This window comes from Gorilla gorilla, chromosome 18, assembly GCF_029281585.2.
Source record: "Gorilla gorilla gorilla isolate KB3781 chromosome 18, NHGRI_mGorGor1-v2.1_pri, whole genome shotgun sequence".
Taxonomy (NCBI): domain Eukaryota; kingdom Metazoa; phylum Chordata; class Mammalia; order Primates; family Hominidae; genus Gorilla; species Gorilla gorilla.
In genome coordinates this window covers 96,025,118-96,092,620 of record NC_073242.2, presented here as the reverse complement: position 1 = coordinate 96,092,620, position 67,503 = coordinate 96,025,118, and the positions used below count along the sequence as shown (strand labels likewise).

Sequence of the window (67,503 nt, the reverse complement as noted above, 5' to 3'; positions counted from 1 at the left end):
TGGGATTACAAGCATGAACCACCGCACCTGGCCTGTAAAGGTGGCTTGTTTTAAATGTCAATGATAGATGACATTTAGTGGGACAAAAGGGGAGTATAGGAACTTTTACATTTTCAGTAGTTGGTGACCTTGGTGGCTGAAATCTGGGAGCTCTAAGTGCTATGGTTTAAATGTTTGTATTGCCTCAAAAATTTGTATGGTGAAACCTAATCCCCAGTGTGATGGTGTCAAGAGGTGGGGACTTCAGGAAGTGAAGGGGATTAGTGTCCTTACAAAAGAGGCCAGACGGAGCTTGTTTTCCCTTTCCTCCAGGGGAGCACACAATGAGAGGCTGCCATCTACTAACCAGAGAACAAGTCCTTGCCAGACAGCAAATCTGCTGACACCTTGATCCTGGACTTCTAAGCCTCCAGAACTGTAAGCAATACCTTTCTGTCACATGAAGGCACCCAGTTTATAACATCAATCTGTAAAATTTTTTTTTAAGTTTTATATCAGTATAGGAAACTTTTTTTTTTTGAGACAGGGTCTTGCTGTATTGCCCAGGCTGGAGTGTAGTGGCACAATCACGACTCACTGCAGCTCTGACCTCCCAGGCTCAAGTGATCTGCCCGCCTCAGCCTACTGAGTAACTGAGACTACAGGTACATGCTACCACATCCAGCCAATTTTTGAATTTTTTTTGTAGAGATGGCGTTTCTCCAAGCTGCCTAGGCTAGTGTCAAAGTCCTGGGCTCAAGTTCAGGAGGCCCACCTCGGCATCCAAAAGTGTTGGGATTACGGGCATGAGCCACCATGCCTGGCCGAAACCGGTAGTATTTATTTATTTATTTTTTGAGACAGATTCTCGCTCTGTCACCCAGACTGGAGTGCAGTAGTGCGATCTTGGCTCACTGCAACCTCCGCTTCCTGGGTTCAAGTGATTCTTGTGTCTCAGCCTCCCGAATATGTAGGATTATAGGTGTGCACCACCAAGCCTGGCTAATTTTTGTGTTTTTAGTAGAGACAGGGGTTCACCATGTTGGCTAGGCTGGTCTCAAACTCTGGGCCAGCTACTCAGCTACTCAGGAGGCTAAGGCAGAAGGAATTCGACGCTGCATGAGCTATGATCCTGCCTTTGCACTCTAGTCTAGGCGACAAAGCAAGACCCAGTCTCCAGAAAAAACATAGTGTGACTGCTGTGGGGATCAGGGAGGGAAGAAGTGATGGAAAATCGCCTAACAGAGAAAATCAGTCCTCTTAATCGATAAAGAATTTCTACAAACAAAGAATATGTCACCTATACAACAGAAAAAGTAGCATAAGAATATGTTCAGAATAAGCAATACAAATCAGTGTCTCTCAAATAAACAAAGAGATCTTTAAGTCATTCATAGTAAGAGAAATGCACATTGAATTCTCACTGTGATGTCAACCACTCATTTTGTGGTATCCCAACAAGCAAGATAATCAGACGTTACATATTTTCTATCAGAAGTATGCAGCACCACATGTGAAGTAGTCCTCCAAAAAACAAAACAAAATAAAACCTAAAACCCAAATCTGATTATGCCTCTAGAATATAAATACAAGTTTACATGGTAGACAGGGGATAGAAGAACTGTTAAAAGACACCACCCGGATGCAATCAGCAAAACCTAAATGGTGGGATCCTCTCCAGAACAAATAAACTGGTTTCTTCCACATGCAACAAAATTTAGAAAGAAAATTAAAGAGAGGCAGATGGTAAATCTGAAGACTGAAAGAGATTCAAGAAGCACATAAAAATGGCAGATAATAATAAGTGCTGGTAAGGATGTGGAAAACTTGGAAATTTCATACATTGCCAGGGGAAAGGTAAAATGGTGCAGCTGCTTTGGAAAACAGTCTGGCAGTTTTTCAGGGGATTAAACATGGAGTTGCCATATGACTCAGCAATTCCACTCCTAACTATAAAGCCAAGACAATTGGCGGGGCATGGAGGCTCATGCCTGTAATCCAAGCACTTTAAGAGGTCAAGGTGGGTGGATCACCTGAGGTCAGGAGTTCGAAACCAGCCTGGCCGACATGGTGAAACCCTATCTCTACTAAAAATACAAAACTTAGCCAGATGTGGTGGCGTGTGCCTGTAATTCTACTACTTGGGAGCTGAGGCATGAGGATCCCTTGAACCCAAGAGGCAGAGGTTGCAGTGAGCCTGGGCAACAGAGTGAGACTCCATCTCAAAAAAAAAAAAAAAAAAAAGAAAAAAGAAAGGTCTACTTATTTGCAGAGTATGAACCTTATTTGAATCCTGACTTAAAAAAAAAACTTGTATTAATACAAGTATCATTTATAAATACTGAAGAACACGACCATATATTTGATTAAATTGAGAACATATTATGTTGTGGAAATACACACATACATACATATGTTCCTTTTCTTTTAGTAGGACATGATGAAAAATTTACAGATGATATGATGTCTGGGATTTGTTTCAAATAATGATGCAAGAGAGAGGTGGCCATCCGGAAAACACCAGGTTATATTCAACCTGAGAAAGCTGATTTAAACAGAAACAAACACAAGATCTTTGTCATTGCTGAAAGTGGACAATGGGTAAATTGGATTTGTTACACTACTGTTTCTACCTCAGACTTGGCTCATCCTTTGGTGCTGTGCAGCACTTGAGCAGCCTTGACTCTCTCTGTGCCTCAGGGAGGTTCACCTGCTGTTCTTATTCCCACCAGCTCCCACCTGCCTGGTACTTTCCCTTTTGGAATCTCAGGTTCTGCTTCTGTAGGATTTGGGAAATCTGAGCCCAGTTTCATAATAAAAAGTCAGAAAACAGGTCAGGCACAGTGGGTGACTTTGGTAATCCCAGCACTTTGGGAGGCCAAGGTGGGTGGATCACTTGAGGTTAGGAGTTCGAGACCAGCCTGGCCAACATGGTGAAAGCCTGCCTCTACCAAAATATATATTTGTCAGATACACATATATTTGTAATATAATATAATATACATGTAAAATATTGGACTCCGTCTGTTGCCCAGGCTGGAGTGTAGTGGTGTGATTACAGCTCACTGCAGCCTCCACTTCCTGGGCTTGAGATCCCCCCACCTCAGCCTCCCAAGTAGTTGGGAATACAGGTGTGTGCCACCATGCCTGAGTCCCTTTTTTTTTTGGTAGAGACAAGTGTTGTTGCCCAAGTTGGTCTCTAACTCCTAGCCTCATGTGATCCTCCTATCTCTGCCTCACACAGTGCTGGGATAACAGGTGTGAGCCACCATGTCTGGCCCAAAATACTTCAAAAGGTAGCCATCTGTGAGGCCAGGTAGATCTTCCTGCTGGGCTCCTGGTGAATTCCAGAATGTGATCAAGGGCAGGCACGGGAGGAAGCCCTGCAGGAGTGCACCATGGGGCGGGGGGAATATGGACTCCACCTGGGCAGATTAAATTGGGAAAGAGTCGGGAGAGGCAGTCAGATCATACACTTAGGAGAGTTTTGGGTGAGAGGACCTAAGGCCAAAACACTCCCGGAGCTTCAAAAAGGGCCTGGAGAAGACTGGCAGGCACACAGAGCCTTCACCTTTGCCCTGGAAGCCAAGTTGTGCCCTTGCCCAGGATGAGGTAAATGGCATGAGGGACACTACGAGCTCTTTGGCTCTTGTTTCTGGAGACAGATTTTTGCTTTTTCACCCAGGCTGGAGTGCAATAGTGTGATGAAGGCTCACTGCAGCCTCAACCTCCCCTGCTAAAGTGATCCTCCCACCTCAGCCTCCCAAGTAGCTGGGACTACAGGTCACAGGCCACCACAGCCCACCAATTTCCTTTAATTTTTTTGTACACTCTGAGTCTCACTATGTTGCCCAGTCTGGCCTCCAACTCCTGGGCTCAAGCGATTCTCCCCCTTGGCCTTCCAAAATGCTGAGATTAAAGGAGTGAGCCAATCGCACCCAGCCACTGCGGCCTCTTAGATCTGCTTTAGGATTTGGAGCCTGGGGGCTTCTGTTCCCCAAGGACCACTAACCTTGTCTGAGGCCCCTTTGGAGGGCTCAGCGCGCCCCCCTGGCCAAGGACGCCACACACTGAGAGCCAGCTGCTGCCAGAAGCTGTTACTGTTATTACCCGCCGGCAGCACCGGCTACAGCCACAATCATAAGAGGGAAATGGACTGAATCCCCGCACCCCATCCCTCACCCACTCCGACCCGAGCCTGCCTACCCGGCCTGGCCTGTCCTGGCGCTCCTGGAGCCCCTGTACTCCGCTGGTTCCTCGCTGTGGTGTCCCGCAGCCCGACCATTTCTGTGCTTCTAGGAGCCCACCCTGGGCGGCGGGGAGGCGTCACGTGGGGCTCAGGAGTTCCACGCTGTCATTTCCACCAGCTCCTACCTCCCAGGCACCTGCCCTCCCGCACTGCCAGGTTCTGCCTCCGCAGCATTTGGCAGATCTGAGCCCGGTCCCTGTCACCCCTCCGCGGGAGCCTCATCGTGGCCCTGGAGGAGAAGCAGCAGGAGCCTACAGGCCACCGTGCTCAGCCACGCGTGAAGTCGGTGCAGCCGCAGGGTCGGCTCGCTGCTCTCTGTTCTCTGCCGGTGGACACGCTGCTGTTCACCCAGAGGCTGCCCCGGGTCGGTCCAGCCGTGGATCCAGTGCCTTGCCCAGCCTCGGAGTTTGGACTGGGCAGGGAGTCGGCGGGGTGCCATGGCTTGGGCCGGGGAAAAGTGGGTCTGGTAGGAGAGCGGGACTGAACAGTCATAGGTGGGTGGGGATCTAGTGGCAGGCAGGCCCGGGCACGGCCACTTCCCTTCTGCCCGGGCCCCTTTGGCATCCGCGGAAGGGGCTGCGCAGCTTCTGTAGTCCTCCGCCATCCAGAGAATCCTCTCCTCAAACCTGTCGTTGTCCACAGGCCCGATGAGCGCGCTGGGGGATCGATAGGAGGGGGCAATAAACTAGAATTGGAGACCCCAGGAGGGCTTCTCTGAGGAGGTGCACGTTCAGGATCCCCACAGATGGAGAAATGGGAAGGAACTTGATCGGGATGAAGGAACCGCTTGAGCAAAGGCAGGGAGGCGTGACGGCGCCCTTCATTCTGGAAGCTCCTCCTTGCTTTTAGGACTCAGTTTCCTGGATCCCCCTTCACGGCCCCTCATCCCCTTACAGTCCAGGGTCTGAGGGTCTCCGTGGTCCCCTCCCTACTCAGTCACGTCCTTCTTTTGAAACGTACACGTGACCGCGGCACTTTCTAAGGAGCGCGCCCCTTTGCCTCGGTGGCTTTCAGTTTCCTCACCTCCCGCGGAGAGCACGGCCATGGTCATTTATCCTCTTGACGAACATTTCCCGAGCGCCTGCCGCTCCGAGTGATGGGGACCCGGCACTCCCAGGCCTCTGTTGCAGCAGGGGAGGCAGGCGCGTCACCTGGAGGTCCCGAGACACTGGGAGCCCTGCCAGGCCAGAGGCGACCAACTGGTCTGGGAACGGGAGTGTACTATGGTCCTGTAACTATGGGCCTTTCAGTGTCTGAAGCCCGGAGGTGGAGGCTGCAGTGATCTGTGATTCCGCTACTGCATTCTAGCCTGGGTGACAGGACTAGACCTCATCTCAAAAAAAAAGGGGGGGGGAGCAGGGGGTAAATTAAACTGTAAGTTATTTCACCATAAAGCTGTTAAAAAAAAAAGAACTATTAAGTCTAAAGAATAATCCTGGGAACTGACTTTGGGAAGGTATATTGTACATCTGCAGAACTGAAAAACATACAGAGGCATGCATGCAGCTGGTGCACAATAAACGCTTTCAGAATGTAGTGGGAATATTATGCACCAATCAGCGTTCATTGAAAGGAAAGTCTCCTCCCTCTCTCAAGTTCAAGTCATTCCAGGCTTCATATTATCTTTGTCTGCCACCTGGTGGCCCAAATGGGCAAAGTGGGTGTCCTGGTCTTTCACCCCAAACTTCAAGAGGCTCTGTAATTGGACTTAAGGGCCCTGGCTGGAAAGAAGGGAGACTTTTCCCATGGAAAACGGGTGCCCTGAGAGGCAAGTTGGTCAGCAGTAGGGGCATAAGGGGATTATTAGGGTTTATGGGACAGAAATATAGCCTCTTAATGACAGAGAGAATATACTTGGGTGAAACCAAGAGGCCGATTGAACACAATTGGCCACCTTTGCACACTGAGATAAAATACGAGGTTTTTTGCAGAGCGGGGAAGGAGAAAAGTCTAGGGACAACAATGAGGTAAGTAGGAAAAGTAATCATGTGCACACACATGCTGAATTTGGGGATGCTCAGGGGGTTGAAAGGTTGGCAGGGAAATTCTGAAACGTGAGAGGACATTTCCCCGGATGGAGAGGCCCCTGGCAGCCAGCGGACAGGAATCTCTTAGCAGGTGTGCTAATATCCTGTGAGTATGGGCCTTACAGTGTCTGTAGAACCACCGAGAAGAAGAGCAACCTTCAGGAGACGGGCCACTGAGGAAGCAGCTTGGCTTTCCTGGCCACTGTGCAGGAGGCCCAGGCTCAGGGGCCTATGGACAAGCCCGGTCTTGCTTCTGACAAAAGTGGGGTGAGGCACCTCTGCAGGACATCGATAGTTGGGTGGGTGGCTTGTTTTATTTTTTATTTTTGAGATAATGTCTCATGCTGTCGCCCAGGCTGGAGTGTAGTGCTGTGATCTCAGCTCACTGCAACGTCCTCCTCCCGGGTTCAAGTGATTCTCCTACCTTAGCCTACTGAGTAGCTGGGATTACAGGCACCTGCCACCACACCCGTCTAATTTTTGTATTTTAGTAGAGATGGGTTTTCACTGTGTTGGTCAGGCAGGTCTTGAACTCCTGACCTCAGGTGATACCCTACCTTGGCCTCCCAAAAGTGCTGGGATTACAGGTGTGAGCCACTGCACCTGGCCTGAGGTTGCGGCCATCTATTAACCAGAGAACAAGTCCTTGCCAGACACCAAATCTGCTGGCACCTTGATCCTCCATGTCCAAGCCTCAAGAACTATAAGCAATACATTTCTGTCATTATAAGGCACCCAGTTTATAATACTAACCTGTAGTATTTTAAGTTTTATATCAGTACTGGAAACCCTATTCTTTTGAGGCAGGGTCTTGCTGTGTTGCCCAGGCTGGAGTGTAGTGGTGCAATCACGACTCACTGCGGCCTTGACCTCCCAGGCTCAGTGATTCGTGCACCTCAGCCTCCTGAGTAACTGAGACTATAGGTGTGTGCCACCACATCCAAATAATTTTTGTATTTTTTTGTAGAGATGACATTTCTCCATGCTGCCTAGGCTGGTCTGGAACTCCTGGGCTCAAGCTCAGGAGGCCCACCTCGGCCTCCAGTAGTGCTGGGATTACAGGCATGAGCCACTGCACCCGGCCTAACCGGTAATATTTATTTATTTGCTTATTTATTTATTTACTTGTTTTTGAGGCAGGGTCTCTCTCTGTCGCCCAGACTGGAGTGCAGTGGTGCAATCTCGGCTCACTGCAACTTCTGCCGCCTGGGTTCATGTGATACTGGTGTCTCAGCCTCCCAAGTAGCTGATACTCTAGGTGTGCACCACAGAGCCTGGCTAATTTTTGTATTTTTGGTAGAGACATCATTTCACCATGTTGGCCAGGCTGGTCTCAAACTCCTGGGGTCAAGTGATCCACCCACCTCAGCCTCCCAAAGTGTCGGGATGATGGGTGTGGGCCACTGCACCCGGTCTAATCGGTAGTATTTTTGCTATAGCAACTGAATGGACTAAGACACTAGGAATTCCGGTAACCAGGTTTCCTATCGGCCACTCACAGATTTTTCTTGTTTTTTTTTTTTTTGTTTTTTTTGTTGTTGTTTCTTTGTTTGTCTGTTTGTTTGTTTGAGACTGAGTCTCGTTCTGTGGCCCAGGCAGGAGTGCAGTGGCGCAATCTCATCTCACTGCAACCTCTGCCTCCCGGGTTCAATGGATTCTCCTGCCTCAGTCTCCCTAGTAGCTGGGACTACAGGCATGTGCCACTGAACCAGGCTAATTTTTTGTGCTTTTAGTAGGGATGGGTTTTCTCCATGTTAGCCAGGATGGTCTCGATCTCTTGACCTGGTGACCCGCCTACCTTGGCCTCCCAAAATGCTGGGATTACAGGTGTGAGCCACCACACCCGGCCTGGCCACTCACAGATGTAAGAGCACTTGGGGCTTGGGGAGAGGCAGACAGAGGCTTTTTTTAGAATTTATTTTTATTCTTTCAAACCTCTCAGGGATGAACGGACATAGGCTTCTGACACTTAGGTGTGGGCAACATTCTTTGAAGCACCTCCCTCAAAGTGGAAAAGGCCTGGGGGCTCAGAGGAGAGAAGAGAGAAGGCAGGGAGAAGGTGGAGGTGAGGAAGGGAGGAGGGGGCCCAGGGCTCAGTGGGGTGTTGGGGAGGGTGGGATTCCACTGGGGTCTGCCCATCCACAGCTCAGTGGGGGCATCTATCGAGTGTGTCTAGCAAGAGAGGACCCATGGCAGGCTTCGTAACTAACATCATGCAGTAGCTTCTTCTATTCTCTCTCTTATTTTTTTGGAAACGGAGTCTCGCTCTTGTTGCCCAGGCTGGAGTGCAGTGGCACAATCTCAGCTCACTGCAACCTCTGCCTCCAGGTTCAAGTGAGTCTTCTGCCTCAGCCTCCTGAGTAGCTGGGATCACAGGTGGGCACCACCACTGTGCCCGTCTATTTTTGTACTTTTCATAGAGATGGGGTTTCACCACGTTGGGCAGGCTGGTCTCAAACTCCTGTCCTCAGGTGTTCTGACCACCTTGACCTCCCAAAAGTGCTGGGATTATGGGCATGAGCCACGGTGCCTTGCCTATTATTCTCTTTTTATTTTTATTTTTCTCGTTTTTTTCCCTTATATTTTGTTTTCTTTGCTTTTTAAACATCTTTTTTACTCCTCACTGACTTGAAGCTCAAAACTTTCCTATTTAGCTTCTAATCACAATCACACACTCTCTTTCTCTCTCTTTTTTTTTTTTTTCTTTTTTTGAGAAGGGGTCTCACTGTGTTGCCCTGGCTGGTTGGTCTCAAACCTCTGGCCTCAAGCCATCCTCCCATCTCAGCCTTCCCAATAGCTGGGATTACAGGTATGAGCCATCATGCCTGAGTAAGTTCTTAATAAATGATTTCTGAATGCATGGACGGAAGTATGAATGAATGGCTAAGTGAATGAAGGAATCAACTTCCTTCTCCTCAGTGGGTGTGTGTGGGCACAGCAGGCTGACCCTCGCCTGTCAGCGAGCCCACCCCCTCTTCCCCGGCACAGGGAGCTACAGCTCTGTGTGTCTCTCTTCAGGCTCCTCGAGCTCCTGGATCTTTTGGGGCAGCGTCTTCTTCCAGAACTGGAGCCTGTGGGCCTTCAGAGCCCGGCCCACCGCAGGCTGTAGGTTCAGCTGCAGGTATTGCTCCTCCTGGTTGAACAGCGGCCAGTGTGGCAGACCTTCGCCATTGGGGTTCCTGTAGACATGCCGTCCCGCAGGGCGGTATGAGGGTCACTCTGAGCCCCCGAAGCCCAGACCTGAGCACCCTGAGTCTGGTCAGGCAAGGCAGCCAAGCAGGCCAGGTGGGCTTGGGGAATGAGCGGGGAGGCTTCCAAAAACAGAAAACAAACTCCCTCCAGCTAGTGTCAGCACCAGTGGAGGCGGGGCGCCGGCTCTGTTGTGTCCCTCTCTCTGAGAGGGAGGCCCTGACGGTGGCACAGCACTGGCGCCCACCCTCCAGATAGACTGGAGAGATGGAGCGTGTCCACTGCCCCACGCACCCCCACCCTGTCCAAGTGGGTCCCGGAGCTTGGGAAGGGGCTATCATGTGACGAAGGATGCGGGTGTGCTCATGAGGTCACCCCGACTAGGAGATTGCTGGATGGGCACAAGTCCCCCAACCCGGGGAGGTTGAGGCAGGGGTGTGCAGTCTCACCTGTTTCGAGCAAAGTTGGCCCAGTACTTCATCATCTTCCTGCTTAGCCGTTCCTCCTCCTCAGTGAATTTAACTGCAAAAAGAAAGGGGACGTGTGTCTTGGTCAGGATGTCCCACCTCAGCATCCCAGGTGGAGCTTGTCCTTGGCCCATTTGCCCTCTGTCCCCAGGCCCGCTTCTCTGCTTTTTCTCCCACTGCCCTCAGGAGCCAGCCCTCCCCTTTTCCAAACCTTCCCCTTAGTCCAAGCTCTGGCTGACTCCATCCTGGGCTCCTTCCTGGCCCTGAAGGCCCCTTTTTCCTTCTGTCTCTGGGAGTCACTGAAGAAACAAACATGTCCGTGAAACACCTGTTCTGCACCAGGCCAGACACCCAAGGGTGGGGAGAGGCGGAGGGAGCACAGGCCACAGTCTGAAGAGTAGTTAATTCTAATCCTGGCGCAGCCTTTGGAGCTGCAAAACCTTGGACACCTGATCTCATCCTCTCTCTGAGCCTCAGTTTCCTTATCTGGGCAGTGGGGACAATCAATCACCCTTCAGGGACACAGCCAGGGTCCCAGCCCACCTCCCGGGAAAGGAAGAAGACTTACCGTAGTTGCCCCAGAAGAAAGTTCCAAAAACAAAAGGAAGTTCATCACCATGGTCTGCCTTCACATGCGGCGGCCTAATGTTCTTGAGCCAGCTGGGCTGATGCTGGAACTCGTAGAAGTACACAGGGGCCCGGGAACCTGTGGGGTGGACAGCCCATGACATGGTGGCCCCTCCCCTGAAGATTTCTTGCCTCACCCATGGTGATAAGACACCTAGGTCCAAAGCTAGCTGGAATCTGGACAGTGGGGTGTGGAGCCCCAGGCTGGGGAAGGAGCAGAGGAAGAGACTTGGGATAAATCATGGCCTCGGACTTCTTAGCTGTGTCATCTTGGGCAAGTCACTGAAGGTCCCTAACTTCAATTTCCTCATCTGTGAAATGGGGAAATGTCTGTCTCTTGGGCTAGCCGTGAGGATTTACTGCAATGACGGACGTCAAGTGTCTCAGGGGCCCAATAAAAATAAGTGGGGACCTGGAAAGCAACAGGTCTCACCTGGAACCCACAGCCTTGAGCTGTACCCTGCCAGCCAGGCCTTAGGTCCAAATATACTCACACTGAAAATGTGCTACTTGGAGGGCAGGGATCACGAACAGGAAGTCCTCCATCATCTCCTGGAACTGGGTTTGGAGGGTCTGGGGATCCCCATTGTCTTCAATGTACTCCTCCATCAGCAGGTCACCAAATGTAGGAGGCAACATCTACCCCAGGTGGATCAGGAAAAGGCAGGTTAGTCTGGTTGCCAGGGGCAGGGAGGAGGTGGCCTCGGGCTTGGGGAGATGGACCATGAGGTGGACCATGAGATGGAACAGGAAGGGGGAGCAAAGGCGAGGCTCTGAGGTGATCCCACCCCCAAGCGCACACACACACATGGGCCTTTGCTCATGGGGGTCACTACATAGGCAGGGTATCTGGGGGTTGAATTTCCTCTGTCTCAGGACAGGAGAGGAGCCCGTCTCCATTGACGAGGGACCCCAGGAGCCTTACCATTAGCCTTAACATTTCCTGCAGAACAGCCTGGGAGGCCTCTCTGTACATTTCCTTCTGGGTGTCATAGGTACTTGAGACCTAGGAGGCCGGGAGAGAGTCAGTAGCTGGGGATGGAATAAGCCTGGAGCTCTGAAGCCCTGAACACCACCCACTACCAGATGGGCTCCCCAGGCACTTGAGGACTTGGGTTGGGCCTCACACTGGGGATGATCCAGCCAAATTCATCGTTGTTGACACCAATGATGCTGGGGACAGGTTGAAAGTCGGCAGAGGCCAGCAGCTCCTGGGGGTGCCTGGGCAGGAAGATCCCATCCACCACTCCGGGGATCATCCCGTTGAAAGGCTGAGAGGAAATGCAAGGTCAGGGAACAAGATCAGGTCCCAGACATCTTCTGATGCCATCTGAGTACCTTCCACTCCTTCCCAGTTCATCCCCGGATGCTCATATCCACCCCAGGAGGTCAATGCCTGGCTCAGGCATGCACCGACCTTCAGTCCCCACCCAGGGCTATGACACCCAGGCATGCAGATAAGGTAATGTGCCCAGGGAATATGAGGGCCGTGCAGGCCTGCCAGCCCCATGCCTATTGCACCCCTTCCTCTACACCCACATCCATTTAGACCAACCTTGTTAATTGCAAGAATCTCCTCTTTACTCTTGCCCCGCAGGCAGCCCACCAGGGCCTCAGAGTCAACATGGTCACAGCCAGACAGGTTGGCCACCACCTGCAAAGGGACCAGGCAGGGGCTGGCTCATCCTTCCAGGTAGAGGAGAGGAGTTTTCCCAAGGCCCTGGCCAAGGACAGGGGCACCCCAAATCTCAGAGGGTACTTCGTATGAGTTCCTGCAGTTCTGACACTGTTCCAACTCAGAAGTCCCAGACACAGGGGCCATCCCATCTGCCTAAATGGTTCTCCTCATGATGGGGATCCCTACGGTGATAACTTTGCACAGAGGTCCCAGAACAAACTTGGCCTCTGCAATGGCAGAAGCATGCGCATTCTGACCCTGGAGCCCCCCAGCAATTCCACAGTAGGCAGCAGCTCCTGGAGCATGCTCCCCGATGGCCCTTGTCATCCCTGTTTAACAGACAGAGGCTCTGAGGGGTATGAGGGGAGGGAGCAGGCCTCGGCCTCTGCAGCTGAGGGCACTCACCATGGAGATGACATCAGCTGAGCTGGCAATGAGGCCGGGCAGGAGGGCCACGCCACTCTCCATGATGGCTCCGTGGAAGAGTCCTTGGGATATGGGGGACACAACAAGCGAAGACACACTCGTGCCACCCGCAGACTCGCCAAAAATGGTGACACGGTCAGGGTTGCCTCCAAAGTGGGCGATATTCTGCTGGACCCAGCGTAGTGCGGCCACTTGGTCCAGGTAGCCCCAGTTGCCGGTTGCATGTTTGTCTCCAGTGCTGAGAAGTAGCAGGGACAGGGATCACAGGGCTGTCCTGGCCCCACTCAGCCCACATTGCTGAGCCCAGCCCTAGTCTCACCTGAAGAAGCCCAGGACACCCAGGCGGTACTGGATGGTGACCACCACCACGTCCTCCAAGGCGGCCAGCATGGAACCATCATACATGGAAGCCATGCCAAAAGCAAGCCCACCACCGTGGATCCACACCATCACCTGGGGAAATCAAGGCAGCTACCACCATGCTCCCACCCAGCCAAAACCCCACCAGGGCCACTACCTAGACCAACCAGTGCTTTGCCTCTGTCTACCTCCACATTAGAACTCCAGCACAAATTCATTACGTGGGCCACAGACTAGGCACCCAAGATCTATCAGGAAGACCAGGACTCACATCTTTTGGGATCGACCCCCTGTATCAAAGCCTGGTTTTATTAGTCCCAGGAAACTCACCAAAGTGAAAAGAAAAGGGTTATCTCCCTGATGGCTCCACATGAACATTAACCAAAAATGTCCTTAGCCTGAACCACATAGTGAGACCCTGTTTCAACAGAAAATGTTTTAAAAATTAGCCAGGCATGGTGGCATAGGCCAGTAGTTCCAGCCACTCGGGAGGCTGAGATGGGAGGATCATCCAGGAATTCGAGGCTACAGAGAGCTACGTTCCTGCCACTGCATTCTAGCCTGGGCAACAGAGCATGATGCCATCTCTAACAAAAAAGTTTTTGTGTGTGCCCATTCTCATAGGCCCAACAGATTATCCATGGCTGGGGTTCTTGGTCACCTCAAGGTGCAGCCCTTGGGCACTTGAGTGGATCTCCTGGGCATGAGTTGGCTGGGTGAGCCCTGGGTCCAGCCCAGAGCCACAGCCTTTGACCTCTGGGAGCAGCCAGAACTCTGTGACCCCATGTCCAGGGGCCAGCTGCCCAGCCTGGGTAAGGAGCATCTCTTGGACCTGATAGTGAGAAGCTTCTCAGCAGCATCCACTCTGCAGCAGGGCCTGAGCTAATATTGCCTTTCTAGCTTTTTGCAGAAGAACTGTCCTCCATCCCGCAGTGAACTGTGGCCTGACACCCACCGGCAGGTTAGAGCCTTCATGGCTATGGGCCGGCGTGTAGATGCTGAGGTACAGGCAGTCCTCAGACATGGAGACGGAAGGGATGGTCACATTGACTTGGTTCCGAACCTCTGAATCCATTGTGGTGAGGTCCTGCAGACACCTGGTAACCAGGGCAAACAATCAGTCCAGCGGCCAGATCGTGGCCAAAACGAGACCCTCGATTCAGATGTGCTCCCTGTCACCCTCAGCCCCTTCCCACAATACACTGCTCACACATGATCCCACTCAAAAATCCCTTCCCACCAAGTTATAGGCCACAGGCTCTGGGGAAGCTGAGATGGAGCTTGGACTTCCAGGGAGGCCTCGAGGTTATTGAGGACCTTGGGTATCATTCCTCCTGACGCCGGAAACCCTGACTCTTAGGGGTTTCTATGAGAACCATTGGCTGCATGTGTTGACATTCACCACTATATCGCTGTACCCCCTCAGGCCTGGGACAGGGGAGTAGCCCACATATGTGTGCTACATGAGTGAATGGATGTTAATTTCTCATGAGAAGGGCAGTGGGATGTCCCTCATCCCAAGTCTAAACTCTCAAAAAGTCATAATTCCCACATGGCCTCCAGTTGGAAAAATATACACGTCTCTTGGTAAATGGCTCCTGGCCCTGTCGGTGGACACAGTGACTGTGGAGAGTGCGGGTCCCCAGAAAGCTACCACTACTGTTCTCTTCAGCTATTTGCAACATCTGCCACTAGAGTTAGGGGCTCCTACAAGGTTCATAGAGCCAACCCGAACCTTTCCCAGAGACACCTGCCACTGGTGGCAGAGAAAGCTCGGCATAACCAGAATCTGGGGACATATGTGTGTCTGCCCCTCCCTTCAGCACCTGGAGCCAATGTCTTCTGAATGCCAAGCTCCGATCCAGGAGGCTGAGAAGTTATTCTGCCCTCCCCAGCCTCAGCATGCTCATTGGAAAAATGCACGTGGGAATCCACGAAACTCAGAAGGAAAACTGGCTGTGGGGGTTTAGATGAAATGATAACTGCAGCCTGGCTGAGCTCAGAGCACCCCCACCCCTGCCCCAGTGTCTGGAGTTCCCTGGGCCCCTGGGAGAGCTTACACAGCCGGATGGGTAGTTCCATCCCTCACACCACTCCAAGATTCAGGGGGCTCAGGGGGTGCAAATCGCAGTGGACCTAGAGGTGGCTTGGCAAAGGGAATTCCCAGAAAGGTATGGACCCCGGCATCGGCGCCCTTCATGTGGACAAGACTCCCCAGCACCTGCCCCGTGTGTGTGGTCCGGATGGGACTGGCAGAGTCCTGGCCTGTGGGCAGAGAGACAGACATCACGGTTGGGTTTGGCCAATCAGCTGCCCTCCCAGACTGTTGGTATTGCCGCCTCCTTGCCATCCTCAGCTCAGCTCAAGGGATCCTGATCTATAAACACGGGCTTTACAAACTTCCTGCCTGTAACACTCCCTTCCTGCTCTGCCTTCCTGGGCCTGTCTCCATCCCACCAGGCTGAGGCTCCTTGGGGCCAGCATCATCATTCAGCCCTAGGACCTTCAAACAAAGGGTCACATGCCCTTGATGGGACTAGAGTGTCCTTCAACTGTGTGCCAGGTCATGTGACAGTAGGATGATGGTGGGAATTGGGCAGGCAAGGTTCCTGTCCTCAGGGATGTCATGCCCAAGGTGGCAAGAAATGACATAAAGAAAGCATCCTCGAAACCATGAGTGATGTTGGTGAAAAGAGCTACAAGAGAGAAGTATGGCTGTGGCTGGGACAGAAAAACCACTGTGCCTGGCCTGGGGACCCTAGTGGAACTCTGTCTCTGCAACAAAATCAAGAAAATAAATTAGCGGGGTGTGGTGGTGCATGCCTGTAGTCCCAGCTATTTAGCAAGCTGAGGTGGGAAGATTGCACGAGCCTGGGAGGTTGAGACTACATTGAGCCGTGATCGCGTCACTACACTCCAGCATGGGTGACAAAGTGAGACCCTGTCTCAAGATAAAAAAAGTCAAAAAACGAAAACAGCCTTAGGGAGCTAATGCCACCCTACACCTGTCAGTTCAACATGGATCAATATGTTTGATGCCACCTGGTGTGGGTGAGGCCAGGGTCAGTAGATGTTTACAGACACCAGAGAGGACATTTTAACAATGTCTCCAAGTCAAAAGGCCCATTCCTCTCCCGAGTAACACGCTCCTACACACGATTCCTTGCTGGAGGGGATGTCTATCCAGGTAATTCCCTGTGGCCACTGGCCACTGATGCCTGATGTTTGTTACAGCAAAGGACATCACCTGCTGAAATGTCCCTGATTAGAGACCTGTTACATCAACTTATGTAATAAAGAGATTCATTACTTGCTTCATCCTTGAGAGAAGCCCTTCCATTAATCAATATGAAGAAGCTCTACCATGTAGGGGTGTGTGGAGGCCACCGCTCGTGTTAGAAAGTGAAAAAGCCTGGCCCCAGAAAGTGGGTGAGTTTATGACCGTTTCGATGAAAGTCAAGGACAAGTGCACACATCTATTCTTGTGTAAACTGCTGGGCACTGTGTGTACTGTGGTGTCAACAAGCAGTTTCCAGTGTGGGCCATGGGGACTTTGATGGCCCCTGAGGAGAAGCCAGGACTGGCTGGGTAAAAAGAGTATGGCACACATCACCTGTACCCTCCTATGGCTTGTCAATTATTTTTTCTGAATGTGGGTCCAACCCAAAATTAATATATATATATGTATTTGTCAGACAAGGTTTCTATCTGTTGCCCAGGTTGGAGGGCAGTAGCGTGATTACAGCTCTCCACCTCCTGGGTTTGAGATCCTCCCACCTCAGCCTCCTGAGTGGCTTGGAGTACAGCTGTCTGCCACCATGCCTGACTTTTTTCTTTTTTCTTTTTTTTTTTTTTTTTTTTGGTAGAAACCAGTTTTGTTGCCCAAGCTGGTCTCTAACTCCTAGCCTCAAGCAATCCTCCCATCTCTGCCTCTCAAAGTGCTGGGATAACAGGTGTGAGCCACTGTGGCTTGCCCAAAGTAGTTTGAAAGGTAGCCATCTGTCAGGCCAGGCAGATCTTCCTGCTGGGCTCCTGGTGAATTCTAGAATGTGGTCAAGGGCAGGCACAGGAGGAAGCCCTATAGGGGTGCACCATGGGGCGGGGGGAGTATGGACTCCACCTGCGCAAATTAAATTGGGAAAGGGTCGGGAGAGACAGTCAGATGATACACTTAGGAGAGTTTCAGGTGAGAGGACCAAAGGCCGAAACACTCCCCCAGCTTCTGATAAGGGCCTGGAGAAGCCTGGCAGGCACACAGAGCCTTCACCTTTGCCCTGGAAGCCAAGTTGTGCCCTTGCCCAGGATGAGGTAAATGGCATGAGGGACACCACGGGCTCTTTGGCTCTTGTTTCTGGAGACAGATTTTTGCTTTTTCACCCAGGCTGGAGTGCAATAGTGTGATGAAGGCTCACTGCAGCCTCAACCTCCCCTGCTAAGGTGATCCTCCCACCTCAGCCTCCCAAGTAGCTGGGACTACAGGTCACAGGCCACCACAGCCCACTAATTTCTTTAAATATTTTGTACACTCTGAGTGTCATTATGTTGCCCAGGATGGCCTCCAACTCCTGGGCTCAAGGAATTCTCCCCCTCGGCCTTCCGAAGTGGCAGGTTTACAGGCATGAGTCAATCGCACCCAGCCACTGTGGCCTTATGGATCCGCTTCAAATTTGGCGCCTGAGGGCTTTGTTCCCCAAGGACCACTGTCCTTATCTGAGGCCCCTTTGGAGCGGTCAGGGCGCCCCCCTGGCCAAGGAGGCCACAGACTCAGAGCCAGATGCTGCCAGAAGCTATTATTGTTATTACCGGCCGGCAGCACTGGCTACAGCCACAATCATAAGAGGGAAATGGACTGAATCCCCGCACTCCTAATCCCTCACCCACTCTGACCCGAGGCTGCCGACCAGGCCTGGCATGTCCCGGCGCTCCTGGGGCCCCTGTACTCCGCTGGCTCCTCGCCGTGGTGTCCCGCAGCCCGACCCCTTCTGCGCTTGTAGGAGCCCACCTTGGGCGGCGGGGAGGCGTCGCGTGGGGCTCACGAGTTCCACGCTGTCATCTCCACCAGCTGCTAACTCCCAGGTGCCTTCCCTCCCATACTATCAGGTCCTGCCTCCGCAGCATTCGGCAGATCTGAGCCCGGTCCCTGTCGCCCCTCCGCGGGAACCTCACCCTGGCCCCGGACAAGAAGCAGCAGGAGCCCAAAAGCCACCGCGCTCAGCCGCGCGCGAAGTCGGTGCAGCCGCATGCTCGGCTCGCTGGCCTCGGTTCTCTGCCGGTGGACACGCTGCTGTTCACCCAGAGGCTGCCCCGGGTCGGTCCAGCCGTGGATCAGTGCCTCGCCCAGCCTCGGAGTTTGGACTGGGCAGGGAGTGGGCGGGGTGCGCTGGCTTGGGCAGGGAAAGGTGGGTCTGGCAGGAGAGCAGGACTGAGCAGTCATAAGTGGGTGGGGATCTAGTGGCAGGCAGGCCTGGGCACGGCCACTTCCCTTCTGCCCGGGCCCCTTTGGCATCCGCGGAAGGGGCTGCGCGGCTTCCGTAGCCCCTTCGCGATCCAGGGAATCCTTTCCTCAAACCTGTCGTTGTCCACAGGCCCGATGAGCGCGCTGGGGGATCGATAGGAGGGGGCAATAAACCAGAATTTGAGAACTCAGGAGGGCTTCTCTGAGGAGGTGCACGTTCAGGATCCCCACAGATGGGGAAATGGGAAGGAACTTGATCGGGGTGAAGGAACCGCTTGAGCAAAGGCAGGGAGGCGTGACGGCGCCCTTCATTCTGGAAGTTCCTCCTTGCTTTCAGGACTCAGTTTCCTGCGTTCCCCTTTACAGCCCCTCATCCCCTTACAGTCCAGGGTCTGAGGGTCTCCGCGGTCCCCTCCCTACTCAGTCACGCCATTCTTTTGAAACGTACATGTGACCACTGCACTTCTTAAGGAGCGCCCCCCTTTGCCTCGGTGGCTTTCAGTTTCCTCACCTCCCGCGGAGACCACGGCCATGGTCATTTATCCACTTGACGAACATTTCACGAGCGCCTGCCGGTCTGAGCGATGGGGACCCGACACTCCCGGGCCTCTGTTGCCCCAGGGGAGGCAGGCGCGTCACCGGGAGGTCCCGAGACACTGGCAGCCCTGCCAGGCCAGAGGCAACCAACCGGCCTGGGTACCGGAGTGTGCTATGGTCCTGTAACTAGGGGCCGTAGTGTCTGAAGCCCGGAAGTGGAGGCTGCAGTAATCTGTGATTCCGCTACTGCATTCTAGCCTGGGTGACAGAACGAGACCTTGCCTTAAAAAAAAAAAAAAGTGGGGGCAGGGGATAAATTTAATTGTAAGTTATGCCACCAGAAAGCCGTTAAAACTATAACTATTGAGTCTAAACAGTAATTCTGGAAGCTGATTTTGGGAAAGTATATTGTACATCTGCAGAACTGAAAAACATACAGAGACATGCATGCAGCTGGTGCTCGATAAACGCTTTCAGAATGTAGTGGGAACATTATGCACCAATCAATGTTCATTGAAAGGAAAGTCGGCCTCTCTCAAGTGCGTCAGTCCCGGCTTAATATTATCCTTGACTGTCACCTGGTGGCCAATATGGGCAATGTAGGTGTCCTGGACTTCGTCCCAAACTTCACAGGGCTCCGTGGTTGGGCTTAAAGGATGTGGATGGAAAGAAGGGAGACTTCCCCCTGGAAAACTGGTGCCCTGAGAGGCAAGTTGGTCAGAGGTAGGGGCGTAAGGGGATTATTAGGGTCTATGGGACAGGAATACAGCCTCTTAATGACAGAGAGAATATACTTGGGTGAAACCAAGAGGCCGATTAAACGCAATTGGCCACTTTTGCACACTGAGATAAAATATGAGTTTTTTTGCAGAGCGCGGAAGGAGAAAAGTTTAGGAACAACAATGAAGTAAGTAGGCAAAGTAATCATGTGGACACACATGGTGAGTTTGGGGATGCTCAGGGGGTTGAAAGGTTGGCAGGGGAATTCTGAAGTGTAGAAGACATCTCCCTGGATGGAGAGTCCCCTGGGAGCCAGAGGACAGGAATCTCTTCGCAAGTGTGCTAATATCCTGTGAGTATGGGCCTTACAGTGTCTGTAGAACCACCGAGAAGAAGAGCAACCTTCAGGAGACAGGCCACTGAGGAAGCAGCTTGGCTTTCCTGGCCACTGTGCAGGCGGCCCAGGCTCAGGGGCCTATGGACAAGCCCGGTCTTGCTTCTGACAAAAGTGGGGTGAGGCACCTCTGCAGGACATCGATAGTTGGGTGGGTGGCTTGTTTTATTTTTTATTTTTGAGATAATGTCTCGTACTGTCGCCCAGGCTGGAGCATAGTGCTGTGATCTCAGCTCACTGCAACCTCTGCCTCCCGGGTTCAAGTGATTCTCCTACCTTAGCCTCCTGAGTAGCTGGGATTACAGGCACCTGCCACCACACCCGTCTAATTTTTGTATTTTAGTAGAGATGGGGTTTCACTATGTTGGCCAGGCTGGTCTTGAACTCCTGACCTCAGGTGATACCCCACCTTGGCCTCCCAAAAGTGCTGGGATTACAGGGGTGAGCCACCACACCTGGCCTGAGGTTGCCATCTATTAACCAGAGAACAAGTCCTTGCCAGACACCAAATCTGCTGGCACCTTGATCCTCGATGTCCAAGCCTCGAGAACTGTAAGCAGTACATTTCTGTGGTTATAAGGCACCCAGTTTATAATATTAACCTGTAGTATTTTAAGTTTTATATCAGTATTGGAAGCCCTATTCTTTTGAGGCAGGGTCTTGCTGTGTTGCCCAGGCTGGAGTGTAGTGGTGCAATCACGACTCACTGCAGCTCTGACCTCCCAGGCTCAAGTGATCTGCCCGCCTCAGCCTCCTGAGTAACTGAGACTATAGGTGTGTGCCACCACATCCAAATAATTTTTGTATTTTTTTGTAGAGATGACATTTCTCCATGCTGCCTAGGCTGGTCTGGAACTCCTGGGCTCAAGCTCAGGAGGCCCACCTCGGCCTCCAATAGTGCTGGGATTACAGGCATGAGCCACTGCACCCGGCCTAACCGGTAATATTTATTTATTTATTTATTTACTTATTTTTGAGGCAGGGTCTCTCTCTGTCACCCAGACTGGAGTGCAGTGGTGCAATCTCGGCTCACTGCAACTTCTGCCTCCTGGGTTCATGTTATACTCGTGTCTCAGCCTCCCGAGTAGCTGATACTCTAGGTGTGCACCACACAGCCTGGCTAATTTTTGTCTTTTTAGTAGAGACGACGTTTCACCATGTTGGCCAGGCTGGTCTCAAACTCCTGGGGTCAAGTGATCCACCCACCTCGGCCTCCCAAAGTGTCGGGATGATGGGTGTGGGCCACTGCACCCGGTCTAATCGGTAGTATTTTTGCTATAGCAACTGAATGGACTAAGACACTAGGAATTCCGGTAACCAGGTTTCCTATCGGCCACTCACAGATTTTTCTTGTTTTTTTTTTTTGTTTTTTTTTTTTTGTTGTTGTTGTTTCTTTGTTTGTCTGTTTGTTTGTTTGAGACTGAGTCTCGTTCTGTGGCCCAGGCAGGAGTGCAGTGGCGCAATCTCATCTCACTGCAACCTCTGCCTCCTGGGTTCAAGGGATTCTCCTGCCTCAGCCTCCCTAGTAGCTGGGACTACAGGCGCGTGCCACTGCACCATTCTAATTTTTTGTGCTTTTAGTAGAGACGGAGTTTCACCATGTTAGCCAGGATGGTCTCGATCTTCTGACGTGGTGACCCGCCTACCTTGGCCTCCCAAAATGCTGGGATTACAGGTGTGAGCCACCACACCCGGCCTGGCCACTCACAGATGTAAGAGCACTTGGGGCTTGGGGAGAGGCAGACAGAGACTTTTTTTAGAATTTATTTTTAGTTTTTCAGACCTCTCAGGGATGAACGGACATAGGCTTCTGACACTTAGGTGTGGGCAACATTCTTTGAAGCACCTCCCTCAAAGTGGAAAAGGCCTGGGGGCTCAGAGGAGAGAAGAGAGAAGGCAGGGAGAAGGTGGAGGTGAGGAAGGGAGGAGGGGGCCCAGGGCTCAGTGGGGTATTGGGGAGGGTGGGATTCCACTGGGGTCTGCCCATCCACAGCTCAGTGGGGGCATCTATCGAGTGTGTCTAGCAAGAGAGGACCCATGGCAGGCTTCGTAACTAACATCATGCAGTAGCTTCTTCTATTCTCTCTCTTATTTTTTTGGAAACGGAGTCTCGCTCTTGTTGCCCAGGCTGGAGTGCAGTGGCACAATCTCAGCTCACTGCAACCTCTGCCTCCAGGTTCAAGTGAGTCTCCTGCCTCAGCCTCCTGAGTAGCTGGGATCACAGGTGGGCACCACCACTGTGCCCGTCTGATTTTTGTATTTTTCATAGAGATGGGGTTTCACCACGTTGGGCAGGCTGGTCTCAAACTCCTGTCCTCAGGTGTTCTGACCACCTTGACCTCCGAAAAGTGCTGGGATTAGGGGCATGAGCCACAGTGCCTGGCCTATTATTCTCTTTTTATTTTTATTTTTCTCATTTTTTTCCCTTATATTTTGTTTTCTTTGCTTTTTAAAAATCTTTTTTACTTCTCACTGACTTGAAGCTCAAAACTTTCCTATGTAGCTTCTAATCACACACTCTCTTTCTCTCTCTCTTTTTTTTTTTTTTTTTTGAGAAGGGGTCTCACTGTGTTGCCCTGGCTGGTTGGTCTCAAACCTCTGGCCTCAAGCCATCCTCCCATCTTGGCCTTCCCAATAGCTGGGATTACAGGTATGAGCCATCATGCCTGAGTAAATTCTTAATAAATGATTTCTGAATGGATGGATGGAAGTATGAATGAATGGCTAAGTGAATGAAGGAATCAACTTCTTTCTCCTTAGTGGGTGTGTGTGGGCACAGCAGGCTGACCCTCCCCTGTCAGCGAGCCAACCCCCTCCTCCCTGGCACAGGGTGCTACAGCTCTGTGTGTCTCTCTTCAGGCTCCTCGAGCTCCTGGATCTTTTGGGGCAGCGTCTTCTTCCAGAACTGGAGCCTGTGGGCCTTCAGAGCCCGGCCCACCGCAGGCTGTAGGTTCAGCTGCAGGTATTGCTCCTCCTGGTCGAACAGCGGCCAGTGTGGCAGACCCTCGCCATTGGGGTTCCTGTAGACATGCCGTCCCGCAGGGCGGTATGAGGGTCACTCTGAGCCCCCGAAGCCCAGACCTGAGCACCCTGAGTCTGGTCAGGCAAGGCAGCCAAGCAGGCCAGGTGGGCTTGGGGAATGAGCGGGGAGGCTTCCAAAAACAGGAAATAAGCTCCCTCTGGCTAGTTTGAGCACCAGTGGAGGCGGGGCGGCCAGCTCTGTTGTGTCCCTCTCTCTGAGAGGGAGGCCCTGACGGTGGCACAGCACTGGCATCCACCCTCCAGGTAGACTGGAGAGACAGAGCGTGTCCACTGCCCCACGCACCCCCACCCTGTCTGAGTGGGTCCCAGAGCTGGGGAAGGGGCCATCATGTGATGAAGGATGCGGGTGTGCTCATGAGGTCACCCCAGACTAGGAGAGCACTGGATGGGCACAAGTCCCCCATTCGGGGAGGTTGAGGCAGGGGTGTGCTGTCTCACCCATTTCGCGCAAAGTTGGCCCAGTACTTCATCATCTTCCTGCTTAGCTGCTCCTCTTCCTCAGTGAATTTAACTGCCGAGAGGAAGAGGACATGTGTCTTCATCAGGATGTCCACCCTCAGCATCCCAGGTGGAGCTCGTCCTTGGCCCCCGAGACCTCGGTCCCCAGTCCTGCTTCTCTGCTTTTTCTTCCACTGCCCTCAGAAGCCAGCCCTCCCCTTTTCCAAACTTTCCCCGTAGACCAGGCTCTGGCTGACTCCATCCTGGGCTCCTTCATGGCCCCAAAGGCCCCTTCTTCCTTCTATCTCTGGGAGTCATTGAAGAAATAAACATGTCTCTGGAACACCTGTTCTGCACCAGGCCAGACACCCATGGCTGGGGAGAGGCAGAGGGAGCACAGTTCACAGTCTTAAGAGTCGTGAATTCTAATCCTGGCACAGCTTTTGGAGCTATAAAACCTTGGACACCTGATCTCATCCTCTCGCTGAGCCTCAGTTTCCTTATCTGGGCAGTGAGGACAATCAATCATCCCTCAGAGACCCAGCCAGGATCCCAGCACACCTCCCGGGAAAGGAAGAAGACTCACCGTAGTTGCCCCCGAAGAAACTTGTGAAAACAAAGGGAATCTCATCACCATGGTCTGCCTTCACGTGCGACGGCCTGATGTTCTTGAGCCAGCTGGGCTGATGCTGGAACTCGTAGAAGTACACAGGGGCCCGGGAACCTGTGGGGTGGACAGCCCATGACACGGTGTCCCCTCCCCTGAAGACTTCTTGCCTCACCCATGGTGTTAAGATACCTAGGTCCAAAGCTGGCTGGAATCTGGACAATGGGGTGTGGAGCCTCAGGCTGGGGCAGGAACAGAGGAAGGGACTTGCGATTCTTTGCTGTGTCATCGTGGGCAAGTCACTGAAGGTCCCTAACTTCAATTTGCTCGTCTGTGAAATGGGGGAAATGTCAGATTCTTGGGCTAGCCATGAGGATTTACTGCAATGATGGACGTCAAGTGTCCCCGGAGCCCAGTAAACATGAGTGCGGACCTGGACAGCAGCAGGTCTCACCTGGGACCCACAGCCCTGAGCTATACCCTGCCAGCCAGGCTTTGGTCCAAATATACTCACACTGAAAATGTGCTACTTGGAGTGCAGGGATCACGAACATGGAGTCCGCCATCATCTCTTGGAACTGGGCTTGGAGGGTCTGGGGATCCCCATTGTCCCCAATGTACTCCTCCATCAGCAGGTCACCAAATGTAGGAGGCAACATCTACCCCAGGTGGATCAGGAAGAGGCAGGTTAGACTGGATGCCAGGGGCAGGGAGGAGGTGGTCTCGGGCTTGGGGATGGCACAGGAAGAGGGAGCAAAGGCGAGGCTCTGTGGTGACCCCACCCCTAAACACACACACACCCAGGCCTTTGCTCATGAGGGTCACTACATAGGCAGGGTATCTGGGGGTTGGATTTCCTCTGTCTCAGGACAGGAGAGGAGCCTGTCTCCATTGGCGAGGGACCCCAGGAGCCTTACCATCAGCGTTAACATTTTCTGCAAAGCAGCCTGGGAGGCCTCTCCGTCCATTTCCTTCTGGGTATCATAGATCCTCATGACCTGGATGGCCAGGAGAGAGTCTGTAGCTGGGGATGGGATGAGCCTGGAGCTATGAAGCCCTGAACACCCCCCACTACCAGATGGGCTCCCCAGGCACTTGTGGGCTTGGGTTGGGGCTCACCTTGGGGATGACCCAGCCGAATTCATCGTTGTTGACACCAACGATGCTGGGGACAGGTTGAAAGTCGGCAGAGGCCAGCAGCTCCTGGGGGTGCCTGGGCAGGAAGACCCCATCCACCACTCCGGGGATCATCTTGAAAGGCTGAGGGGAAACGCAAGGTCAGGGAACAAGGTCAGGTCCCAGACATCTTCCAATGCCCTCTGAGTACCTTCCACTCCTTCCCAGTTCATCCCCAGATGCTCATATCCACCCCAGGAGGTCAATGCCTGGCTCAGGCATGCACCGACCTTCAGTCCCCACCCAGGGCTATGACACCCAGGCATGCAGATGAGGTAATGTGCCCAGGGAATATGAGGGCCGTGCAGGCCTGCCAGCCCCATGCCTATTGCACCCCTTCCTCTACACCCACATCCATTTAGACCAACCTTGTTAATTGCAAGAATCTCCTCTTTACTCTTGCCCCGCAGGCAGCCCACCAGGGCCTCAGAGTCAACGTGGTCACAGGCAGACAGGTTGGCCACCACCTGCAAAGGGACCAGGCAGGGGCTGGCTCATCCTTCCAGGTAGAGGAGAGGAGTTTTCCCAAGGCCCTGGCCAAGGACAGGGGCACCCCAAATCTCAGAGGGTACTTCGTATGAGTTCCTGCAGTTCTGACACTGTTCCAACTCAGAAGTCCCAGACACAGGGGCCATCCCATCCGCCTAGATGATTCTCCTCATGATGGGGATCCCTAGGGTGACAACTTTGCACAGGAGCCACAGAACAAGCTTGGCCTCTGCAATGGCAGAAGGATGTGAATCCTGACCCTGGAGCCCCCCAGCAATTCCACGGTAGGCGGCAGCTCCTGGAGCATGCTCCCGATGGCCCTTGTCATCCCCATTTAACAGACAGAGGCTCTGAGGGGTATGAGGGGAGGGAGCAGGCCTCGGCCTCTTCAGCTGAGGGCACTCACCATGGAGATGACATCAGCTGAGCTGGCAATGAGGCCGGGCAGGAGGGCCACGCCACTCTCCATGATGGCTCCGTGGAAGAGTCCTTGGGATATGGGGGACACAACAAGCGAAGACACACTCGTGCCACCCGCAGACTCGCCAAAAATGGTGACACGGTCAGGGTTGCCTCCAAAGTGGGCGATATTCTGCTGGACCCAGCGTAGTGCAGCCACTTGGTCCAGGTAGCCCCAGTTGCCGGTTGCGTGCTTGTCTCCAGTGCTGAGAAGTAGCAGGGACAGGGATCACAGGGCTGTCCTGGCCCCGCTCAGCCCGGGTTGCCCAGCCCAGCCCTAGTCTCACCTGAAGAAGCCCAGGACACCCAGGCGGTACTGGATGATGACCACCACCACGTTCTCCAAGGCGGCCAGCATGGAACCATCATACAAGGAAGCCATGCCAAAAACAAGCGCACCACCATGGATCCACACCATCACCTGGGGAAATCAAGGCAGCTACCATGATGCTCCCACCCAGCCCAAACCCCACCACGGCCACTACCTAGACCAACCAGTGCTTTGCCTCTGTCTAACTCCCCATTAGATCTCCAGCACAAATTCATTACATGGGCAAGCGGTTAGGCACCCAAGATCTATCAGGAAGACCAGACCTCCCAATCTTTGCAATCGAACCCCCCTGTATCAAAGCCTGGGTTCATTAGCCCCAGAAAATTCACCAAAGTGGAAAGAAAAGGGGTGTCTCCCTGATGGCTCCACATGAACATTAACCAAAAATGTCCTTAGCCTGAACCACATAGTGAGACCCCATTTCAACAGAAAATGTTTTAAAAATGAGCCAGCCATGGTGGAATAGGCCAGTAGTCCCAGCTACTCGGGACGCTAATCTGGGAGGATCACCCCGGATTTTGAGGTTACAGAGAGGTATGTTCATGCCACTGCATTTTAGCCTGGGCAACAGAGCATGATGCCATCTCTAACAAAAAAGTTTTTGTGTGTGCCCATTCTATAGGCCCAACAGATTATCCATGGCTGGGGTTCTTGGTCACCTCAAGGTGCAGCCCTTTGGCACTTAAGTGGATCTCCTGGTATGAGTTGGCTGAGTGAGTCCTGGGTCCAGCCCAGAGCCACAGCCTTTGACCTCTGGGAGCAGCCAGAACGCTGTGACCCAGGGCCAGCTGCCCAGCCTGGGTAAGGAGCATTTCTTGGACCTGATAGTGAGAAGCTTCTCAGCATGGTCCACTCTGCAGCAGGGCCTGAGCTAATATTGTCCTTTTCAGCTTCTTGCAGAAGAACTGTCCTCCAACCCCCAGTGAACTGTGGCCTGACACCCACCGGCAGGTTAGAGCCTTCATGGCTATGGGCCGGCGTATAGATGCTGAGGTACAGGCAGTCCTCGGACATGGAGACGGAAGGGAAGGTCATGTTGAACTGGCTAAGAAACTCTGACTCCACTGGGGTGAGGTCCTGTAGACACCTGGTAACCAGGGCAAATAATCAGTCCAGGGGCCGGGCTGTGGCCAAAACCAGACCCTGGGTTCAGAGGTGCTCCCAGCCACCCTCAGACCCTTCCCACAATACCCTGCTCACATGTGATCCCTCTCAAAAATCCCTTCCCACCAAGTTACAGGCCACAGGCTCTGGGGAAGCTGAGATGGAGCTTGGACTTCCAGGGAGGCCTCGAGGTTATTGAGGACCTTGGGTATCATTCCTCGCGCTGCCAGAAACCTTGACTCTTAGGGGTTTCTATGAGAACCATTGGCTGCATGTGTTGACATGCACCACTATATTGCTGTACCCCGTAAGGCCTGGGACAGGGGAGTAGCCCACATATGTGTGCTACCTGAGTGAATGGATGTTAATTTCTCATGAGAAGGGCAGTGGAATGTCTCTCATCCCAAGTCTAAACTCTCAAAAACTCATCATTCCTACATGGCCTCCAGTTGGAAACATATACATATACATATACATGTCTCTTGGCCAATGGCTCCTGGTCCTGTCAGTGGACACAGTGCCTGTGGAGAGTGCAGGTCCCCAGAAAGCTACCACTACTGTTCTCTTCAGCTATTTGCAACATCTGCCACTAGAGTTAGGGGCTCCTACAAGGTTCACAGAGCCACCCCGAACCTTTCCCAGAGACACCTGCCACTGGTGGCAGAGAAAGCTCGGCATAACCAGAATCTGGGGAGATACGTGTGTCTGCCCCTCCCTTCAGCACCTGGAGCCAATGTCTTCTGAATGCCAAGCTCCGATCCAGGAGGCTGAGAAGTTATTCTGCCCTCCCCAGCCTCAGCATGCTCATTGGAAAAATGCACGTGGGAATCCGTGAAACTCAGAAGGAAAACTGGCTGTGGGGGTTTAGATGAAATGATAACTGCAGCCTAGCTGAACTCAGAGCACCCCCACCCCTTCCCCAGTGTCTGGAGTTCCCTGGACCCCTTGGAGAGCTTACATGGCCGGATGGGTGGTTCCATCCCTCACACCACTCCAAGGTTCAGGGGGCTCAGGGGGTGCAAATCGCAGCGGACCTAGAGGTGGCTTGGCAAATGGAATTCCCAGGAAGGTTTGGACCCCGGCATTGGCGCCCTTCATGTGGACAAGACTCCCCAGCACCTGCCCCGTGTGTGTGGTCCGGATGGGACTGGCAGAGTCCTGGCCTGTGGGCAGAGAGACAGACATCACGGTTGGGTTTGACCAATCGACTGCCCTCCCAACTGTTGGTATTGCTGCTTCCTTGCCATCCTCATCTTAGCTCAAGGGGCCCTGATCTATAAACATGGGCTTTACAAACTTCCTGCCTGTAACACTCCCTTCCCGCTCTGGCTTCCTGGGCCTGTCTCCATCCCACCAGGCTGAGGCTCCTTGGGGCCAGGCATCATCATTCAGCCCTAGGACCTTCAAACAAAGGGTCACATGCCCTTGATGGGACTAGAGTGTCCTTTCAACTGTGTGCCAGGTCATGTGACAGTAGGATGATGGTGGGAATTGGGCAGGCAAGTTTCCTGTCCTCAGGGATGTCATGCCCAAAGTGGCAAGAAATGACATAAAGAAAGCATCATCCAAACCATGAGTGATGTTGGTGAAAAGAGGTGCAAGAGAAAAGTATGGCTGTGGCTGGGATATAAAAGGCACAGTTACTGGCCTGGGGACCATAGTGGGACTCTGTCTCTACAAAAAAATCAGGAAAAAAATTGGCAGGGTGTGGTGGTGCATGCCTGTAGTCCCAGCTGTAGAAAAGCCTGGCCCAGAAAGTGGGTGAGTTTATGACCGTTTAGATGAAAGTCAAGGACAAGTGCACACATCTATTCTTGTGTAAACTGCTGGGCACTGTGTGTACTGCGGTGTCAACAAGCAGTTTCCAGTGTGGGCCATGGGGACTTTGATGGCCCCTGAGGAGAAGCCAGGACTGGTTGGGTAAAAAGAGGATGGCACACATCACCTGTACCCTCCCATGGCTTGTCAATTATTTTTTCTGAATGTGGGTCCAACCCAAAATTTTGTATACATATATATTTGTCAGACAAGGTCTCCATCTGTTGCCCAGGCTGGAATGCAGTGATGTGATAACAGCTCACTGCAGCCTCCACCTCCTGGGCTTGAGATCCTCCCGCCACAGCCTCCCGAGTAGCTGGGAGTATAGGTGTGTGCCACCATGCCTGACTTTTTTTTTTTTTTTTTTTGGTAGAGACAAGTCTTGTTGCCCAAGCTGGTCTCTAACTCCTAGCCTCAAGTGATCCTCCCATCTCTGCCTCTCAAAGTGCTGGGATAACAGGTGTGAGCCACTGTGCCTGGCCCAAAATATTTTAAAAGGTAGCCATCTGTGAGGCCGGGCAAATCTTCCTGCTGGGCCCCTGGTGGACTCTAGAATGTGGTCAAGGGCAGGCACAGGAGGAGGCCCTGCAGGAGTGCACCATGGGGCGGGGGGAGTATGGACTCCACCTGCGCAAATTAAATTGGGGAAGGGTTGGAAGAGACAGTCAGATCATACACTTAGGAGAGTTTTGGGTGAGAGGACCAAAGGCCGAAACACTCCCCCAGCTTCTGACAAGGGCCTGGAGAAGCCTGGCAGGCACACAGAGCCTTCACCTTTGTCCTGGAAGCCAAGTTGTGCCCTTGCCCAGGATGAGGTAAATGGCATGAGGGACACCACAAGCTCTTTGGCTCTTGTTTCTGGAGACAGATTTTTGCTTTTTCACCCAGGCTGGAGTGCAGTAGTGGGATGAAGGCTCACTGCAGCCTCAACCTCCCCTACTAAAGTGATCTCCCACCTCAGCCTCCCAAGTAGCTGGGACTACAGGTCACAGGCCACCACAGCCCACTAATTTCTTTTAATTTTTTGTACACTCCGAGTCTCACTATGTTGTCCAGGCTGGCCTCCAACTCCTGGGCACAAGCGATTCTCCCCCTTGGCCTTCTAAAGTGGTGGGATTAAAGGAGTGAGCCAACCGCACCCAGCCACTGCGGCCTTTTAGATCTGCTTTAGGATTTGGCGCCTGGGGGCTTCTGTTCCCCAAGGACCACTATCCTTGTCTGAGGCCCCTTTGGAGGGCTCAGGGCATCCCCCCTGGCCAAGGACGCCACACACTGAGAGCCAGATGCTGCCAGAAGCTATTACTGTTATTACCGGCTGGCAGCACCCGCTACAGCCACAATCATGAGGGAAATGGACTGAATCCCCGCACCCCAATCCCTCACCCACTCCGACCCCAGGCTGCCTACCCGGCCTGGCATGTCCCGGCGCTCCTGGGGCCCCTGTACTCCGCTGGTTCCTTGCCGTGGTGTCCCCCAGCCCGACCCCTTCTGTGCTTCTAGGAGCCCACCTTGGGCGGCGGGGAGGCGTTGCGTGGGGCTCACGAGTTCCACGCTGTCATCTCCACCAGCTCCCACCTCCCAGGCGCCTTCCCTCCCGCACTGTCAGGTTCTGCCTCCGCAGCATTTGGCAGATCTGAGCCCGGTCCCTGTCGCCCCTCCGAGGGAGCCTCACCCTGGCCCCGGACAAGAAGCAGCAGAAGCCCACAGGCCACCGCGCTCAGCCGCGCACGAAGTCTGTGCAGCCGCATGGTCGGCTCGCTGGTCTCGGTTCGCTGCCGGCGGACACGCTGCTGTTCACCCAGAGGCTGCCCCGGGTCGGTCCAGCGGTGGATCAGTGCCTTGCCCAGCCTTGGAGTTTGGACTGGGCAGGGAGTCGGCGGGGTGCCATGGCTTGGGCCGGGAAAGGTGGGTGTGGTAGGAGAGCGGGACTGAGCAGTCATAGGTGGGTGGGGATCTAGTGGCAGGCAGGCCCGGCACGGCCACTTCCCTTTGTCCGGGCTCCTTTGGCATCCTCGGAAGGGGCTGTGCCACTCCTGCAGCCCTTCCGCGATCCAGGGAATCCTCTCTTCAAACCTGTCCTTGTCCACAGGCCCGATGAGCGTGCTGGGGATCGATAGGAGGGGGCAATAAACTAGAATTGGAGACCCCAGGAGGGCTTCTCTGAGGAGGTGCACGTTCAGGATTCCCCAGATGGAGAAATGGGAAGGAACTTGATCGGGGTGAAGGAACCGCTTGAGCAAAGGCAGGGAGGCGTGACGGCGCCCTTCATTCTGGAAGTTCCTCCTTGCTTTCAGGACTCAGTTTCCTGCGTTCCCCTTCACGGCCCCTCATCTCCTTACAGTCCAGGGTCTGAGAGTCTCCGCGGTCCCCTCCCTACTCAGTCACGCCATTCTTTTGAAACGTACACGTGACCGCGGCACTTCTTAAGGAGCGCCCCCCTTTTCCTCGGTGGCTTTCAGTTTCCTCACCTCCCGCGGAGACCACGGCCATGGTCATTTATCCACTTGACAAACATTTCACGAGCGCCTGCCGCTCCAAGCTGTGGGGAAGCCGTACTCCCGGGCCTATGGTGCAACAGGGGAGGCAGGCGCGTCACCGGGAGGTCCCGAGACACTAGGAGCCCTGCCAGGCCAGAGGCGACCAACCGTCCTGGATACGGGAGCTCCCGGCCAGCCTGACTTCCAGGAGGAAGCGGTGTGGGGATCACCTCCGACCGCCTTTAGTGCCCCCTGAGACCTGGTTCTGGCCTCTACGTTTCAGCCCGCTACTGGCTCGCACGACCCAGCGCCGCCGGGGTCCCTTCTCAGCGCCTTCTGCTCCAGCGACCATCATGTTCCCGGGTCCGAGCAGCCAGGGCCGCGGTCACCGCTTCTCTCACACCTCAGGCCGAGAACCCACAACCCGGCGTGTCCCTCGCGCGACTCCGTCGCCACGCCACGCCCCCTTCCCGTTCTCCGGAAGTGCGCGGGTAGGAGCGGAAGCGCACGCCTGCTAGGATCAGCGGTGGTGGTTCCGCGATGGTAGGCGGCGGCGGGGTCGGCGGCGGCCTCCTGGAGAATGCCAACCCCCTCATCTACCAGCGCTCTGGGGAGCGGCCTGTGACGGCAGGCGAGGAGGACGAGCAGGTTCCCGACAGCATCGACGCACGCGAGATCTTCGATATCCGCCGCTGCTGGGCGCGGGCGGGTTCCGGGGGCTTGCGGTGGGGGGAGCAGTGATGTCGAGCAGCTGGTGGAGCCGCATCCCAGCAGGGCGTTCCTGGTAGAGGGTTCTGAGTGGGCAAGGGCGCAGAGTCCCTTTTCCTTCACTTCCCACATCTGATTCGCTCCATTAATGACCCGGAGCATCCACTGACGCTAGAGGAGTTGAACGTAGTAGAGCAGGTGCGGGTTCAGGTGAGTCACTTCCGAGGGGAGCGAGTTGTTCCAGAGAGTCAGAAAGGTTTCTGTGCACCAGGAGCTGGCGTGCTCTATGCTCACGAACACCGAAGGGTATCTTTGGGGAGGGAGATTGTTGTGCCTGTTTTATGGGTGTTGAAACTGAGGCCCATAGAAGTTGGATGATTTGCCCAAAACAACAAACTAAGAAGAGGGACCTTGGGCTGAGGGTGGTTGACTCTTGACATCTCCCCTCCACAACCAGGTTAGCGACCCCGAGAGTACAGTGGCTGTGGCTTTCACACCAACCATTCCGCACTGCAGCATGGCCACCCTTATTGGCCTGTCCATCAAGGTCAAGCTTCTGCGCTCCCTTCCTCAGCGTTTCAAGGTCAGTTGGAACTGAGCCCCGGGAGTGAGACCAGGCATTGAGGGTCTACTGCTGAGGATGGGGACTGGGAGAGCATGAACATGGAGAGGACATCAGAGTGGGGCCTGGAAGGATCCCCATTAGCAGAGAGGAAACTGGGAGGAAGCTTTCCAAGTCGATGTGACAAGAATAAAGATCTGAGCTGGAAAGTGGAGAAAAGTATTGAAGAGTGTGGCAGGAAGGGCAGTAGGGAGCGGCAGATGGGTTTGGACCAGGGGTGGGGCACAGGCAGGCCTTTAAATCAACAGTAGTGGGCCAGTTCTTTGGATAGAATTGGAATAGCTAGGGCCGGGTGCGGTGGCTCACGCCTGTAATCCCAGCACTTTGGGAGGCTGAGGTCGGTGGATCACCTGAGGTTAGGAGTTGGAGACCAGCCTGGCCAACATGGTGAAACCTCATCTCTACTTAAAATACAAAAATTAGTGGGGCGTGGTGGTGTGCGCCTGTGGTCCCAGCTACACGGGTGGCTGAGGAAGGAGAATCAAATTGAACCTGGGAGACAGAGGTTGCAGTGAGCTGAGATCGCGCTACTGCACTCCAGCCTGGGCAACAGAGCAAGACTCAGTCTTGGGGAAAAAAAAAAAACAAAAACGAATTGGAATACCTGTGGATGGGTTTGGGGTGTAACGGAAGGGCCAGAGTCCAAAGGCATGATTAGGAGGAAGGATCAGCTGGAGATGGTGCCTGAGGGTCTGGGGGCTGCAGGGAAAAGTGTGGGTCGGTGGGTGGGTGTTCAGGCCCTGGTTATCTCCCTCCCAGATGGATGTGCACATTACTCCGGGGACCCATGCCTCAGAGCATGCAGGTAAGTGTGGACTGGTGGTGAGGGTGTTGGCCCAGGCACCCCCTGAGCAGTCTGAGGCTTCCCCCTTGCACAGGAGTCTATGGGCAAGACTGGAGATGGGTAACTGTGTGAGTGAAATTGCCAGAGACTCCTCAGTGTGGGTTATAGCCTAGACCGAAGCTGGCCTGAGAAGACTCTCCTTTGCTTACCATGTCCTCTTCTCCCAAATCCCCTTTCACCAAATATACAGGACCAGAGTGTGTCAGGCTTCAGCAGCGCAGGAGGCAGCCAGGGGGAGGGATCCTAAGAAGGCAGATTAGGTGGGCTCAGGTGGTTGAAGTAGCCTGATCAAGATGTGGGGTCCTGGGAAGGAGGTGACAGGAGGGCTCTGTTGCTGCGGGGGACATATCCTATATAGAGGTTCAGAGGTAGGGCTGGCTAGCACTCTGGCCAGACCCTAGCTTTGACTCTGCCTTCCCCACACCCTTCTTCCCACCTAGTGAACAAGCAACTTGCAGATAAGGAGCGGGTGGCAGCTGCCCTGGAGAACACCCACCTCTTGGAGGTTGTGAATCAGTGCCTGTCAGCCCGCTCCTGAGCCTGGCCTTTGGCCCCTCAGCCTGCATACTGGTATCCTGGTCCCAGCTCCTGCCAGGGCTGTTACCGTTGTTTTCTTGAATCACTCACAATGAGAAACTAACATTTTGCTTTTTGTAATAAAGTTAATTTATATTCAGTTCCCAGCATGCCTTGGTGTCTTTCATCTTGGTGGAGTCATTTGGAATTTGAGGGGGGATGGTGGTAGTAAGTGCCTCTGAAGGGTGGTGTACTTGCAACTTTTCGTAAAATAAAATCAAAATGGAAAGAGTAGTGTACGAATGTGCCTGTATGCTCACCACCACCAGTAGAGTCAACAGTTGTTGACATATTGCAACACTGGCCTTATTTATGTGTGCATATATAAATATCAGTAAGTAAGCTGCAGAGACTTGACTCTTCACTTTGAAGTACTGCAGCTCCTATAGTCAGTATAAGCCTGTATAGCCACAATACTTTTATCTGATCAGAAAATGAACAGTATCTCAACACCATCTAATACCCAGGCATATCTGGATTTCCCTAATGTGTCATTCATAGTTGTTTTTGTTTTGTTTTTGAGACAAGGTCTTACCCTGTTGCCCAGGCCCAGGTGCAGTGGCAAGATTGTAGCTCACTGCAGCCTCCAACTCCTGGGTTCAAGCAATCCTCCAGCCTTGGCCTCCCAAGTAGCTTGGATTACAGGCATACACCACCATTCCTGGCCAAATTTTTTTTTCTTTGAGGGGACAGAGTCTTGCTCTGTTGCCCAGGCTGGAATACAGTGGCACAATTATACCTTTCTGCAGCCTTGACCTCCTGGGCTCAAGCGATCTTCCCACTTCAGCCTCCCGAATAGCTGGGACTACAGGCATGCACCACCGTGCCTGGCTAATTTTTAATTTTCTTGTAGAGACAGGGTCTCCTAGGTTGCCCAGGCCGGTCTCTAGCTCCTGGGCTTAAGTGATCCTCCTGCCTCATCCTCCCAAAATGTTGGGATTACAGGTATGAGCCACCCCAACCAGCCCAATCAAAATAATATTTATTTATTTATTTATTTATTTTTATTTTTTATTTTTTGGGGTAGAGATGAGGCCTTGCTGTGTTGCCCAGCCTGGTCTCAAATTCTTGTCCTCAAGCAGTTCTCTCACCTGGTCTGCCAAAGCACTGGGATTACAGGCTTGAGTATTACCCTAGCTGTTTTTCAGTTTTTTTAATTCAAAAAAACATTTTGTTAAGAGGTAGTGTATTGCTCTGCCACCCAGGCTGGAGTGCAGTGATGTGATCAGAGCTCACTGTAGCCTCAACCTCCTAAGCCCAAGTGATCCTTTTGCCTCAGTCTCCCGAGTAGCTGGGACTACAGGCGTGTGCTACCATGCCAGGCTAATTTTTTAATTTTTTGTAGAGACTGGGTCTCCCTGTGTTGCCTAAGCTGGTCTCAAACTCCCAGGCTCAAGCCTCACAACCTGCTGGGATTACAGGTGTGAACACCACGCCCGGCCCTGTCTTTTTTCACAGTGATTGTTTGGAAAAGTTCAGAGAAGTCCCAGTCCTGCAGTCTGATTTGTTCCTGATTTGTGTTGCTTTAACTGGAAATTGGTCTAAAGGCCTCAGTGAGTCCAGGTTTGAGCTTTTTGATGAAAACCCTGCCCAGGAGTGGCATATATATTTTATAAGCCCACTAGTAGGTGTGTGATGCCAGGTTTTCCAGCTGTTAGTGATGGCCGTCTGGTCCCTGATAAGGGCAGTGACATCAGACTTCTCTGTTGAAGGGAACCTGAGGCACCCTCTCAATCAGCCCTCCCAAAGGCGTGTGTCACCCCCACTGTTGAGTAAGAGGGAAGCTCAGCACCGTGAAGTGACGTGCTCGGGTCTAAGGCCTCTGCCTCCCCTTGGCCCTATGCCCAGATTGCATTTGGTCACCTGGACAGACTGTAGGGCTTAGACCTTGGCTTAGCTGGTTAGGATCGCTTTCCCAGGGGGAACATCCTTCCTGCCTTAGTCTCATTCTCTGAGGATAAATGGCAATATTAAGAAGCAGTGCCCAACCCCACCTCATCCCTACTGAGTCCCAGATAGGATTGTGGGCAGAGAAGCCTCAGTAGGGATCCTGGCCATTTTGCAGATCTGTTCTTGAGGGCCTGCTGACAGCATTGAGCCTATCCTAAGAGTGGAATTCAGCCGAGGGCTTTACACTTACTATCTAGTCAGTTCTCCATCCAGCCCTATGCAGCAATTGCTATCCTCTCTCTTTTTTTTCTTTTGAGACACAGAATCTCGCTATGTTGCCCAGGCTGGAGTACTGTGGCTATCCATAGGTATGATTATAGCACACTACAGCCTTGAATGCCTGGGTTCCAGGGATTCTCTTGCCTCAGCCTCCTGAATTCTTGGGACTACAGGCATGTGCCATCACACCTAGCTTGCTATTCTTTATCCCCAATTTTCGGACAGGAAATGGGCTTCTAGAATAAATGTAGTCACACCTCCATTATCCATGGGTTCTACATCCATGGGTACAACCCGCTGTGGATCGAAAATGTAGTTAGGCCTAGGATGACTGTGTCTGTACTGGACATGTACAAACTGTTTTTCTTGTTGTTATTCCCTAAACAGTGCCATCTAACAACAACTTACATAGCATTTACATTGTATTAGGTATTACAGTAGTAATCCGGAGATGACTTAAAATATATGGAAGAATGTGCAGAGGTTAAATGCAGATACTGTGCCATTTTATATAAGAGACTTGATCTCAGCCACTGAAGTTGAGTTTAAAAAACAAAGTAAAAAAATATATGTAAAGGAGTTAAGTATTCATGGATTTTGGGATTCATAGGGATCCTGGAGCCAATCCCCCGTGGATACCAAGGGACAACTCTAATTTACTTCTCAAGACATCTAGCCGGGCACGGTGGCTCACACTTGTAATCCCAGCATTTTGGGAGGCTGATGTGAGGATCGCCTGAGCCCAGCATTTTGAGGCAAGCCTACACAACATAGCAAGACCCTGTCTCTAAAATAAAATTTTTGTGTGTATTTAATGGGGAATGGTGGTGCATGCCTGTGGTTCCAGCTACTTGGGAGGCGGAGGTGGGAGGATCTCTTGAGCCCAGGAGGTTGAGGCTGCAGTGAGCTATGATTGTGCCACTGCACTCCATCCTGGGTGACAGAGCAAGACCCTGTCTCAAAAAAAAAAAAAAAAAAAAAAAGATTTACGGCTAGGGAGTAAAGGAGGCCCTGAGCAGCTTGATAGGTGCTGTGCAGCTGGCAGGGGGCGCCGTTGCCTACAGAAGGGGCTAAGCCCATCCTGAACCCCAACTCCTATTGCTCCCACTCAGCTCACTCTTAGGAGGGAGTGGCCTCGCCACCTAATGACCAAGAGGAGGTGCTGGATCTGGCTACCTAAGATCAGAGAGGTGAAGCCATCAGCCCCTATTGCCCAGAGCTGCTTCATCTGTGAGGGGGATAGTCATGGCAACCACTCGGGACTGCCCTTGGGAGATTTAAATGGGTTTAGGCCTAGCTCTGATGATCTAGGCACTGTATCCTGCACAGATGAGGAAGCTGAGGGCTCCAGAGAGGCAAAGTGAACAGCTGAGCCCCAGGGAGCCTTCCCGAGCTGAAGGCCTCACACCCTGCGACGTGTGTACCTTCTGCCGGACAGTCCCTGTCTGAGGTGGCCATGGTGTCTGTGTTGACCTGGGGATGAAGGGAGTCATGGGGGCGGCAGGTGTGGTTGAGTCATTTGGCTGGCCTTCCTGGCAGCCAGGCCACGGTGGGTGAGGGACACCAAACTGCTCATGCCACAGCTGACGTATCAGATAGTTCTCTTGTCACTCTTGACTCATCAGTGCCTGGCCCCTGGCTGCCTGCAGGGCCACCATCTGTGCATCCTGGGCCAGTGCCCAGGGAACTTTCTGGAACCCCAGATGCTATCTGAGGACACAAGGGTACAGGGGATGGTGAAGTTTGAGGTTCCTGAAACCCTCCACCAGGTATGTCTGGCTCTGCTGTTTCTGGCCTGTGACTCCTCAGGCTTTGGTTACCATGTCTACAAAATGGGAACAACAAATCATAGCTGAGTTTGACCCAGGGATTAGATGACATGTATGAACATGCCCAGCCATGTCTATTTTTGCTCATCATCCTGCCCCCAGCACAAGGGCCTGGCACACAGTAGGTATTTAGTACAGGACCGCGGAATGAATGAATGCATTGGGCCTTAGAACACAGCAGAGGCTCTGGGGCCTGAAGGCTGTGGTGTGAGGAGGGGGTGGGGACACTGAAGCCCAGCCCAGTTCCCTCTGCAACATCTTGTCACCTGAGGGAGGGGGAAGAGTGTGGGGTCCTACAGAGAGGAGACATGGGTATGGGGCTAGGGGAGAGGTATCTGCATTGTTCCTGAGACCTCTGCCCCACTCCTGGACAGACCATCATCCTGGAGAGAGTGCAGCAGAAACAGGAGAGGGACCACAAATTCACCTAACCTGCCCCATCCAACCAAGGATGATCATGATAAATGTGCTCTTAGTGAGATATTACTGTGTGCCCGACTTGAGCCAACTACTGTGCCTCTGCATTTCATGTTTGTTTTGTCTCATAATAACCATCAGGAAGAGGTGATCCCTGTTCTACACTGGAGAAACTGAGGCTCAGCCTAGATAAATGGACACAGGTGAAACAGCTAGCAAGGAGCACAGCTGGGATCTGAAGCCCGGGCGGACCTAGGAGTGGTTCTAGCCTCAGTTTATTCCTCCTGGGCAGCCATGCTCAGCCCAGAGAGCTGGGAGAACCAGGTGGTGGGAGTGGGGGTGTCTCAAGGTTGTGTCCTGGTGTTAATCCCTGGGGCCCCTGGCCATATCTAGCTTGTGGTGAGTGTCTCTGGCCTGTTGGAGCAGCCACTGGAATGCCTGGGGCTTGAGTGGCCCTTTGTGGATGCAGTTCCCTTGGCAATGAAGAAACACTGCTGAGGTCAAGAGCTCAGATTGCCAGAGGGGAAACCCAGCCCTCCTTCTTTGCATGGCCCCCTGCTGGGAAGGGCCGCAGCTACCCCCCACCCTCGCCCTCTGCCAGACACCCAGAGGAGGCTCTTTCCAGTGGCACAGTCGTGGGGTTGGAGGGGGCACAGGCAGCCCAGCCAGGATTCCTCATGGGAAGTGTGTGGTGGCTCTTTAGACTTGTCTGCTAACGGGAGGCTCTGCCCGTAACTTCGTCTTCCCACTGGAGTTCGTTCAGGAAGCCAGAACCAGCATGGGGATGCTCAGGCCTCCAAGATCCCCTAGGACCATGGGCAGGCCACCCCTCAGCCCAGCTTTTGCCTACTTTGAAGACCTCAAGGACAAGAGGGCCCTAATCTTACCCAGCCAGGCCCTCCTCAATCCAAGGCCTTCTTAGGTGTTGCCAAGGAAACTGATGCAGCAGCCAAAGAGCCTGGCCCAGGTCTCCATGACAACCTACCACAGTCCACCAGGGTCCACCCATCTGTGATGTCACCTGAGCCCCAAATGGATGCCCTCCCACCCCCACGACACTTGTCACAATCAGATGTCACAGTCTGATAGCAGGTCCCTGTCACAAAATACCTCACAGCCTGACCTGCAACCCTCAGACCCCTGAGAGATGAGCAGGGAGCTAAGACACTCCTCATGCCTTGACCACACCCTGTGTTTATGCCCCTCTTGGGTGGGGGCCTGAACCTCCAGGCCCTGGATGTGCCCTGGGTGGCTGGCTCAGCCTGCAGCTAGAGGGAAGGGAGACCTTGACGACTCAAAGTGGCTGGCTCCTGCTGGCATTCAACACCCATTGGCCTGGATTTCCCCAACTCCGGGCAACTTCCAGTCCAGGAGCAGAATAACCAGGGCCAGGGCCAGGGCCAGGGCCAGGGCTGGGGCAGATTATTTATTTTTAGCAGAGTTGCTGGCAGCTGCCTGGTGGGTGCTGGGAGGTGGGATGGGGACTGAGTTTAATCCCTTCCCTCTTCTGGGCTGGGGTTTCCTCCCCAGGATTCAAGCAGGCATCTCCACCTGCAACACTGTCAGAGCTGCCCCCACCCCCAACAGCCCTCTCAGGGCCCCCAGGGGCTCATGGGGTGATACCAACCCTCACACTGAAGGGTAGGCTCATTAGGGAGAATCTTCAACTCCAGGATGGGGAGGGAGTGGAAAGGATTTTGTGTGAATTTAGGACACCCCCTAAATTCTAGCTCAGACCTGAGCCTATGGGGAGTGGGTGTCATGGGCAGAGAAGGGGGATCTCTGTCCAGCCTGTAACTAGTTTACTTGCTAAAAGGACGAGCCGGGACTTGGGGAGAGGAAAGGGAGAATTCACTCTCACGGGGCCAGACCGAATTCTTCTCCAGAGGGCAGTTGCTGCTTTTGGCTGATTGGGTTTACCCGGCTGCCTGCCTCCCCATCACGTACTCCCCCCGCAACCTCGCTCTCTCTCTCCTTCTCACACACACCCTCAGCCCCGGACCTCGCCTACCGGTCAGCCCCTCTATTCCCAGACAGCTACCGCTACTCCCCTGGCGGGTAGGGCGGGTGTCGGGGATGTAAGGTCCGAGGAAGAGGGTGGGGGATTCCCCTGGTGGGGGTGGACAGACACGTCAGCCCCCGCAGCAGCGTGGACCGGGGGCGGGAGCGGGGGCGGGTGGAGGCTTAAATAGGCGGCTCTGGAGCCAGAGCCCAGTGCGGGCTGAGAAGGCGGTGGCTGCAGCAGCAGCGGCGGCGGAAACCCTAGAGTCCGAGTCCGGACTACGAGTGGGTGGCCTCTTAATCCGGATCCTAGTCCTGAGCGTGTCTGTGTGCGAGTGGGTGAGTGTCCTGGCGGAGCGGGGTCGGGGCGGCTGCAGATGGATGCGCCAGGTCCGGAGGGGTCCCGGGTGAGGGCGCCGCGACCTGGGGGCTGGGGGAGGGCTGCGGCGGGACCTCGGCCGGAGCATCCCGCCTGACTCCGGGTTGGGCAGGTGCGCCCCGGGTCCCGCCTCCCTCGCGACTTACACGGCCACTCGGGTTCCTGATCCCCTAGACGGTCCCGGACGCGATGACCCTGAACGGCGGCGGCAGCGGAGCGGGAGGGAGCCGCGGTGGGGGCCAGGAGCGCGAGCGCCGTCGGGGCAGCACACCCTGGGGCCCCGCCCCGCCGCTGCACCGCCGCAGCATGCCGGTGGACGAGCGCGACCTGCAGGCGGCGCTGGCCCCGGGTGCCCTGGCGGCGGCCGCGGCCGGGACGGGGACCCAGGGTCCCAGGCTGAACTGGCCCGAGGACTCCGAGGACTCGCTCAGCTCAGGGGGCAGCGACTCAGACGAGAGCGTTTACAAGGTGCTGCTGCTGGGGGCGCCCGGCGTGGGCAAGAGCGCCCTGGCGCGCATCTTCGGCGGTGTGGAGGACGGGCCTGAAGCAGAGGCAGCAGGTGAGGGGACCCAGCTGTTCAGGGGAGGGGCGATCCCGGGGCTAGGACTAGGGGCTGAGACCAGGACTCAAAGCCGCAAATACCGTGGAATTATAGTTGTTATTATTATTATTATTATTATTATTATTATTATTATTATTATTATTTTGAGACAGAGTTTCGCTCTTTTGCCCAGGCTGGAGTGCAGTGGCCTCGATCTAGGCTCACTGCAACCTCCGCCTTCAGGTTTCAAGGGATTCTCCTGCCTCAGCCTCCAGAGTAGCTAGGATTACAGGCGCCTGCTACCACGCCCGGCTAATATTTGTGTTTTTAGTAGAGTTCGGGTTTCACCATGTTGGCCAGGCTGGTCTCGAATTTCTGACCTCGTGATCCGCCCACCTTGGCTTCCCAAAGTGCTGGGATTACAGGCGTGAGCCACTGCACCTGGCCAATACTGTGGAATTCTATTGGCACTTTCAGAATCATGCCTCTACCTACCCACTTCATAAATGGGGAAAGGAAAGGAGAAGGGACACCCCCCAGCCTTTGGTAGGGAAGAAATGCCCAGAGTAGAAGGCCAGGGCATAGATATGGCTACTCTGTGGGATGGGACCGGACATCCCTCCCTGCCTCTCAGGGACAGGTCAGAGTTTCTAACCAGAGGGATTTCTAAGAGAGGAGCTCTAGGTGGCCAAGGTCCCCAGGGGGGGCATGTGGGTGGAGGTCAGGCACACCATGCCCTCCAGCCCCCACTTCCCTGCCTGGCACTGCTGTTGCCACATACCAGCATCTGCAAGTGGAGTGGAGGGTAAGGAGGGCTCTGGGGAAGAGTTGGAGGGTGTGGCCAGAACAGGAAACCTGGCAGCAGCGGCTTTGACAACCAGCTGGTAACCTGTCTACTGGCCTTCTGCCTAGGGCACACCTATGATCGCTCCATTGTAGTGGACGGAGAAGAGGCATCACTCATGGTCTACGACATTTGGGAGCAGGTAGGGTGCAAGCAGAGACCCAGGGCAGGGGAGGGGGGAGTGAGTTGGGTTAGGGGTCTGGGAGTGCCAGGCTCGTGTCGGGGGCATGAGGACTGTTGGGCAGATGTGTGTGTGTGTTCTCCAGGACGGGGGCCGCTGGTTGCCTGGCCACTGCATGGCCATGGGGGATGCCTATGTCATCGTGTACTCAGTGACGGACAAGGGCAGCTTCGAGAAGGCCTCAGAACTGCGGGTCCAGCTGCGGCGTGCACGGCAAACAGATGATGTGCCCATCATCCTTGTGGGCAACAAGAGCGACCTGGTGCGCTCTCGTGAGGTCTCGGTGGATGGTGAGTAGGCGGCAGGTTGCAGGGGGAGGGAGAGCCCAGCTGGGCCCTGATCCAGGCAGTCTTGGCTCAGCTTGAGTCCCCGGGGATCATCAGAGGCTAAAAATGTTCAGAAAGAAAACTGGTGGGGAGGGAAATGGGAGAGAGCTGGTGCCTGCTCACAGGGCTCCGGAAGGCCCCAGAGGGCTGGGGAAAGAACCAAATCTGATAGGGGAGCTGGGCACCGCAGGGCCCTCCTCTCCTGCCCCTCTTGGTCCTGGCCTGGCTGGTTGGGGGGTAAATGGGTGGAAGAGAGTGTAGGGGAACAGGCCAGGAGGTCAGAGCCTGTGTCCTAGGTCTGGGCCATTCTTAGAGTAGACTTGGCCCTGGGGAAGACCCTTCCCACTTGGCCTCAGCATCCTTTTCTGTGGACCCCAGTACTGAGCCCCTCAGAGGAACCCAATAGTGACTTGGTGACCTTGCCTCCGCAACCCCAGTCCGCTGGATCATTCATCATTATATAACCTCGAATTAAAAAATACTAAGTTGTGCGGGGCATGGGCCAGGGGGTGGCTAACGCCTGTAATCCCAGCACTTTGGGAGGCCGAAGCGGGTGGATCACGAGGTCAGGAGATCGAGACCATCCTGGCTAGCATGGTGAAACCCCATCTCTACTAAAAATACAAAAATTAGCCAGGCGTGGTGGCGGGCGCCTGTAGTCCCAGCTACTCAGGAGGCTGAGGCAGGAGAATGGTGTGACCCCGGGAGGCGGAGCTTTCAGTGAGCAGAGATTGTGCCACTGCACTCCAGCCTGGGAGACAGCGAGACTCCGTCTCAGAAAAATAAAATAAAATACTAAGTTGTCCAACATAGTTCTCATTTTCCTGTGTTTACTACTGTCATACTTTGTTTAAATATCAGGCTTCAAGTTATTTCAATAAATGGATCGCCTTTTGAGGGCCACTGTTTTGGGGGCTCCTTAAACGCAGGCACTCTGCCTACTGGGTGACGCAGCAGTGCCCAGTACCCTCAGTACAGGAGCTGGGGTCTGTGTTTTCGGGGAGGACCTTGCAGATTCTCGAGTGGCAGCTTCCATGGGTGGCCAGTGTTGGAGGGGACTCCTCATTCACCCACCCTTTGTTTACTGGTGCCTGCCTTTCCCCACCCACACAGAGGGCCGGGCCTGCGCGGTGGTCTTTGACTGCAAGTTCATTGAGACATCAGCGGCATTGCACCACAATGTCCAGGCGCTGTTTGAAGGTGTCGTGCGCCAGATACGCCTGCGCAGGGACAGCAAAGAAGCCAACGCACGACGGCAAGCAGGCACCCGGAGGCGAGAGAGCCTTGGCAAAAAGGCAAAGCGCTTCTTGGGCCGCATCGTAGCTCGTAACAGCCGCAAGATGGCCTTTCGCGCCAAGTCCAAGTCCTGCCACGACCTCTCGGTTCTCTAGGTCCCACCCGCTCCCACTATGGTGGGAGACGAACGGAAGGGTTGGTGGGCTGGCCCAGCCAACTGCCCCAGGTGCCTCAGAGCAGGCTCAGACTCTGGGTCCCTCGGAGCTGCCAGCCGGGCACCCCCAACCTCATGGTCATGGACAGATAGACAGTGCTGCCCTGCGAAGTGGCTCTCAGGGGCCAGTGAGGGCTGGGCCCACAGAGATGCATGCGCAGGCTCATATGCGTCCCAAGCAGCCGCAGCGCAGCCGCCGGGCAGGCCTGCGTGCCGGGAGAGGACTCTGCCTTTTTTCACAGCCCGGGTGTGCCTGCCCTGGAGGGAGGCTGTTCAGTGCGGTGGCTATTTGTTTACATGCAGATTTTTGTAATAAAGGCTATTTCCTGATAGTCATGGCTGTTGACTCTCTTTCCTCCTATCTGGGCGCTTCAGGAGCTGGAAGGATTTCTGAAGTTGAGGGATGGGGGCTCACTGCCCCACCCTAGTGTGTGGCCATGATGTGTTAATGTGAGGGTCCAGATATAGCCAGCTGGGATGGGCATCGGGTCTGGTTAGAGGTTCAAGGAGCAGGAGACACAAACCCCTCCCAGTCCCTGTTATCCAGATTCTTCTCTTTCTGCACTGGGGCCTGGCATTGCCCAACTGATTGAGGGTTCAATCACCTCACTGTCCATAAAGGGAAACAGGCTGCTCAAGGGAGCACATTCTGCCCTGGGTCTCGCGACCGGGCGGGAACCCTGGGTCTCGCGACCGGGCGGGATCTGGCTCCACAGCTGGTATTTCTGCCCTGTTCCCTCTTGAGGGGCTGGAATCAGCTGAGGTTGGGGATAGAGACCTCCGAGGGGTGGTTTGTGAAGGCACACACAGCTCCGCATGGCTCCTCCACCACTTCACTGGGGTTGAGCTACCAAGGAGGCCCTCACTGTTCTCTCTACCATGAGTATCCAGGCCAGAACATTCCATGCTCAGCATTGGCTAATTCAGTTTTGGTGGGAACAGCCGCCGGGAGCCCGCCCTGCCTGGAATGAGAGGTCTTGCATTTGTATAGGAAGGTGTACTCGTGCTTATGTTTAGGGATGCACCTGTCTCCCTGCCCACCCATGCCCATGGCTCCCTCACCCTCGGCACAAGTGCTGCTGAGAGTTTTTATCTACATGGTCTCAGGAAAAACCATCCCCATCTGGTGGTGGGTGGGAAGTGGCTGAGTGGGGACTGGTATACAGGTCTGCCCATCTCCAAAGCCTGGAGGCAGCCTGGGGCGAGGTGGGGGGCAGTTTCTAAGAAGGTTCTGGGCCAAGGTCCATACATTCCTTCCTTAGTTCAATTTATTCATTCCACAGACTCCAGGGAGCCCTGGCAACCTGGTTAGAATCCTGATTGCAGCTTGTTGAATGGCAGGAGGAGGCTTGAGGGCTGCCCCTCCACGTACAGGGGAGCGCTGAGATTCACCCACGTGCTCCCCAGGGCAGAGGTAACTGCTCAGAGCTGTTGCTGCTCTGCCCCTCCTCCTCACATACTTCAAGGAATGCAGAAGGCATGGTATTTTCAGATCAAGTGAGGGTCCCCAGGCCTTCCTGGCTCTGTCACTTATTGACTGTGTGACCCTAAGCAAACCACTCAGCTTCTCTGTGCCCCAGCATGTGCCCAATGCCCCTTCAGAACGCAGTATGTGGCATAATGAAGGTATGTGCTCAGAGCAGTGCTGGGCACAGAGCAGGAGCTTAACACGTGTGAAACCCCCTTCAACCTCCCCACACTGCACTGCTCCAGGCTGGGTGCCAGAGTGACCCTGAAGCAGGCACTCAGCTTGTGACAAGGCTGGGGGCAGCTGGGGGTAGCTTCTGGCCTGAGAGAGACTAATCAGATGTACAGTGGGAAGGACTTCGTGGGGACCATGGGAAGCTCCAAGGCTGGAGAGGGACTGGAGACCTTCTTCCCACCCTCTCCCCTCGTTTCAGACTCCCAGGCCCCAGAAGCATCTCCTGGCTCTGCTTGGCTGCCCTCATTGCGGGGAGAGCCCCTGTTCAGCCCTGCAACTCCCTCAAGGTCACGTGAGCCAGTTTAATCTTCTTAGAGGCATGAGACTGCCCACTGTCTCAGCCCTGTCACTGTTGAGTGGCCAGTGTAAGGACTTCGGGGGCTCATAGGCTGCTGCACTCCCCCACCACAGGTCCCCCTGGGGGGGTGGTCTGGAACCCCAATACCCACTTCCACTCATGTACTGCTCACCCATCCTTTGCAACCTCCAGCTCCTTGTCTTAGTTCCACAAGCCATGGGGAGCTGCCGGGGCAGAATGAGAGCCAGGTCATTCCTGAGTCCATGAGTTCTGCTCTCAAAGGGCTCCCAGTCTAATGGAAGAGGCAGACAACGACAAGCTGGTGTCCTCTGTGTATTAATAGAGATAGCACATGGCATGGCGTGAGGGGGAGGGGCATTCCCAGAGGAGGCTCCTGAACAAGCCTGGGAACATAGGGGAAGTTTCCTGGAAAAAGGAATATTTGAGCTGAGCACTGAAGCATGAGCAGGTGCTTACCACACAGATGAATGAGTGGGAAGGGTGTTCCATGCAAAAGGAACAGAGTGTGCAAAGGTGTGGCTGCAGACACTGGAGCCTGGGAGATAAGTGAGACCAAGTCTGGAGCCACAGAAAAAGTAATGTCCAGACCCAGAGGGCCAAGGAATACCTCCTGGGCTGTGCTGGGGTCGAGGGAGTGCCAGGCCAACCATCTCCCCACCTCCTGGAGCTGGCAGTCACGGATGCTGAGCAGCTCCTAGCTTTCCAAAGTCAATGAGTAACCTGGGGGGCTGGGCGGGGCCAGGCCTGCTGCTGTGGGCCCAGTGGCCTTTTCCACTCCTGAGCAAGCGTGGCTGAACCCTCCTACCTGCTCAAGTGCCCTGCCTTGCCCCACCCAGCCCAGCCTGGCCAGAGCCCCCTGGAGAAGGAGCTCTCTTGCTTGGCAGCTGGACCAAGGGAGCCAGTCTTGGGCGCTGGAGGGTGAGGGGCTGGGAGTGGAGGGGAGGGCATGGCTGAGGCTGAGGTTGGTGGTGGGGAAAGGAGAAACACTGCCCTGTCCTCGCCATCTGGGAAAGAATTCCCCGGGCCTCATCTTAGAGGGGTTGTCGATTTGTCGCTGCTCTGCCTGCCCAGCTCCATGACAAGGGCTGGAAAATGATGAGACAAGGGCCGGGCTCCTGCTCCGGGGGTTCTCCTTGTCTAGAAGGTGGCAGTGGGAGGCAGGACAGTCCCGCAGGCCCTGAGCTAGGAGGACTCCTCCTGTGGTCAAGTCCTCTGTGACCTTGGCCAGACCCCAGCATTCAGGCCTTGCCTGCAACAAGAGGTGACTTCAGGAAGTGACCCTCCAAGTCTTCAGGAACTTTCCAGCTTCAAACTTTTGTGATTTGGGGGGTTGCTAGAAAATTACCACTTTGGGATCTGCGGCCTGGGGAGGCTATGGTGAGAAGGAGCTGGAGGTCTAGCGGTGAAGTTCTGATAGAGCGCTTGATGGGCCAAGAGCCTAGAAGCAGGGTGGCTGGGCCTGGGGGCCTTGGTGGGCCTGGCCAAGGAGCAGGGCACTACCCTGCAGGAGATGGAGAGCCTCAGCTCCTTTGGAGGGGAGGAATAGAAGACTAGTCTGCAGTACGATCCCACTAGTTGTGTGTGTGGGATGGAAAGCCCCTCCCTACCCACCTGGGCTGGATCCTCACTGCCGTGTCCCTCAGGCCTGTCCTGACCATGGTCCCTGCCTGGCTGTGGCTGCTTTGTGTCTCCGTCCCCCAGGTGAGCTGGACCCTGCCCCCTCTCCTTCAGGTCTTGGCCTTGGGGGTTGACACCCTTGTCCCCAACTCCACCCGGACCAATTGCACTGACCGTGAGAACAGTGCAAGGCATGGGAGGGATCAGAGCTGGGACTATAGAGCTACTGTGGGATGAGGAGGTCAAAGGCCAGAGCGCGGGCGGATGGACTAAGGTACAGCCAGGCCCTGGGAAGGGGCAGAAATTCCGCTCTTCTGTTGGGTCCCAGTGCCCACGCAGGAAGATAGAGCCTGGTGACAAGGTGAGAATCCTCCCACAGGCTCTCCCCGAGGCCCAGCCTGCAGAGCTGTCTGTGGAAGTTCCAGAAAACTATGGTGGAAATTTCCCTTTATACCTGACCAAGGTGAGCCGGAGAGCTGGGGTTGGGGCCGGGGGGATCCCTCCCCACAAAGTCCTGCTTCTCCTTCCTCTGGCACCCTTCCTCTTGCTGTTTCTGTTTGAAATCCTGCTTTCCAGAGAGTGTGTACACGTTACACAGGTTGAGTGTCCCCTATCTGAAATGCTTGGGACCAGAAGTGTTTCAGATTTTGGATTTTTTTTTTCAGATTTTGGAATATTTGCATATATATCATGAGATATCTTGGGGAATGGAACCCAAATCTAGATACGAAATTCATTTATGTTTCATATACATCTTATACACATAGCCTGAAGGTAACGTTATACATTTTTTTTTCTTTTGAGACGAAGTTTCGCTCTTGTCGCCCAGGCTGGAGTGCAGTAGCATGTTCTCAGCTCACTGCAACTTCCACGTCCTGGGTTCAAGAGATTCTCCTGCCTCAGCCTCTTGAGTAGCTGGGACTACAGGCATACACCACCACTCCTGGCTAATTTTTTTGTTGTTGTTGTTGTTTTGTATTTTTAGTAGAGACAGGGTTTCTCCATGTTGGCCAGGCTGGTCTTGAACACCTGACCTCAGGTGAGCCGCCCGCCTTGGGCTCCCAAAGTGCTGGGATTACCACTTTGGGATTTACGAGCTGGGGAGGCTATGGCGAGAAGGAGCTGACAGTACAGAGGTGAAATTCCGATAGAATCCTTGAGGGGCCAAGAGCCCAGTGTGAGTCTGCTCCTGGGCGAATATTTTTAATGATTTTGTGCATGAAACAAAGTTCTGACTATGTGTTGACTGTGACCTGTCACATGAGGTCAGATGCGGCATTCTGTACTTGTCACATCATATTGGTGCTCAAAAAGTTTCAGATTTTGAGTATTTCAGATTTCAGATTTTCGGGTTAGAGATGCTCAACCTGCAGTGGGAATGACTAACAGATTTTAATCCTAGTGGAGAGCAGAGCTTTAGATTAAAGAACAAAATCTCGGTGGTGAGGTTTCAAGCTTCAGAAAGAAGGGCAGAGAGTTTTGGGGAGCATCAGGTCCAGGGAAAAGAGTTCTGGCTCTGAGTCTCAGTCCTGATGCTTACTGGCTGTGTGACCTCAGACAGGAGCCAGATGTCTCTGAGACTCAGTTTCCCCACATGTAAAATGAGGCCATCAGGTGGAGGAGGGGCATCTCCCAGGCCTGGCCACCGCTCCCTTCACTTCTGTTCATTTCCATCAGTTGCCGCTGCCCCGTGAGGGGCCTGAAGGCCGGATGGTGCTGTCAGGGGACTCAGGCAAGGCAGCTGAGGGCCCATTTGCTATGGATCCAGATTCTGGCTTCCTGCTGGTGACCAGGGCCCTGGACCGAGAGGAGCAGGCAGAGTACCAGCTACAGGTATGGCTGGGCCAGGTGTAGGGGAGAGCAGGCAAGGCAGGGCCAGACGCTGACTCCCCTTCCCTGCCAGGTCACCCTGGAGATGCAGGATGGACATGTCTTGTGGGGTCCACAGCCTGTGCTTGTGCATGTGAAGGATGAGAATGACCAGGTGCCCCATTTCTCTCAAGCCATCTACAGAGCTCGGCTGAGCCGGGGTACCAGGCCTGGTGAGTGACCAGGGCAGCCAATTTACAGTAAGGTCAGGTGGGCCTTGATGGAACAGCAGAGAGCGAAGAGATGGCCAGACAGTTGGCATAGGACAGGGCAGCCATTTCTGTCCCATTTCTTTTTTCTTTTCTTTTCTTTTTCTTTTTTCTTTTTTTTTTTTTTTTGAGATGGAGACTCACTGTCACCCAGGCTGGAGTGGAGTGCAATGGCGCGATCTCAGCTCACTGCAACCTCCACCTCCTAGGTTTAAGCAATTCTCCTGCTTCAGCCTCCCAAGTAGCTGGGATTACAGGCACCCGCCACCATGCCTGGCTAATTTTTTTTGTATTTTTAAAAGAGACGGGGTTTCGCCTTGTTGGCCAGGCTGGTCTCGAACTCCTGGCCTCAGGTGGTCTGCCTGCCTCAGCCTCCCAAAGTGCTGGAATTACAGGCATGAGCCACCGCACCTGGCCCATCCTGTACCATTTCTGTCCCACCTTGTTCCTCCCTACTCCACTGAGGGTGCCATCCACTCTTGGCTTCAGTTTGCTCATCTGGGAAGTAGGACGAAAAGCCGTGGCTCATCTCCAGAGTCCTGATGTGATGATGGATAGGGAAGAAAGGACAGAGGAGAAATAGGAGAGGCATGGGAGACTCTCCCCACCCTCTCTATCCCTTACAGTTTGCCCTCCCACCGTGAACCAGGCATCCCCTTCCTCTTCCTTGAGGCTTCAGACCGGGATGAGCCAGGCACAGCCAACTCGGATCTTCGATTCCACATCCTGAGCCAGGCTCCAGCCCAGCCTTCCCCAGACATGTTCCAGCTGGAGCCTCGGCTGGGGGCTCTGGCCCTCAGCCCCAAGGGTAAGCCCGAGCAGGGTGTGCTGGGGAGGGAGGGTCAGAGAAAGCTGGAGAAGGCGGTATCTGAACCATAAGACAAGCATGGGTGGGAGCTTGAGAGGTAAAAAGGGAGGGAAGGGCACTCTAGGTGGAGACAGCAACAAGGCAGGGGGCTGTGGAGGCAGGGCCAGGCATGGAGAGCTAGGAAATGGTGTGAAAGGAGGGCCTCAGCTCCACACTCCACGGAGACCTGGGCCTAAGGGACAAAGATAGGAACAGTCTAAGGGGTTGTAGCCTAAGATGCTGCTGGGCAACCTTGCGACTGATGGCAGAAGAGACCTGGACCTGGAAGCTCAGACCAGAGGCATGAACTAGGGATGGAAAGAAAAGTGAATCAGGCATCATCATAGCCAGCCACGCATTCACCCGTCTACTGCCCAACAACCTACACAGTCCATCCAACCTCCCATCACTCATCCAAACACTCTCCTATTCACACACTCAAACTCCCATCCACCTACCAAGTCAACCACCCATTCATCCAACCAACCCATCATCTGCCATCTACCCACCTTCTCATCCTGGTCATCCACCTACCTCTCTAGTCTATCACGCATTCGTTGTGTGGAGAGATATGGAGGTGGCTTTGCAAACTGTCATGTCCTTGTTGGAGGCTCACAACAGTGCTTAAAGTTCCTCTCTTCCCTTGGCCAAGAGAGTATCCCAATCACCTGCTGTATGCTTGGTTTTGTGTCTGGTATCTTGCTGAGAATGATGCCCTGGCCCCTGCTCCCTGGCTGCCTGCTCAGCTGACCATCCTCCCTGTTCTAGGGAGCACCAGCCTTGACCACGCCCTGGAGAGGACCTACCAGCTGTTGGTACAGGTCAAGGACATGGGTGACCAGGCCTCAGGCCACCAGGCCACTGCCACTGTGGAAGTCTCCATCATAGAGAACACCTGGGTGCCCCTAGAGCCTATCCACCTGGCAGAGAATCTCAAAGTCCTATACCCGCACCACATGGCCCAGGTGAGTAAGTGGCTGTCAGTGGCTGAAGCAGCCCCATGGATGGTGCAGCCAGGCCCGAGTCTCATGGATATTTGGGGGCTGGGTCTGGAACCCACATGACCCGTGCTCCTCCCTCCACTCTTCCCATTACTTCCCACTGTGGACTGGGGTGTTCAAGGCCCTGGACGCAGGCCCACAGCCCCTCGCCTGCCCTGCCATCCTCTAGCAGGCGTGACTCTGTGCTCTGACCTCTTGAACTTGCCCAGGGCTTCCTCAGAGAGAACAGCTGCCATCTCTTGCTGCCATGGGGATTGTCACCCCGGGCCAGGAATGTCTCAGGCCTCTTCTAGGAATGCCCTGGGGTCAGGCCCAGGCTGAGAGGGCAGAAAATAAAGTAACCTGGTCACTCAGGCACTTTGGGCAGGGTCCAGGCTTGGATCAGGGCAAGGCCACTAACAACATGTGCCCTGAACAGAAGGATCCCACCTGGACTCCAGGCCCAGGGAGGGCAGCACCTTGCCTGGGTCACACAGTTGGGGCTCAGGCTCCTCAACGAGTAATCAGATGGGGCGCAAAGGCTGACATGGATTGTTCCTGCCCGTTGGCCCGGGGTGTCCCCCCCAGGTACACTGGAGTGGGGGTGATGTGCACTATCACCTGGAGAGCCATCCCCCGGGACCCTTTGAAGTGAATGCAGAGGGAAACCTCTACGTGACCAGAGAGCTGGACAGAGAAGCCCAGGCTGAGGTGATATGAACGGGGAGCCAGGGATGCAGGCTGGGGGTGCTTGGTCAGTGTCCAGTTGGCTTTTGGGGGTGTCACAACTACAACAGAGGCTGAGGCAGTGGGAAAGAGCCCCGAAGAGCTGGAGCTGGCCCACCGGAAGGAAACTCAGAACCAGGCAAGGCTGGAGCTGCCCTTGGTACTGACCTGAAGCCCCCTACTGCCCACCGCAGTACCTGCTCCAGGTGGGGGCTCAGAATTCCCATGGCGAGGACTATGCGGCCCCTCTGGAGCTGCACGTGCTGGTGATGGATGAGAATGACAACGTGCCTATCTGCCCTCCCCGTGACCCCGCAGTCAGCATCCCTGAGCTCAGTCCACCAGGTGAGCTACGGGATGGGAGAGGGACAAAGTCTCTATTAACCACCTGGTCTTGCTCTTCTCTGGGATAAGGACCCAGCCTCAGGCCCCCATGTCAATGTCCCTCCATAACACACACACACACACACACACACACACACACACACACACACACACGAGCTCAAGTTCAGTTTAGTTTGGCACAAAATAAGGAGTGGGTGGGGTAAGGTCTCCAGGCTGGGCTGTGGTCCTATCCAGGCGGGTGCTGTCTTGGCAGGTACTGAAGTGACTAGACTGTCAGCAGAGGATGCAGATGCCCCTGGCTCCCCCAATTCCCACATTGTGTATCAGCTCCTGAGCCCTGAGCCTGAGGATGGGGTAGAGGGGAGAGCCTTCCAGGTGGACCCCACTTCAGGCAGTGTGACACTGGGGGTGCTCCCACTCCGAGCAGGCCAGAACATCCTGCTTCTGGTGCTGGCCATGGACCTGGCAGGCGCAGAGGGTGGTAAGTGCCCTGATTGGTGACCCAGGCCCCCTGTCCCCTCTGTTCCTACCCTGACCTCACCAACACGTCCACCTCTGCCCTAGGCTTCAGCAGCACGTGTGAGGTCGAAGTTGCAGTCACAGATATCAATGATCATGCCCCTGAGTTCATCACTTCCCAGGTAAGCAGACGCAGGGGAGAAGGCCTTGGGAAGGATGCTCGTGGGGGGCTCACCATCCCTCCTCCTTCTCCAGATTGGGCCTATAAGCCTCCCTGAGGATGTGGAACCCGGGACTCTGGTGGCCATGCTAACAGCCACTGATGCTGACCTCGAGCCCTCCTTCCGCCTCATGGATTTTGCCATTGAGAGGGGAGACACAGAAGGGACCTTTGGCCTGGATTGGGAGCCAGACTCTGGGCATGTTAGACTCAGACTCTGCAAGGTGAGGGCCTGGGTAGCTGGGAAAGGGGCCCACACATGCACGCATGCATGCACGTGTGCCTTGCCCAGGCCCGCACAGTGACCTGGGCCTCCTGGTTCCAGAACCTCAGTTATGAGGCAGCTCCAAGTCATGAGGTGGTGGTGGTGGTGCGGAGTGTGGTGAAGCTGGTGGGGCCAGGCCCAGGCCCTGGAGCCACAGCCACGGTGACTGTGCTGGTGGAGAGAGTGATGCCACCCCCCAAGTTGGACCAGGAGAGCTACGAAGCCAGTGTCCCCATCAGTGCCCCAGCCGGCTCTTTCCTGCTGACCATCCAGCCCTCCGACCCCATCAGCCGAACCCTCAGGTGAGCTAAAATCCCAGCCCCTTATCTGGACTGGATTGCCCCTGCTCCTTGGGGATGACCCCAGGGCCTCAGAGGGGACTCACATTATCTATGGCCTGCAAAATTTCTCATACTATGGCAAATGCCAAGGTTGTGACTCCTGGCAGGGATCGGGGCTGGATGGACAGGGTGGGGCATGGAGAGGGGTGTTTTGGACCCCATGAGAGCTCAGATTATGCCTCAGCACCTGGAGGGAGGACCAGGCCCTCCTCCAATGCCCCGCAACAGATTGCAGACAGACAAGGTTGTTCCTAGACTCTGATTCCCTTGCAGGGTGACCTGGAGTGAGCAAAGTTGAAATGGGCCTCCCAGGCTCTGAGAGTTTCTCCCTTACCCACGTGATCTGTTCTCCATCCCACACCCACCACCACCACAACAACAAATCCTGAAGCTGGAGAGAGAGACTGGGCCCCCCAGGCTTTGCTGTGGCCCCTGAGTCACAGAGAGGGTGTGGAATTTAAGCAAGTCACACAGCCCTGGGGGATTCTGAACAAAACCCTATATGTAGTCCCAGTACCTCCTCACCTCCTTCCTTGGGCAGCAGGTTCTCCCTAGTCAATGACTCAGAGGGCTGGCTCTGCATTGAGAAGTTCTCCGGGGAGGTGCACACCGCCCAGTCCCTGCAGGGCGCCCAGCCTGGGGACACCTACACCGTGCTTGTGGAGGCCCAGGATACAGGTATGGCCAGGCAGTGATGGGAGCCCCTGGGAGGGGGTACAAACCTCAGACAGACAGACAGCAGGACTGAGCTTCCTCCCAGAGACCGTCACTGGCAACCCCCAGCCCCAAGCAGGAGAGGCAGATATGAAGCTGGGTTCAATGTTCCTCTCTGAGAATGGATCTACTCCTCCGGTGGGCAAGTCTGGCATCTGCCTCCCCTCTCTGACCATTCTCCTAGATTGACACACAAAATCTCCCAGCCCTGTCCTTTAGCCGCTGGAGGGCCTCTCAGGGTGTCAGCTTCAGGGACTGGCACAGGGCCGGGGAGGTGGCAGGAGGACCAGGGGCTGCCCCTGGGGAAGGAGTGCTGGAGTGAATGGGCCACTGGAGCCAGGTGTGGAGGACACTGAACACTGCTCAGGACAGAGAGCTGGCCCTGGGGTGGGGAGCCCCGGGAGGCAGGTTTCAACTGTGAGCTGGGCTGTGATACAGGGCAGACCCAGCAGCAGTGAGCTCCGCCAAAGTCAGGGATGTCCACAGTGGCATGGGGATGATGACAGGTGGAGAGAAGCATGGAGGGAGCATGGCAGGGGAGTCTATAAGGCGAGGCTCATGGGCTGTGGGAGCAGCCCAGGGACCTCAGAGCTCACCCTCCCCCTGACAACACTTGGCCAGCTCAGCACTGCCTCCTCTGCAGATGAGCCGAGACTGAGCGCTTCTGCACCCCTGGTGATCCACTTCCTAAAGGCCCCTCCTGCCCCAGCCCTGACTCCTGCCCCTGTGCCCTCCCAATACCTCTGCACACCCCGCCAAGACCATGGCTTGATCGTGAGTGGACCCAGCAAGGACCCCGATCTGGCCAGTGGGCACGGTCCCTACAGCTTCACCCTTGGTCCCAACCCCACGGTGCAACGGGATTGGCGCCTCCAGACTCTCAATGGTGTGTGTTGGGGAAAGGGAGGGAGGCTGTGGCCAAGGCAGGGAGGGGGTGTCACTTGGAAGTGAGATACCCTTCTACCATGGGGGTGGGGCTAGGCCTAGGGGGAGCAGCCCCCAGAGGGCCTGTCCAGGCTGGTGACCCTGGTCTTTGCCTGCTGTCCCAAAAGGTTCCCATGCCTACCTCACCTTGGCCCTGCATTGGGTGGAGCCACGTGAACACATAATCCCCGTGGTGGTCAGCCACAATGCCCAGATGTGGCAGCTCCTGGTTCGAGGTGAGATTGGGCTTGGGTGCAGCCTGCAGTTCCTGAGGGAACCGCTGGGATGCAAGGGGAGGGAGCTGGTACATATGCATACAGGCTGCTCATGTGGACAGCACATGCCTGTGCACACTTGCACACCTATGGCTGGGCACACATACCTGGGCACACAGGAACAGGCACAGAGGCACACACATTTTTTTTTGAGACAGAGTCTCACTCTGTCACCCAGGCTGGAGTGTAGTGGCATGATCTCGGCTCACTACAACTTCCGCCTCCCAGGTTCAAGCAATTCTTCTGCCTCAGCCTCCCAAGTAGCTGGGATTACAGGTGTGCACCATCATGCCCTGCTAATTTTTGTATTTTTAGTAGAGACGGGGTTTCACCATGTCAGCCACGAACTCCTGGCTTAAGTGATCCACCCATTTCGGCCTCCCAAAGGGCTGGGATTACAGGTGTGAGCCACCACGCCTGGCTAGCGCATATATCTTCACACACACGTGAATACACACATGTGCAGAAACACACACATATCAGCCAGGTGGCTGGGCTGGGGGCTCTGAGCAGCTGGGGAGCCCTCCCCTCCCTACCCTTACCTTCCTCCCCTCTCCCCTCAGTGATCGTGTGTCGCTGCAACGTGGAGGGGCAGTGCATGCGCAAGGTGGGCCGCATGAAGGGCATGCCCACGAAGCTGTCGGCAGTGGGCATCCTTGTAGGCACCCTGGTAGCAATAGGTAATGGAGGTTGGACATTACCTGCGTGGGCGAGGGCGATGGGTGTCTGGAACCACAGCCTCCAAATAAACACCTTTGTCCCCAGGGTGCCCCTAGCTCTGAAAAAGGAAGCCCCCAACTCTCCTTGTCATTATGCACCTGCCCTTTGATCATAGTCATTGTCATCATCATTGATAGTAGCATCTATGGTCACATGATTGCACATTGACTGTGTGGCAGGGACTATTGCCGGGAATCCTCCCAGCAACCCTGTGAGGTAGATCCTGGTATCTCCCCATTTTGCAGATGAGGTCATTGAGGCTCAGAGAGGTTAAGTGACTGGTCCAAGGTTACACAGTCAGAACCCAGGTCTTTCTAGCCTAATTGCATCAGTCTAAGCCACCCCTTCTATCCCCTTTATTTCTTTAGCCCCTCAAATTTTCTCCTTGCTGGTTTTACTTGCTGGTTCTAGCACACTGCTGTGATGAGCCTTTCTCTTGGAGGTCCATGGAGTTGGGATCCAACTTACTGGTTCCCCGATGTCCCCAAGAGAAGGGGACTTTGGAGGCTGAGTATACTGGGTCAGCCTCAGAGGGGTAGGGGCCAAGCGGGCCGAGGAGTCAAGCTTCTCCAGGCACCACCACAGAGTCATACCCAGCCCAGCCTCAGGATGCTGTCCAGGAAACTCATCTCTTCATTAATCCAATGCCAATCACAGGAAGTCCCTCGTGATGAACAAGTCCCACGGCCCCTTCTGAGGCCTGATCCATCCCTCTTGGGCCCCACAGGAATCTTCCTCATCCTCATTTTCACCCACTGGACCATGTCAAGGAAGAAGGACCCGGATCAACCAGCAGACAGCGTGCCCCTGAAGGCGACCGTCTGAATGGCCCAGGCAGCTCTAGCTGGGAGCTTGGCCTCTGGCTCCATCTGAGTCCCCTGGGAGAGAGCCCGGCACCCGAGATCCAGCAGGGGACAGGACAGAGTAGAAGCCCCTCCATCTGCCCTGGCGTGGAGGCACCATCACCATCACCAGGCATGTCTGCAGAGCCTGGACACTGACTTTATGGACTGCCCATGGGAGTGCTCCAAATGTCAGGATGTTTGCCCAATAATAAAGCCCCAGAGAACTGGGCTGGGCCCTATGGGATTGGTATGTCTGTGTCTCAGTGTCTATGTGTGCATGTGTGTGTGTGAGTGTGCACACACCTGCTTTTTCATCCCTTCCCCATCTCCTGCCACATAGAAAGGGTCTGGGCTTGAAGGACAAGACTGAGGTCCCCTGCAGGGAAGGACATGAAGACGTCATATGGGCTATTGGTGAGAGCTTGGGGCCACAGCAAAGTGGGTCATTTTTGTGGAAATCCAGAGCCCACCAGCTACAGACCCTGGATGGGTGAACTCTATGCAGGTGATGGTCAAGGAAGGGTGTCTTTGAGGGTGTCATCTCTGTGTTTTCCTGGATGTCATCTTTGCTATGGGAAGGCAAAACCTTGTGAGTCCCCATCTTCTGCTCATGTGTGAGCACCTTGTGCTCCTGTGCATGAGTCACCTACACCCAGGGATGGGCAGAGGCCCCTCAGTCTCTGCAGGGCCCTGGGCAGGATGGTGAGGCCCCATGGGTCAGGAGCATGTGAGGTGAGGCTGGGGATGCGTCCTTCTGCCCCAGTGTAGGCTCCAAGGCACTGCTGTGTTTCACACACAGGCTGGTGAGTGCATGAGGGCATCTGCAGGAAATCAGAGAAGGGGAGTCACTTAGATGGAGACAATCGGAGCGGGTCGGGCACCCCCGTGGCTTACTCTGGAGCTGCCCCTCTCTGAAGTGAACCCCTGACCCTGGCCCAAGATTAAGCCATGTCCTGATGCTCTGCTGAGCCCGGCTGAGCCCTGCTAAGTAAGAGCTGAGCTCTCCAGATTGACCTCTAATCCCTGACCTGTGGGTGACCCCAGATACACGCTGATCCCCTATGTCCCCTTCTTAACCATCTCTGGGGAGTCAGGGTGGGACTTGCTGTCCCAAGCACCATGAGCTGATGATGGTCAATCACAGGAAAGGGAGAAAAACAACCTCTGTGGGGCCCAGGCCCTATTTTTAGGAGATAATCTCTCCACTATTGGCAGATTCTGTGGGATAGGGGCCAAGCCCAGCTAAGAGAGACAGGGCGGGCAACCTGGCAAAGACTCAGCCAGGATCCCCAGCCCAGGGGTTGGACTCTGAGGCTGGCCCCAGTCATCCTGGCTCAGGTACCCCCACTGGAGGCTCTGCTGGCTACCCTCATCCAGGCAGGGTTTCCCTGCCCCTCTGCCAGGATATCCTCTGCTCGGCCTGCATGCACTCAGAAGTCTTCAGGGTGCAAATCTTCTGGAGGTAGTGTCTCATCTAATCCTCCTATCAACTTACAAGGGTGGATTATTGGCCCCATTTTGCAGTGGAGGATCTTGAAGGTCAGGGAGGTTAAGGGCCGTAGCTGGGAGTCTTAGAACCACGTTACACGGCGTAACTATCTGGCCAAGGTCCGCGTTACCTCTCTGGAAATGTGCACAGCGTTCAGGTGGTCTCTGCTCCCCCAAGATTTCCCAGCAGGGCCTTAGAGATCACCCAGATCAGCTCTTTCTTGTAAAGATGGAAAGGTGAATTGCAAAGAGAAGCAGGGAAATTTCTAGGTTCATACAGCCATACGATGCGCCACTTGAGCTATAACCACCACTTTCTGGCCCTTATCCTAGATGGATAAGTAGGGAGATAGGAGGGTGCATGGGTGAATGGATAAGTGGATGGCTAGGCAGATGCATGGCTGGATGGATTGGTGGGTAGATGGATGGGTGGGTTGGTAATCGGGTGGGTGGGAGACCCACAGACGAAAGGGTGGATGACAGGATACCAGGGCAAATGAAGGCATCTGCTCTAGTTTGAGGGCTTCTTCCTCGGGCCTCCAGGCCCCAGACCACTCTTGGTTGTCACTGCTGGAGCTGACCGCCAGGTCCACAAGCCCCTTCTCCACAGACAAGGGCCCAGGTTCCTTGGGCATCTGGGGACGTAAAACTCTCCTGTATCCTCAGCCCCATTCTGCAGAGGAAGGTGGCCAGGTGCGGTGGCTCATGCCTGTAATCCCGGCACTTTGGGAGGCCAGGGTGAGAGGATTGCTTGAAGCCAGGAGTTCAAGGCCAGCCCAGGCAACAAAGTGAAACTCTGTCTCTACATAAATAGAGAAAGAGAGAAAGGTGAGGATCAGAGAGGGGGTGTGGCTTATCCTGGGTTGCAGAGAAAGAGAGACAGAAAGCTGATTGGTCTCTAGGCTTGGCAGTGGGCCAGTGAATGCCTGTAGAGATTAATGCTAGTGAGGCAGGCTTCATTCTGCAGGCAGGGCCTCGCCCCTGCTAGAGCAAGGTGGGGGCCAACCAATAGCTCTATGGATAGAAGAGCATGTGTTGTGCTTATCCATGCGATGTGTTCCCAGGAAAACTGCTTCACCTCTCAGAGCCTTGGCTTACTTGGTGATACAAGTTTTTGTCGTTAGGAAAACTACATGAGATAATCCCTGCACAATGCATTTAGCACAATGCCAGGCACTGCAGGGCTCAGTAAATGTGACTTTCCCCAGTGCATGGATTGTTGAGGGACCTACATCCCCACACTTACACACACTCCCTAGAGGTCCCAAGAGGCCCAGGCTTTGGGGAGGGAGTTTGGAGAGGGGCCCCAGCTCCAGCCCCAATGCAAGAGTGCAAGACACCCCTTCCAGCCCCACCTCCCTTCCAGTGCCCAGGTGCTCATAGGGTCTGTGATGTCCAGGGTCTCACAGGGTTCTGGGCTGGAGCTGGAGGGGGTTGAGGGGTGGGCCCCAGCAGAGGCCTCATGCTCCCCTTCTCCCAGGCCCCTTCCAGAGGCACTGGGCCAGATCAAAGGGACCCAGCACGGAGGATCAGGAGGCAGCTTGGAAAGAATGTAAACACGAGGATATTTTTAAACTTTTTCCAGCCCCAGCGATTACGGCTCTTGAAGCCAGAGGCCCAGAGGTCAGTCTGGCCCTCACCCACAAAGAAAGCAACAGTCTCGGGCCCTCAGAGACCCCACCCCACTCACATCTACCTACACCCACCCAGGACTCTAGCTGGGGCCTCGGGGCAGAAGTTCTTCCTAGGGTGTCACCTCCAGACACACTGCTGCGGCGGGAGGATGCATTTCTAATGTGAGGGCCTCAGCGGCGTGGGACCCTGACTTAAGGGGTGGTGGGGGCCGACCAGACAGGGCTGGTGTTGGAAGACTGAGCTTGGGAGACTTATTAGTGGCCCAGTCACTCTACCAGGCGTGTGTGCACACGTGTGTCTGTGGGTGTGTAAGTACATGCTGCAGTCTGGTCTGTGTGATGCATACATCAGAATGTGTGAGTGTGCGAGGAGCTTGCCTCGGCCCACCCTTCCTCGTTCTTCCCTAGCATCCCTGACCTCCTCCCTGGGACCCCTTTGGTAGGTGGGTGACATGGGGAGGGGACAAAAGAGGAAGAGTCGCCTGAGAACAGGGAGGACACGAGGAGAGAAAGGCGCCAGAGCTGGGCGCAAGGAGGCTGGGGGTACCAGGTCCGGGGCCATGCAATGAGTCAGGCTGTGAGAGCTGCAGGAGTCACTGATGTGGGGACTGGGACTCGGCTCCCTCCATCACCCCCATGTGTCACAGTTGGAGATGAGGCTCCCTGGATCTCCCGATTCCGGTGTCACAACTACGCTCACCATGGGTTCCATGACAACAGCCTCTTACCTTGTAGTCACGCAGCTACCCTCACACCCTCACAGGAGTGTCACAGGACTCATGCAGGGCGCCCCCAACACCACCCGGTGGTCGTATCCCAGTGACCCCTATCTGTGAGACATGAGGACCCTCACCGTCTTCACATCCCCACTGACCAGAAAGCCAGAGTTCACAGGGGCACTCAGAAGCCAGACTAGACTGTGGTCACCAGGACAACGGGGGACCCAGCCCCTGGAGAAGCCTCGGCTGGCTATCTCATTCTCCAGGGGCTGCTGTGCCACCTTGCCCTGCTTGTGGGCCCTGAGAGGGACAATGTCCAGCTCCATGTCATACAGCTCCCCAGTGAAGGGCAGGGCTCAGGCCCCAGCTCAGGATCAATGTGGCGATGGCATCCCCTCCAGATTCCCCCTGCTGAGGCAGCAGCCGCAAGGGATGAGGCTTGGAGTTTTACCCTAAGATGTGGTAGGATTTTGGGCCCAGGATGATGGGGGAGCTAGGTGGGGCTGGAACTGATGAAAAGGGGAACCTGGAGACTCATCCTCAGTCTGAGGCTGAGGCTGGACACCTAAAGACATGGTTGGTGTCCCTGTGGGTGCCCACTCACTGGGGCTGTTGCTATTCTTATCCACCTCCCAGTGGCGGTGGCAGTGGTAGTGGCAGTAGGGTCAGAGATAGCTGCTAGGTGGGAGAGAGTCATGAGCACCAGCCCTTTATCTGACACATTCCCTGGAAACTTGGCAGGGCCTGCCAGCCTCTGGGGGCCTGGGCGGGGCAGGGCGTGAGGTGGTCACAGGGACAGGATGAGGGGGCTGGGCTGGGCTCAGTGCCGATGAGGACCCGCTGCAGCCGCCTCTCCCACAGCCAGGCAAGGTCCCCTCAGAACTGGCCTGGGGGGTTCTAGTGAGATTTCTTCCCATGCGGAGACTAAGACCACAGGTCACCCTCAGCTCCTACTCACCCTCAGTCCAACCCAGAACACCCCACCGTTGGCCCCATCTCTGAGCTTTGGGCACTCCAGAGAACAATGTATTGGCTTCCTCAGTGATGTGGCTTCTTCCACGGGAGAGCACTGGACTGTGAGCCACAGTGGCCCCATCTGGTGGCTGTCCTGCCTACTTCCCAGCCACGTGATCTTGGGCAAGTCAATTCCCATCTCTGAGCCTCAATTTCCTCATCCCTCTCCTGGGCTGTGGTGGAGATGACAGGGTCCAGTGGTCAGGAAGCAGGCTGACGGCTGCAAAATGTGAGTGTGTGTGCACGTGAGCACTTGGGTGGGGGGGCCAGAGTGGGGAGAGGGAGGCATATGGGTCTCCCACTTTGGGAGACTCCCGCCCTATGGATTTTCCACTGGCACGTCGGCACCCTCTCCCCTAAAATAGGCTCTACGAGCCGTGTGCGACAGAGCCCAGACTGAGGGGCCTTTTTTTAGCTGGCCTTTGATTGTCAGCTCTCGAGCAGCTGCTATTTTGAGCCCCAACGCCTAGAGGAGTAGGGCCAAGTGGGGGCTGAGGTTAGCTCAGTGGGCCTGGCTGGCTCCCCGAAGGCATCCCCAAGGGGGCTGGCCATCCCATCTCACACCCTGCATTGCTGGCAAGGAGAGCACGACATCTCCTATAGATGGGGCCTAAGGGCTCCTCTGTCTACCTCTGCGGAAGCTGCAGACCTGGCAGAAAACAACCACATTTATAGAGCACACCCCACAGGCCACTGCCCACCCACCCCCACCCAGAGAAGAGCACGCTGTGGGGATTAACTGAGATCATACAAGCAAAGCCCTTACTTAGCACAGAGGCTGGCACATAATTGGCTCTCAAAAAATGGAACAGCTTCTGTTATTATTGTCATTACAGCTGCAGTCATTCTTGGTTTTGTTGTTATAGTTATGTTTTTACCAGATTTCTTTCCAGTCTTTTTTCTATGCATTTATTTTATGTTACTGGGTTCGGGACATGACCCTTCCCACCCCATCCCCATACATGTGTACACGCCTAGTTTCAGCAGAAAGCAGCCCCTCTCAGTCTGCTGGGGTGCCCTCTATGTCTCTGTGCTCCACTCCATACAGGAATCCCCCCTTCTATAAAAGGCTTTTGGGGTTGACCCTCGAGATGGCACTTGACCTTTCAGAGTGGATGTAGTCGTGCCCACAGCTTCTGTGATTTCTTCAAATGCCATCAGCCACTGCCCCATAGGATTCCAGGCCCCCAATTCTGAATGTCCAGTTCTAGATGCTAGATCCCTGGCTGGCCACTGTACCTGGGTTCTAGAGCCCTCTGACTGGAACCTGAGGAAATGGGCTTGGTCCACAGCTAGATGTGAGAAAGTGGCATTGCCACTGCATAAGGCGTGGCAATGGATCCTAAGGACAAATGTAGATGCTCTGGGACCCTGGTTATGGGGGGTGTGTGTGTGTGCAGGGGTATGGGCTGCTGAGAAGAGGGGGATGAGGGTAGGAAGCCAAGTTCTGGGAAGTGGCTGGGGCAGGCCCTCCCCTTCCCTATTGGGGTCACTTCCCGGCAGGGCAGCAGGATCAGCTGGGGTTGGGGGGTCATATGTTCCATCCTTGTCCCAAATGGTTACTGCACAAGGTGAGACTTCCTTGTTACCCGAAGGACAAAAATAGGTTCCAGGTGATGGGCCACGATCCATGCCCAGAACCACAAGGGTTATTCTGAGTGGCAGGCACAGGGCCAGGCGTGCAGGCTGACGCTTGATCGGTAGGGGCTTGAGTCCCAACTCAGCTATGTGACCTTGGGTAAGCCACTTGGCATCTCCGAGCATCTACCTCCTTCCCAAATGATGGGAACCCTGATCCCTGCCTCTCAGGGTGGGTGAGGGAATTTAGTGAGGCTGACAGATGGCACTCAATAGATGGCACGAATCCCTGCTCATCTGTCCTGGAGTCTAGGCCCAGGGGTCCAGAGAGGGTAAGGGCCTTGCCTGAATTGCCTAGCAGCAGAAAGGTCCCTTCTCCTCCAACTCTGAAGAAGCAAGAGCCAGGCACAAGAGCACATTTCTGGGAGGGCATATAGGGATTTTCCAGGAACAGCTCCATCCAACTGGAGAATTCCATTCCCAGCCCTGCTGCCCAGGTCCCAGCCTAAGGAGGAGACACTCCAGCTCACTCTGGTTCTGTCCAGTTCCTGCTCCTCGCCGGCAGAGCCCAGGCAGAGTGCCCCACACCCTGTTCTCTTGCTGTTTGCTGTGGGGTTTAAGGGGCCTGAGGCTCCTAGGTGCCCCCCTTGAGGCCCTGGCACAGAACAGTTGGTGTGAGCACACAGTTGGTCCTCTCCCAACCCCTGATCCCTTCCAGGAGCCCACTGTTTCCTTCATCCAGCATGTCCTAGAATTTTCCCTGGACCCAGCTCCTTCCCTCAGGCTCACCCCAGCTGAACATAGACAAGCTGACATGATGGACGCTGACTTGGGGACAGATGGCACCTGACCCAGCTCCAGGGTGGGGGTTGACAAAGGCAGCTGGAGAGGGGAAAGGTGGTCAGGCTGGGACAACTGTCTGGGCAAAGGCTCAGAGGTGTGGCTGTGCTCAGGGGATTGGGACACACTGCAAAGTTTCCTTAAGGCTGGAAGTCGCCTGATAGGCACCGGGGTGTGGGAGAGTGGGGGCATGGGAGGTAGGGGGCAGGCAGAGGGTTGAACAGAATATTTATTTGCTGAGCTGGAATTGAGCCCTAGTCCCTTTCCCAACGCAGACTTATCTCTTCCTCCCACAACCATCCTCACCAGAATTTTGGCCAGAAACAAGGGGAGTCCTGTCCAAGGAGAGCCCGGCTGGCTGACTGGAATCCCAAGACATGCCAAGGTGTTAGAGGCACTGCCAGGGAGACCCCTCAGCCCTTCACACAGTGGCTATCCTCTGGGATATTCCTGTATCCACAAAATGTATTTTCTGCACACACAGGTCCCTGGGAAATGACAGGACACCCAGATCTGCTGGGAGCAGGGTTCTCATAGGGTCCCAGCTGAGCCCTGGAACTCCCCAGACCCCCTCTGCCACTCCATCTCTGCGTCAGCCCAGCACCTGTGCCCTCTCCGGCTTTGGCCACCATCTCCACCCTGGGGAGGGGGAGCATAACCCCCCTCCAGCCTGAGGTTGGCGCCAAGGTTTAGGAGCCAGCACAGAAGCCTCTGAGAGCCATAAGGGTGGAAAAAGTTACCCAGTACTAAATCAGCCAGCCTTGGGGTGATCTCATCCACTTCCCAAGATAAGTCCCCTCCCCCACCCTCTGGCCACTGGCCAATAGGGTAAGTCACGAGGGAGCTGGTGGAAGAGTGTGTGTGAGGGCTGGGGGAAGGATTTCAACTTGGGGTCACACTGTACATTCTGTTTTGTGATCAATTCCCCCCGACATTTACAGTATTGACAATTAGCAGTTTCCTGTCAGGTAAACTATAAAGATCTTCCCCCATCACTTTTTCTTTTCCTAATTATTTCTAAAGTCTGCCAGGATGGACATATCAGAATCTCTTTGTCCAGCCCTTGAGGAGGACATGTCAACAGTGTCCAGTTTCTCTTTCTTACAAACACCAGTGCCATAACCATTTTTGTTCAAATCCTCTTACGCAGTTGCCTCTCTCTCTCTCTCTCTCTCTCTCTCCCTTTCTCTCTTTCTCTCTCCCTCTCTCTATTTCTCACTCAGTTGAGATAAATTCTGCCTGGTAGCAGGTGGGAGGGCAGGCCTCACTGTGTGCCTGAATAGTTCTGGGCCCTTCCCCAAGCCAGAGGTGCCAGGCCCAGGGCAGAGGCCAGTCCAGGGCCACAGGGTCAGGACAGTGGACAGGCTATGGTCTGCTGGACTCTGCCTGCTCGAGGCGGGCTCCCCAAGCTTCCACCTGCTCTTGCCCACCCCCAGCCCCAAGGACTAGGCTGGCCTGGACACAGGGAAAGGCCATATACAGGGTATCCCATGACCCATGCGTGCACACAGCCCCCAATCCCAGGCATAGGCAGAGGTCCCAGCCTCAGGGTGGGGCCCCCACACTCCGTCCAATTCACATCTTGCCTAGTGCTCCCCAGCTCTTGCTAGAATGCTTCCATAGACCAACAGCTCACTCTCCCTCCTAAGTTGCTGCCCGGCCTTTGGGGAGCAGGTGGGGCACATGCTTCTTATCAAATCAATACCTATTCAGTAGAATCACATGATTGCTGAGGAAGCTTTGGATTCAGACACCAGGGTTTCAAACTTGACTCTGCATTTACTATTTTTGTGACCTTGGGCACATCCTCTTACATGCCCAGGCTCAGTTTCTTCATCTGTAAAATGGGTTAATAATACTTGATCATAGGGTTGCATGAAGATTAAATGAGATAATACATGTAAAGTGCTCAGCAAG

The 67,503-nt window shown here is 54.6% G+C and overlaps 5 protein-coding genes across 9 annotated transcripts; 3 read left to right on the top strand and 2 right to left on the bottom strand.

Annotated features, from left to right (window-relative positions):
• Positions 1-8,929: 8,929 nt before the first annotated feature.
• LOC115931020 (cocaine esterase-like) lies at positions 8,930-19,130 on the bottom strand. Its single transcript, XM_031002591.3, has 12 exons — positions 18,169-19,130; positions 15,063-15,267; positions 13,958-14,099; positions 12,962-13,095; positions 12,622-12,880; positions 12,094-12,192; positions 11,666-11,809; positions 11,464-11,544; positions 11,033-11,177; positions 10,480-10,617; positions 9,894-9,966; positions 8,930-9,434 (listed from the first exon to the last, which is right to left on the bottom strand). Exons 1-12 carry the CDS (start codon positions 18,506-18,508, stop codon positions 9,248-9,250), a joined length of 1,947 nt encoding a protein of 648 aa, XP_030858451.3. The 5' UTR covers positions 18,509-19,130; the 3' UTR covers positions 8,930-9,247.
• Positions 19,131-22,630: 3,500 nt separating this feature from the next.
• On the bottom strand, positions 22,631-41,795 carry LOC101128458 (cocaine esterase). Of its 5 annotated transcripts, none has more exons than XM_055366116.2 (12): positions 41,741-41,795; positions 28,713-28,917; positions 27,596-27,737; positions 26,607-26,740; positions 26,267-26,525; positions 25,740-25,838; positions 25,315-25,455; positions 25,113-25,193; positions 24,710-24,854; positions 24,175-24,312; positions 23,589-23,661; positions 22,631-23,128 (listed from the first exon to the last, which is right to left on the bottom strand). In XM_055366116.2, exons 2-12 carry the CDS (start codon positions 28,850-28,852, stop codon positions 22,942-22,944), a joined length of 1,539 nt encoding a protein of 512 aa, XP_055222091.1. In that variant the 5' UTR covers positions 28,853-28,917; positions 41,741-41,795; the 3' UTR covers positions 22,631-22,941. The 5 variants fall into 5 exon arrangements, 4 of the variants coding, with proteins under 4 accessions (XP_055222091.1, XP_030858448.1, XP_030858449.1 ...); XM_031002588.3 differs by lacking the exon at positions 41,741-41,795 and adding an exon at positions 31,245-32,715; XM_031002589.3 differs by lacking the exon at positions 41,741-41,795 and adding an exon at positions 30,980-31,238.
• Positions 32,520-34,899, top strand: CIAO2B (cytosolic iron-sulfur assembly component 2B). The gene is made up of 5 exons (XM_055366118.1): positions 32,520-32,733; positions 32,890-32,967; positions 33,215-33,340; positions 34,139-34,184; positions 34,664-34,899. The coding sequence occupies exons 1-5, from the start codon at positions 32,590-32,592 to the stop codon at positions 34,759-34,761; spliced, it is 492 nt and encodes a 163-aa protein (XP_055222093.1). The 5' UTR covers positions 32,520-32,589; the 3' UTR covers positions 34,762-34,899.
• Positions 41,784-45,292, top strand: RRAD (RRAD, Ras related glycolysis inhibitor and calcium channel regulator). Its single transcript, XM_019012325.4, has 4 exons — positions 41,784-42,153; positions 43,048-43,121; positions 43,246-43,450; positions 44,600-45,292. The coding sequence occupies exons 1-4, from the start codon at positions 41,784-41,786 to the stop codon at positions 44,875-44,877; spliced, it is 927 nt and encodes a 308-aa protein (XP_018867870.2). The 3' UTR covers positions 44,878-45,292.
• A 2,480-nt stretch (positions 45,293-47,772) lies between these two features.
• On the top strand, positions 47,773-58,563 carry CDH16 (cadherin 16). The gene is made up of 18 exons (XM_004057782.3): positions 47,773-47,875; positions 48,601-48,658; positions 48,954-49,037; positions 50,252-50,407; positions 50,478-50,616; positions 51,302-51,460; positions 52,268-52,464; positions 53,068-53,190; positions 53,400-53,550; positions 53,804-54,031; positions 54,115-54,191; positions 54,265-54,453; positions 54,555-54,796; positions 55,380-55,513; positions 56,193-56,435; positions 56,602-56,709; positions 57,312-57,428; positions 58,196-58,563. Exons 2-18 carry the CDS (start codon positions 48,614-48,616, stop codon positions 58,291-58,293), a joined length of 2,490 nt encoding a protein of 829 aa, XP_004057830.1. The 5' UTR covers positions 47,773-47,875; positions 48,601-48,613; the 3' UTR covers positions 58,294-58,563.
• Positions 58,564-67,503: the final 8,940 nt, after the last annotated feature.

Excerpts from the sequence above, each read along its gene's own strand:
- LOC115931020 (XM_031002591.3), bottom strand. The coding sequence starts at position 18,508 with ATGCCAAAGGGGCCCGGGCAGAAGGGAAGTGGCCGTGCCCAGGCCTGC. Across the intron at positions 14,100-15,062 it reads GGAACTACCCATCCGGCTGT|GTGTCTGCAGGACCTCACCA; the intron begins GTAAGCTCTCCC and ends CCTGGTTACCAG. Across the intron at positions 12,881-12,961 it reads GGTGTCCTGGGCTTCTTCAG|CACTGGAGACAAACATGCAA; the intron begins GTGAGACTAGGG and ends GCTACTTCTCAG.
- LOC101128458 (XM_031002588.3), bottom strand. The coding sequence starts at position 31,512 with ATGACTGCTCAGTCCCGCTCTCCTACCACACCCACCTTTCCCGGCCCA. Across the intron at positions 26,741-27,595 it reads ATGAAGGCTCTAACCTGCCG|GTGATGGTGTGGATCCATGG; the intron begins GTGGGTGTCAGG and ends TGATTTCCCCAG. Across the intron at positions 24,855-25,112 it reads AGAAAATGTTAACGCTGATG|ATGTTGCCTCCTACATTTGG; the intron begins GTAAGGCTCCTG and ends CACCTGGGGTAG.
- CIAO2B (XM_055366118.1), top strand. The coding sequence starts at position 32,590 with ATGGTAGGCGGCGGCGGGGTCGGCGGCGGCCTCCTGGAGAATGCCAAC. Across the intron at positions 32,968-33,214 it reads TAGAGCAGGTGCGGGTTCAG|GTTAGCGACCCCGAGAGTAC; the intron begins GTGAGTCACTTC and ends CTCCACAACCAG. Across the intron at positions 34,185-34,663 it reads CCATGCCTCAGAGCATGCAG|TGAACAAGCAACTTGCAGAT; the intron begins GTAAGTGTGGAC and ends CTTCCCACCTAG.
- RRAD (XM_019012325.4), top strand. The coding sequence starts at position 41,784 with ATGACCCTGAACGGCGGCGGCAGCGGAGCGGGAGGGAGCCGCGGTGGG. Across the intron at positions 42,154-43,047 it reads GCCTGAAGCAGAGGCAGCAG|GGCACACCTATGATCGCTCC; the intron begins GTGAGGGGACCC and ends CCTTCTGCCTAG. Across the intron at positions 43,451-44,599 it reads TCGTGAGGTCTCGGTGGATG|AGGGCCGGGCCTGCGCGGTG; the intron begins GTGAGTAGGCGG and ends CCACCCACACAG.
- CDH16 (XM_004057782.3), top strand. The coding sequence starts at position 48,614 with ATGGTCCCTGCCTGGCTGTGGCTGCTTTGTGTCTCCGTCCCCCAG. Across the intron at positions 49,038-50,251 it reads TCCCTTTATACCTGACCAAG|TTGCCGCTGCCCCGTGAGGG; the intron begins GTGAGCCGGAGA and ends CATTTCCATCAG. Across the intron at positions 53,551-53,803 it reads CCCTGAGCTCAGTCCACCAG|GTACTGAAGTGACTAGACTG; the intron begins GTGAGCTACGGG and ends CTGTCTTGGCAG.